Consider the following 72,089-nt stretch of genomic DNA (forward strand, 5'->3'; position numbering starts at 1 on the left):
TATATTTCCACATGGAGGTTCGTATAATATTGTGAAAATGATCATAATGCCCTTTTAGTGCAAGACAGTGGTCACCAACCTTTTCTGAGTCAAAATCACTTTGATTCAAAAAGCAAGCAAGCTCAGGTTTTTTATTTTTCATGACTTAAACATAAGCCTATGCAACATTAACATATGAAAAACAGTACTGTAGCAGTGGGGTTTGTTCAGTAGGGTATAGGCCCAATACATTATCACCGCCGGGGCGGCAGGTAGCTTAGTGGGTAAGAGCGTTGTGTCAGTAACCGAAAGGTCGCTGGTTCTAATCCCTGAGCCGACTAGGTGAAAAATCTGTCGATGTGCCCTTAAGCAAGGCACTTAACCCTAATTGCTCCTGTAAGTCGCTCTGGATAAGAGTGTCTGCTAAATGACTCAAATTAATAATATTGGCTTTGCTTAAATTGTCCTGCCGATGCATTGTTCTTCTTTGAGGTAGGCTACATGATCACACCAGTAATGGGTCAGTTGTTGTATTACTTGAGGCTCAGCTAAGTGCCCATACATTTAAATAATTTGCTATTTAGATTTTACTGGGCTGATGGGCCTGCATCTGATAGTCAGTCTCAGAGGAGGGAGAGCGCAGCAGACTGAGGGTCCGCCTCAACGTCCATCCGCTCTCCCTTTCCTCTGCTGACACTGACCAAAAATGGGACACCGTCTTAAAGCTGATGACGAAACTCGTGCCGTGCCGCATTGTTTCTTCCTCAAGCATAAATTCTAGTTTTTACTCCAATGACCAGAGAAAGTAAAATATTCCTCTATATTAAAAATACCTAAGCCTCTAATAACAATGCAAGCAAGCCCTATCGATACACTTTCCTACTCATTCATTGCAGCAGCAGTGCTGGTTGTAGTGTGTGTAAGTAGGGGGCATCCACATTTTATGACTTATAAAAGTGTTGACAGTGCTGAGTATAAACAAACTCAAACAAAAAACAGCAGCTCTGTGCTGTATTAGTTGCTGTGCGCTCGAGGAAGCTTTCTTTTACGGTAATCTGAGTCATCCGATTGGCCAGCGGTAGGCCTATAGGTGCACTTGATTTGCTCTCCGGGCCCACCGGGAACGCGGTTTGTACTTCAGACACATTAAATGGTTCAAAATGGGAACACTTTGCCTACCCTACACGCAGGGCAGCTGAATTGGGTGCACTTACCGCAAACAGCGCGAGACAAATACAAAAATATATTGTTGGGTTTTTACAGAAATGTTTGTTGATCGACTAGGAATGCCTTGGAGATTGGCCAGTCGACACTGTGTGCTAGCTAGCTTGAAAGTTAGCTAGCTAGCACACGGTGCGCTCCCGCCTGCTGTGTACCGGAGTCGTCCTCAGGACTAGCTGGCAAAGCTAGCACACCGTGACCTTCGCTCACACCTGCTGAACACCTGCCATCGTTAAAAGAACTGCGGGAAAACAGTGCCCGACAGGTGGGGGCAAAGGACACTACCGGTGTGTACTAGACAATTGTAGCTAGTACACACCGGTAGTGTCCTTTGCCCCCCCCCCCCGCCTCTTCTGTGCGGTTTAGCTTAAAAATTGACCAATATAAGTATAAAGAGGCAATGGGAATGCCCATATGCAGGAACGCCCCGAATTGCGGGCTGCAGTTGCACCCTTCTCAGACCTCTCCAACAGTCCTAGCAAAATTCTTGCTGGAGAAATTGCCCTTTGCTAAGAAGCAAGTTTTGTTTCTTTTTGAGCATTTTAATTGAAAACATATACAGTAAGTTACTTAATTGTTACCCAGAATGGATTTGATATTGAGATAAAAACGGCTGCATTGGACCTTTAACATGACATGGTTCCTACTATAATGTATTTGATTAGCTGATGGTTTTAAATGAATCACTATTGAAATGCATACTTACATGTTTGCCTGAAATTGGATGAAAGGAATGCTTTATCAGTAGACCTGCTAAAACACTGATGTTTGGCTATATGGCCAACCTGAAAGCTAATGGTAAGGAATGGAACAATGTAATGGAGTACTGCTCAACACATAGACTAGAGTGGCTTCAATCTCCCAAGCGTCAACAGTTTTTGACCTTTCATGTTTTCCCATAAGCCTTATTACAATGACTTCTATGTTCAGTCTTGCTCCGTAATTCAATAAAACCCATTTAGTAAACATGGCACCCTTGTCTGTGTGCAGAAGCTACTAGGCATGTGTGGTTGAAAAAATGTCTGCTTTGAACCTTTTCTGTTTAAATAGGCGTCAAAGTACCCCGTAACTTCCGGCTGCTGGAGGAGCTGGAAGAGGGCCAGAAGGGTGTTGGAGACGGGACGGTGAGCTGGGGACTGGAGGACGATGAGGACATAATGCTGACTCGCTGGACAGGCATGATCATAGGGCCTCCCAGGGTAAGAAAAAAAGCTAACGCACGCCAATGCCACACACACACAATAGGGCCTCCCAGAGTGGGAGGGATCAAACGCACACCAAACAACGGCACATAGAAATCCTTGCTTTCTCTGTCCTGGTTTCCTTAATTCCTCTCAAAGCGCATTGGAAGAGAGGATCTGTGTTTTTGCGCGAAGGCCGGTTTGGCTGCCAGAGCGGCACAAAGAGCGAAATCTATTTACTGAGGAAAAGCGAATGATGTGCATAACTTTATTGAGAGGATGTTTGGTAGAAATACTATGATGTCCCCCCCCAAAATAAACGTTTCATTTTGCTGTGGCGGCAATGATTTTAGCACCTCAGCTAAATGAATGCAGTGGAAACACTGATGCACACGACGCAGCAGGCCAGCTCGAAACCATGCACATGTAGCTTGTTAGCTGTGTGCGCTAGTAGCAGCCATCGTGCAGTGACGTCACCCGCCCTGAGATCTAAAGTAGTGTTGTCCTCACCCAACCAAAACCATGATTTTGCTCGGGTAATGGCTAGCTTATGAAGTACGAAGTGTTTTTGTTGACGTCGCTTGTGAGCATAAACATAGCATAAATCACCTTTCACCCAGTGGAGGCGACCCCCACACACCAGAAGTGGGACCGCATTGAAATGGAATAGATAACATTCTAATTCTATTGGGACAGCCACGGGTGTTTTGCAGACAAAGTTTGAAACATCCATGATGAGCCCCTGGTTTGCGAGCTCCTTTAATTAACCACGTAGTAGGCCAATACCAAACTGGTATGCAGCAGCCCAAACACAGGCCTACGACAAGCTTACTATCATAACTCACTGCTCATGATGATAGCCAAGAGTTACCCACGACCATGCAGTCTTTATCTTGAGCCGTAACCTATTTCAAGACTTAAATCTTGCCTTTTTTCTGATGTCTTTCTTCCAGACAATCTACGAGAACAGGATGTACAGTCTAAAGGTAGAATGTGGACCCAGATACCCAGAGTCTCCCCCTTTTGTCAGATTTGTGACCAAGATCAATCTGAATGGCGTACACAACTCAAACGGTGTGGTAAGTCCCAGGTCATACATTTCCTATTCGGGTTGGATCAATTGGATCAAAGAGACCTTTTGTATTTGAGTGTATAACCTGAAAGACTCTAGCCTACAGCTAGCAAAGCACATCTGATTCATTACCTACAGACGCAGGACTGGTTTTCCAGAACCAGATGAAGCCTAGTCCTGGACTAAAAAGCACTTAACTCCACTGAACATGTTTTTAGTCCAGGAATCGGGTTTGTTTGTTTGAGGGCTGAAGTCACCGTTGAGCCACATTTTAAAATGAGCGAAAGTTTGAAACCCAATTTTCTTCGACAGAGGCCATGTCCTTTCCAAGTGATGTCTGCATATAGCTGTGTGTTGGTTTTGTGAGTCTCTCACATGGCTGTAACCTCCCCTTCTCAGGTGGACACGCGGGCGGTGGCGGCACTGGCCAAGTGGCAGAACTCGTACAGCATCCGTGTGGTGCTGCAGGAGCTCCGGCGGCTCATGATGTGCAAAGAGAACATGAAGCTCCCCCAGCCGCCCGAAGGCCAGCTCTTCAGCAACTGAGCCCCCTGACCCTGACTAGCCCTGCTATCCCAACTCTCCTTCACTATCCCTCGATCCAACACATAAATAAATAAATATACACATTCAATACATACACACTGATTCAACAATTCCGCACACACACAGAAATCCGCACATACAGCGTACATGTACCACCTCCTTATTTTTCAGAGACGCTTGAAACCTCTGTTCTCACGTAAGCTCTCTTTTGCCAGGCCCCTCCCACCTTTTGTCCTAAGTCATGGCCACTTTGTCTCTCGAGACCTTCTCGTTGGACAGAGAGATGGTTGCACAGGTGGAGTCCACCCATCCCCTATCCCGACACCCAATGCTCACCACCGTGCAGGCCAGACATTATGATACAAATTACTTACTAATCTTTTTTTTATTTTATTTTTTATCTTTGTGTTCTACATCCAGATTGTAAAATAACATAAATGATCTTATTGAGTGTACCTATCTTATGTGTGTGCTGGGTTCTTCAACTAAGGGTGGTGGCATTTACTCTAGGTATAACAAGGGTGGAAATCAAGATGACTTGCTGCGCCGCAAAAGAAAAGTAGACCTGTGCCCCCACTGCAATGTGGTCGGGAAAGTTTTCACTGTTCGGCTCTTAATTTTGCTGCAATGATTCTGCTCACCCAGTTGGACTTGGCAGGTCAGGAGCAGTGGCTTGGGATCTACAGCATAGTCTTGCCAGTGTCTGTTTCAGAAAGCTAATAAAGAAACATTGTGTGTGCCCCCCCCCAAAAAAAAAGTGTATGTTTGATCCACCTTTGGCAAAAAAGGAACGTTTCTTGCTATTTTTCAGGCTAGCATTGGTCTCAAACTGAGTAACCAGCTTTTTGATCCCGATTATGTGAATTTATCGGTCTTGGCGCATGTACGGTACATGGGATGGGGGGGGAATAAAGGTTATCTTAATTTTGTCTTAAAGTACATGGGGTTTGAAATGCTAATCTTTTGTGCTTTGCACATTTTTTTCAGGTTCACCACATTATTGTGTGGAGAACGATGAGCTTTTGTTTCATCTTTAGGGCTGACCTATGTACTCCTAGAGGTCATCTCATACAGTGGGCTCACTGAATGCAACGTATGGCTTTAGTTGTTTATTTGATAACTGGTGTGAATCTCTGATCTGGGTGACGGTGACCTGTGCATGGTTTTATTTGAATTAAACCTCGTTACTTTTGCATGTGTTTGTCTTCTTCTGATTCTCAATCCATTTTGGTAAGGGCGGCATTCAGTCGAACCCGCACCGTGGAATGATAACATTCGGTCTACTCTATCAAACTGAATGTTTGAACTGAATTCAAAATAAGTGAATTTTTCTTTTGAGTATCTTGTGTTATCACATGCCTGAGAGTGCATTTTTTTAGTGCAGGAACAATCTTATGATGCCAAAGTGGTATCCATTCTGGTTTTAAAGGTGTAGTTAATTCAAATTATATTTACCTAATCCTATGGATACCTAAAAGGTCTTCTATGGAATTTGCATCAGCATATTCTAAACCGCTAACCAAGTTGTATAGAAATGTTACGCTAGAGAGAATGGAAGTGTATACTACCAAAGTATATGGGCTCCCTGCTCTTGAGGGTTCTGTTTTTTTCACTTCAAAACATCTATCAAATTAGATAACAGATGTTAACACTTTAGTGTAGTCACATAATAGGTTATTAGACCTTCATTGGGTATGAACCATTTACTGTACTTATTCCGTTTGTTTCCATGTCTTATATTATTCCCTAAATGAGACAACGTGTGCCTAATTTGATCCCTATAGTGTTACCAAAAAGATTGCAGACACCTTGCAAACAAATCTCAGAATGTACTACAAATTCCCCATCTTTTTCTGTGGCCAATGTCAAATGTGACACTTTGCTTTGACGGAAATAATTCTGTAGTGTCATGCAGATTTTCATGAAATTAGAAGAAAGATGGCCCTCCTGATCTGATTCCACTGGATTTTGTCATTTTTAAAGCCAGATAGTGTGAAGCGGCATTGAATCAGCCAGCAAAAGCCACCCACCCCGGATAGATAGGAAAACAAATGGGGGGGGGGGGACTCCTTTAAGAAGTAAGCTGTCGTCCGCTGAGCAGGGAACACGTCTGGGGATTGTTCTCATCCATCTTGATAGTGACTTGCAAGGTGCAGCAGCTCTATGGGATCACTGGTCCCCATTCAACAGCTGTTGCCTCTTCCCTGGTGGGGGCCGCTCCTCTCTTGCGAGGCTGGCGTGGAGACGGGACAAAGAGAGTCACGTGACCTGGGTGGTTTTGAGGGGATAGCAGCACAAATTCATCACAATGAGAGAGACAGCTGGGGGTGCCCCAGTCCTATAGGCTACGTCACACAATATGGAGCACTCTGTAAACTCGAAGGAGTGGTACACCTCGTTATTTCAGCGCCAGTATTCATGTGCCTCGATGTAGGCGTGCTGGTCTAGGATCAGGTCCCGCCTGTCCATGAAGTCTCATTCATTATGATATAATAGGCAAATCCGATCCTAAATCAGCGCTCCTGTCATGATTTATGAATACGTCCCCTGGAATTGTTAGGTATTCTATCAGGAAAAATGTGTTTTGTATTGTGGTTAGGCAATTATTTACATTCACAGGAAAGTCCTAGAATCACACAATTTAAGATCAGTTAGATTTATGTGAATTTCCATCAGAATGTCCAGTGGTAAAAATTCTAAGGAAAGAATACCTATATTTTTGATAAACCATTGGGCAACACTTTACTTAAAGCCTGTAGCTATAATGCATTGTAAGACTTATATGCATGTATGGCCCTTTATAATCTCTTACTATGATCTCATAATTATCTAGACAAAATTCCAGCCATGCAGTATTTTCTCCGTCCTCTCAATATCTGCCTCGCACCTTGCTTTCAATTGCATCCCGCAAATGGCAACCTCCAGGAAATGTCTAGTAAACTAAGCCCCCCACCCCAACAAAAATGATCTCCCTGCATTTGCTTCCATGACAAGACATTTTCTAATCACATAAGTATTGGCTTTGTATAGACAGCCATTTGTGTGGTAAGGGAAAGGAAAATAGACATCCCCATCCTTGCCTGTATCTACAGTGAATGTGAGTGCAAAAAAGTGCTCCATCACCATAATAGGATGGGGATTCTCAATCATTGAATGGGTCTAATTGGGAAGCAGGACATGGGTGTTTGTAGGATGCAGAGTCAAGGAAAAAATAGAACATGAATAAGAATATCAAATAGAATATGACTTGTTGACCAATATGACCAACTCCATAGACTTAAGAGACCACGTAGTGGTAGTAGTTTTAAACTTTTTGCTCATGCTGCCTGTAAAGTAAACAGACTAAACCAAAGCAACAGTAGAGGTTGAAAATGAGGATGGTAACCCTTGATGAAAATGAAAGTGCAGTTATTTGTGTATCGTAGAAAAACCTTCCAACCCCATTTTCTCCTATTTTGATATATACAGTGCATTCGGAAAGTATTCAGACCCCTTGACTTTTTCCACATTTTGTTACGTTACAGCCTTATTCTAAAATTGATTAAATACTTTCCCCCCCTCATCAGTCTACACACAATACCACATAATGACAAAGTGAAAACTGGTTTTTAGATAACTAAAACAGAAATACCTTATTTACATAAGTATTCAGACCCTTTGCTATGAGACTCGAAATTGAGCTCAGGTGCATCCTGTTTCCATTGATCATCCTTGAGATGTTTCTACAACTTGATTGGAGTCCAACTGTGGTAAATTCAACTGATTGGACATGATTTGGAAAGGCACACACCTGTCTACGGAAGGTCCCACAGTTGACAGTGCATGTCAGAGCAAAAACCAAGCCATGAGGTCGAAGGAATTGTCCGCAGAGCTCTGAGATAGGATTGTGTCGAGGCACAGATCTGGGGAAGGGTACCAAAACATTTCTGCAGCAATGAAGGTCCCCAGGAACACAGTGGCCTCCATCAATCTTAAATGGAAGAAGTTTGGAAGCACCAAGACTCTTCCTAGAGCTGGCCGCCCGGCCAACTGAGCAATCGGGGGAGAAGGGCCTTGGTCAGGGAGGTGACCAAAAACCTGATGGTCACTCTGACAGAACTCCAGAGTTCCTCTGTGGAGATGGGAGAACCTTCCAGAAGGACAACCATCTCTGCAGCACTCCACCAATCAGGCCTTTATGGTAGAGTGGCCAGACGGAGGCTCCTCAGTAAAAGGCACATGACAACCCACTTGGAGTTTGCCAAAAGGCACCTACAGACTCTCAGACCATGAGAAACGAGATTCTCTGGTCTGATGAAACCAAGATTGAACTCTTTGGCCTGAATGCCAAGCGTCACATCTGGAGGAAACCTGGCACCATCCCTACGGTGAAGCATGGTGGTGGCAACATCATGCTGTGGGGATGTTTTTCAGTGGCAGGGACTGGGAGACTAGTCAGGATTGAGGGAAAGATGAATGGAGCAAAATACAGAGAGATCCTTGATGAAAACCTGCTCCAGAGCGCTCAGGACCTCATACTGGGGCGAAGGTTCACCTTCCAACAGGACAACAACCCTAAGCACACAGCCAAGACAACGCATAAGTGGCTTCGGGACAAGTCTCTGAATGTCCTTGAGTGGCCCAGCCAGAGCCCAGACTTGAACCCAATCGAACATCTGTGGAGAGACCTGAAAATAGCTGTGCAGCGACACTCCCCATCCAACCTGACAGAGGGTCTGAATACTTATGTAAATGTGATATTATTATAATTATTTTTTAAATACATTAGCAAAAGTTTCTAAAGACCTGTTTTTGCTTTGTCATTATGGGGTATTGTGTATAGGTTGATGAGGGGGAAAAAACGATTTCATCCATTTTAGAATAAGGCTGTTAACGTAAAACAAAATGTGGAAAAAGTCAAGGAGTCTGAATACTTTCTGAATGCACTGTACATTCCAGTTTATTTGGTACACCACCCCGTTCACGAAAATTGATCACTCCTACAGACAGTTTACTTGAGTGGCCTGCGCAGTCCCCAGACCTCAACCCAATACAGCATCTTCGGCATGAGATGGAACGGACTGTTTTTATTCTTTTTTGTGATATCCAATTGGTAGTTACAGTCTTGTCCCATCGCTGCAACTCCCATATGGACTCGGGAGAGGCAAAGATCGAGAGCCATGCATCCTCCGAAACACGACCCCGCCAAGCCGCACTGCTCGCTTAACCCGGAAGCCAGCCGCACCAATGTGTCTGAGGAAACACTGTACAGCTGGCGACCATAGTCAGCGTGCATGTCCCCGGCCCGCCACAAGGAGTCGCGATGGGACAAGGAAATCCCGGGCAGCCAAACCCTCATGACGCTGGCACTGCCTCATGGGTCTCCCGGTCACGGCCGGCTGCGACACAGCCTGGGATCGAACCAGGGTCTGTAGTGACGCCTCTGGCACTGCGCCACTCGGGAGGCCGGAACGGACTGTTTGCAGCATGCATGTACCGCTGTCCAATCTGTAGCAACTGCATGATGCCATCGCGTAAGCATGGACCAACATCCCTGTGTAACTCTTCCGACACCTTGTAGAATGACCTGAAGAATTCAGGCTGTTCTGGAGTGAAGGGGGGTCTGACCCGGTACTAAATGGGTGTACCTAATAAACATAATGTGTTCATCAGACCAACTGCCTGATTATCATATGAAATATCTGTGTTCGCACACCATCTCAATAATTAACTCCCTGATTGCACTCCATTTGTTGCATTCACATGTAAAGCACAGACCACAGAGAGCAGACCCTTTGTGGGCGGTGTCAGATGGTCTACTGACACATACACACTCCCACACCATTCTCCAAAATGACCCGGTGTGCGGGCTGCTCCAAGCAGTTTCGAGAGGTCCATCTGCTCGTGGGGTCAATACCACTCACACACATTTATACACACACTCTCGCCCAAACAGAGAGAGAGACCCGTGACTAAAGTGCCACTTAGCGAAATGGGAAAGATTGTTTGCTTAGTGTTGCACATGCATGTATCATTTTGGGTCTGCTGCTTTGATATTTCTGTTGACTATATGCCGTGCCTTGCTTGGTGAAAGTCCTGTGTACCGTTAATTGAAACAGCTGCTGATTAAGTTGATCATCCTCTGTCATATGTCCCTATAGACCCTCTCATTATATAAACAAACTTCTTGATTTTGTTTGTATTTTTGGGCATTGGAGAAAAAACGTGAAGTGAGTTCTTCCTCCCCTGTTAACAATGACCAATAAACATGTGATCTATTGAGAAACTGAGGGCTAGTTCAGCTTATTTGGGGGCTGCAGAGGAGCTGTTGACTATGTTGCCAGTCTTCTCTCATCTATAGCATATCTAATTTATATTGAAGAAAATTCACCACAGGCACCCATTCTAAGAAAATAGAGTTCTCTATTATCAGAGATAACCTGAGTTCCAGTCAGTTTCGACTGGAGCCACACATGTCGGAACCCAGGCTAGTTATTTCCCATTTCCCCGTTCTAATCAACTACAGAAACTAAAATGGCTGATAAACCAATACAACTGATTAGGGAAATGGAGTCATTTATGCGAGGTCACTTGGGCACTGTAAATCTCCCTCTCCATGTCACAGCTCCAGGCTTCGGCTCCTATAGCCTGGGTTCAAGGGGAGCAGCTGAGGTGCTGGCTGTCGCATGGCTTTAAGGTGACGGAATGTAGCCCTCTACCATTCTCTGACCCCTCCACCCCCTCACACCGCCACATGCCCCATTACGAAACCCTGAGCAGATGGCCCAAGACAAAAAGTGTGAGAGATTCTTCCCCCCTACACACACACACACACCCTCCCCTCTAGCACACAGCTCAGCACTACAGCTGGCCCCTATCATACCCATTGTAACCTCTACTCGAACCCCCCCAACACACACACACACTTTCCTGCAGCATAAGTTAGCCACGTGCCCCTCAATTAGGCAGAATTGACTACGCTTTCTCCAAACGTTTCTTTTTCAGCATATGCAGATACAGCGATTATTCTACCGGTACTTCATTTTGTGAAAATGAGCTTTTTTAATGTGGATATTAGCCAAACGTCGTGTCCTCTGCAGGTAATTCTCCCTTTGACAGTGCAATTGAACCGCGAGCGCTGAAGGGCTATTTGGCAAAGAGCCATTTAGTGTAAGTGCTCTCAAGGCCACCGAATGACACTTGTAGAGACAATGACACCATCAGTTGATTGTATATTGAATAGGGACAATTGAAGTGATATATGCTCCTCAGGGCCAAAAATATGTAGTATTATTGACAAGCATGAAGTCCAAGGCAAGTGTCCTCCTAGAAAAGTTAATTCACTCTGCATGTGTCCCAAATGGCACCCTACTCCGTATGGGCTCTGGTCAAAAGTACTGCACTATAAGGAATAGTATGGCCTCCCAAGTGGCGCAGTGGTCTAAGGCACTGCATTGCAGTACTAGCTGTGCCACTAGAGATCCTGGTTCGAATCCAGGCTCTGCTGTAGCCGGCCGCAACCGGGAGACCAATGGGGCGGCGTGTAACATAATACGTTGCATCGACTCTGTGTGCAAAATTAGTGTTTAACATTATTTTTGAATTCTCATGTCTGTACCCCACACATACGATTATCTGTAAGGTCCGTCCGTCGAGCATTGAATTTCAAACACAGATTCAACCACAAAGACCAGAGAGGTTTTTCGAATGCCTCGTAAAGAATGCCACCTATTGGTAGATGGGTAAAAATAAAAAAAATGTGAAGTTATTAATTACACTTTGGATGGTGTATCAATACACCCAGTCACTACAAAGATACAGGCGTCCTTCCTAACTCAGTTGCCGGAAAGGAAGGAAACCGCCTAGGGATTGCACCATGAGGCCAATGGATGGATCAACAACATTGTAGTTATTTCACATTACTAACCTAAATGAAAGTGTGAAAAGAAGGAAGCCTGTACAGAATACAAATATTCCAAAACATGCATCCTGTTTGCACTAAAGTAAATCTGCTAAAAATGTGGCTAAGAAATTAACTCCATCTCCTGAATACAAAGCGTTACGTTTGGGGCAAATCCAACACAATACATCACTGAGTACCACTCTTTATATTTTCAAGCATGGTGGTGGCTGCATCATGTTATGGGTATGTTTGTCATCGGCAAGGACTAGGGAGTTTTTTTAGGATAAAATGAAACGGAATAGAGCTAAGCACAGGCAAAATCCTAGAGGAAAACCTGGTTCAGTCTGCTTCCCAACAGACAATGGGAGACAAATTCACATTTCAGCAGGACAATAACCTAAAACACAAGGCCAAATATACACTGGAGTTACTTACCAAGACCACATTGAATGTTCCTGAGTGGCCTAGTTAGAGTTTTGACTTAAATTGGCTTGAATATCTATGGCAAGACTTGAAAACGGCTGTCTAGCAACGATCAACAACCAACTTGACAGAGCTTGGAGAATTTTAAAAAGAATAATGTGCAAATATTGTAAATTCAGTTGTGCAAAGCTCTTAGAGACATACCTAGAAAGACTCACACCTGTAATCACTGCCAAAGGTGATTCTAACATGTATTGACTCAGGGGTGTGAATACTTATGTAAATTTGATATTTCTATATTTCATTTTCAATAAACTTGCAAAAATGTCTAAAAACATGTTTTCAGTTTAATAAATAAATAAATGTAATCAACTTTGAATTCAGGCTGTAACAAAATGTGGAATAAGTCAAGGGGTATGAATATTTTCTGAATATACGTATACCTTGTATTGTATACCTGTTTTGTATCATTATTGTTCAATAAGAGTACTATTGAAATGAATGTCTCAGGCAGCACAGTACTCCTGTGTTTCTCCTATTGTCTGTCTGTACTGCTCTACCATCCATCCAGATCTGGCATCATGTCACAGCTTTCTCTTATTGTCTGTCTGTACTGCTCTACCATCCATCCATATCTGGCATCATGTCACAGCTTTCTCCTATTGTCTGTCTGTACTGCTCTACCATCCATCCATATCTGGCATCATGTCACAGCTTTCTCCTATTGTCTGTCTGTACTGCTCTACCATCCATTCATATCTGGCATCATGTCACAGCTTTCTCCTATTGTCTGTCTGTACTGCTCTACCATCCATCCATATCTGGCATCATGTCACAGCTTTCTCCTATTGTCTGTCTGTACTGCTCTACCATCCATCCAGATCTGGCATCATGTCACAGCTTTCTCCTATTGTCTGTCTGTACTGCTCTACCATCCATCCAGATCTGGCATCATGTCACAGCTTTCTCCTATTGTCTGTCTGTACTGCTCTACCATCCATCCATATCTGGCATCATGTCACAGCTTTCTCCTTATATTGCACCTTATTCTCTCTTCTTCTGCCCTTTTCATTTTCGGCAGCATCTGTAGCACCTCCCAGTTCGTCGGAGACCCGGTCCTCCACACGCCACAACAACGGACGGATGCCACGGAGAGAGACCGGTGGGATGGAGGGAATGACAGGTTTGATTGATGACCCCCGAAATGGAGAGGAGAGAGATGGACAGAATCCTTTTATCAGGATTGAGGCCCGACTAGATTAAAATGTAGTTGTACAACCCCCCTTTGGGCCCAGACAGCCCCCAGTCCAACTCTATCTCCCCCCCCCCCCCTATCACAACACCTGATGGGTAGAAGTTTTTCTCATCTCCTTCCGTAACCTCTCATTAGACCTCCTTGCTTTAATGTCTTTGGGTGGGATGGGGGTGGTGAGGATAGAGTTGATTGTAAATGCCTTTTCAAGTCACTGTGTTTGTCCTATGCAGAATCCCTGTGGACATTGTAGTATTGTTTCTCCAAGCAGAAATTGAAGTCTGCTCCAAACTAAAGTGGAGGTTTTGTCATGTGTTTGTCCTGTACAGGATCCCCTAGGATTGTCTCCCCCAGCAGACATAGAGCTTAAGTCAACAAAATGTTTGTACTCGTTACGGTAAGTATATGACCAAACTAAAATTATTTTTTTGATTCTACATTTTCAAGTCAGTACATACTCAGAAAATAGTGAGTGAAGGAAACAAGTGTAGTGAAAGTGAAAACAAGTGAATTATTCTCTATTCTCCGATTCACTCACTGGTAACTGCTGATTAAATGGAAAATACAATCAGGCTCATTCATTGGCTTGCAGCTGTCTCATTGTCAGGTGGTGAAGAAAGCGACTTTAGCGAAGTGCTGAAAAGACGTTCTTAGTGAAAAGGACCTGGATTTGTTTTGCAGACGGCCCTCCACCAATGACCGGGTGCGATTAGCAGAAATTATCTCACTTATCGCTACTAAAACAGACCACAATAGCCACTCTCCCGTTACGCACTCTATGGCCCTATTTACTATGCAGTAAGCTAGTCAAATGGGGCACAGTCGCACACAAGATGAATCAATTATGTGTATAGAGGAAAGTCACACAAATGCGAAAAACAAAGATGTGCAATGTTGTATTTTGTGTGTATCTTCACCGATTCGCAGGGTTGTACATTTTCTACAATTAACTTGTGCCTTGTATGAAAAGAGTGTTGTTTTTCTCCAAATAGAAATTAAACAAAAAATAAAGGAAATAAGGCATATCGGCTACATATATTTCTTTTTGGTGGAGAGAGGGTTTCTCTTCTGTTTTCTAGAAAAAGAAATGTTGTTTTTTTAGGGGGTAGATCAGCTTTAATATTGCAGATAAATTGTAGTTTCCATCAATGTAATTGTCTGCATCACTTCCAAACCCCATATATTTTTTTGCAGATACACTGCCGATTTTGCAGGTTTTTCTACTTACAAAGCATGTAGAGGTCTGTAATTTTTATCATAGGTACACTTCAACTGTGAGAGACGGAATCTAAAACAAAAATCCAGAAAATCACATTGTATGATTTTTAAGTAATTCATTAGCATTTTATTGCATGACATAAGTATTTGATCACCTACCAACCAGTAAGAATTCCGGCTCTCACAGACCTGTTAGTTTTTCTTTAAGAAGCCCTCCTGTTCTCCACTCAGTACCTGTATTAACTGCACCTGTTTGAACTCGTTACCTGTATAAAATACACCTGTCCACACACTCAATCAAACAGACTCCAACCTCTCCACAATGGCCAAGACCAGAGAGCTGTGTAAGGACATCAGGGATAAAATTGTAGACCTGCACAAGGCTGGGATGGGCTACAGGACAATAGGCAAGCAGCTTGGTGAGAAGGCATCAACTGTTGGTGCAATTATTAGAAAATGGAAGAAGTTCAAGATGATGACGGTCAATCACCCTCGGTCTGGGGCTCCATGCAAGATCTCACCTCGTGGGGCATCAATGATCATGAGGAAGGTGAGGGATCAGCCCAGAACTACACGGCAGGACCTGGTCAATGACCTGAAGAGAGCTGGGACCACAGTCTCAAAGAAAACCATTAGTAACACACTACGCCGTCATGGATTAAAATCCTGCAGCGCACGCAAGGTCCCCCTGCTCAAGCCAGCGCATGTCCAGGCCCGTCTGAAGTTTGCCAATGACCATCTGGATGATCCAGAGGAGGAATGGGAGAAGGACATGTGGTCTGATGAGACAAAAATAGAGCTTTTTGGTCTAAACTCCACTCGCCGTGTTTGGAGGAAGAAGAAGGATGAGTACAACCCCAAGAACACCATCCCAACCGTGAAGCATGGAGTTGGAAACATCATTCTTTGGGGATGCTTTTCTGCAAAGGGGACAGGACGACTGCACCGTATTGAGGGGAGGATGGATGGGGCCATGTATCGCGAGATCTTGGCCAACAACCTCCTTCCCTCAGTAAGAGCATTGAAGATGGGTCATGGCTGGGTCTTCCAGCATGACAACGACCTGAAACACACAGCCAGGGTGTCAGGGCGTGTGTAGGTGTGGTGTAAGGAATCAAATGCAGGACGCAGACGGTAGGTTCCAAATGCTGTATTCTGGCCCAAACACAGGCAACAGGACAATTAAGCCCAACAGCTAAACTACGCACGAGGCGAAAAGGCAAATGCGCACAAACAGGTGCGACAAAACGAAGTGGTGCACGAAACAGGTGCAACTGAGCTCCAGCGCAGTGGAGAAAATATGCTCAACCGAGCAAACACAACACTGACGAAAAACAATCATACACAACCCATGACAAACACAACGAGAAACTTATAGGACACTAATTACGTAAAACAGAAACAGGTGTGACACAAACAGACAAAAGCAAACGAACATGAAACATCTATCGGTGGCAGCTAGAATTCCGGAGACGACGAGCGCCGAAGCCTGCCCGAACAAGGAGGAGAGGCAGCCTCGGCCGAAACCGTGACAGTACCCCCCTTGACGCGCGGCTCCAGACGCGCGCCGACTCCGGCCTCGGGGACGGCCAGGGGGACGCGGCGCAGGGCGCGTCGGATGCCTCCGATGGAACTCCGTCAGGAGCGACGGGTCCAACACGTCTCTCCTCGGCACCCAGCACCGCTCCTCCGGACCGTACCCCTCCCACTCCACTAGATACTGGAGACCCCCCATCCGACGTCTCGAATCCAAGATGGATCTCACGGAGTACGCCGGTGCCCCCTCGATGTCCAACGGGGCGGAGGAGTCTCCAAGATCTCATCTTCTTGGAGTGGGCCCGCTACCACCGGCCTGAGAAGGGACACATGGAACGAGGGGTTAATACACTTATACTCCACAGGTAGCTGTAATCTATAACAAACCTCGTTCAACCTCCTCAGGACTTTAAATGGCCCTACAAACCGCCGACCCAGTTTCCGACAGGGCAGGCAGAGGGGCAGGTTTCTGGTAGAGAGCCAGACTCGATCACCAGGTGCGTACACCGGTGCCTCACTGCGGTGGAGATCAGCGCTCGCCTTCTGACGTCGGAGGGCCCGCTGCAGGTGGACGTGTGCAGCGTTCCAAGTCTCCTCCGAGCGCCGCGCCCACTCATCCACCGCAGGAGCCTCGATCTGGCTCTGCTGCCAGGGTGCCAGAACCGGCTGGTAACCTAACACACATTGAAATGGGGTTAGGTTCGTGGAGGAATGGCGTAGGGAATTCTGGGCCATCTCGGCCCAGGGAACGTACCTAGACCACTCCTCCGGCCGGTCCTGGCAGTATGTTCTGAGAAACCTACCCACATCCTGGTTTACGCGTTCCACCTGCCCATTGCTCTCCGGGTGGTAGCCCGAGGTGAGGCTCACCGAGACCCCCAACCGCTCCATAAACGCTCTCCAGACCCTGGAGGTGAATTGGGGACCCCGATCAGCCACAATGTCCTCGGGCACCCCGTAGTGCCGGAACACATGGGTAAACAGTGCCTCGGCAGTTTGCAGGGCCGTAGGAAGACCCGGCATGGGGAGCAAACGACAGGCCTTAGAGAACCGGTCCACAACGACCAAGATGGTGGTATTCCCTTGGGAGAGGGGAAGGTCTGTTATAAAGTCCACTGATAGGTGGGACCATGGCCGTTGTGGAACGGGCAGGGGTAGCAACTTACCCCTAGGTAAATGTCTAGGCGCCTTACACTGGGCGCACACCGAGCAGGAGGAAACATAAACCCTCACATCCCTAGCCAACGTGGGCCACCAGTACTTGGCACTAAGACAGTGCACTGTCCGGCCGATACCCGGATGTCCAGAGGAGGGTGACGTGTGAGCCCAATAGATCAATCGATCCCGAACCTCGAGCGAACGTACTTCCGACCCTCCGGGCACTGTGATGGACTAGGGTCGGTGCGTAACGCCCGCTCGAGTTCAGCATCGACCTCCCACACTACCGGCGCCACCAGACACGACGCAGGCAGTATGGGAGTGGGCTCCACGGACCTCTCCTCCGCGTCATACCGCCGAGACAGCGCATCTGCCTTGCCATTCTGTGACCCAGGGATGTACGTGATCTTAAACGTAAACCTGGTCAAGAACATACTCCATCTTGCCTGGCGAGGGTTCAGCCTCCTCGCCGCCCGGATGTACTCCAGGTTACGGTGGTCCGTCAAAATGAGGAAAGGGTGTTGAGCCCCCTCAAGCCAGTGCCTCCACACCTTTAGAGCCTGTACCACGGCTAACAGCTCCCTGTCCCCTACGTCATAGTTCCGCTCCGCCCGGACTGAGCTTCTTAGAGTAAAAAGCACAGGGGCGGAGTTTAGGTGGCGCGCCAGATCGTTGTGAAAGCACGGCTCCTAAACCGGCCTCCGACGCGTCCACCTCTACTTGGAACGGCAAAGAGGGATCCGGGTGCGCCAGCACCGGGGCCGAGGTAAACAGGTCCTTCAGCCTCCCAAACGCCCTGTCCGCCTCGGCTGACCACTGCAGACGCACCGGACCCCCCTTCAACAGAGACGTGATGGGAGCTGCCACCTGTCCAAAACCCCGGATAAACCTCCTGTAGTAATTTGCAAACCCCAAAAACTGCTGCACCTCCTTCACAGTGGTTGGTGTTTGCCAATTACGCACGGCCGACACTCGGTCTACCTCCATCTTCACCCCTGACGCAGACAACTGATAACCCAAAAAGGAGACCGACTCCTGGAAAAACAGACACTTCTCTGCCTTCACATACAGGTCGTGCTCCACCAGCCTCCGCAACACCTTGCGCACCAGGGCTACATGCTCGACACGGGTAGGTGAGTACACGAGAATGTCATCAATGTACACCACCACCCCCTGCCCCTGCATGTCCCTGAAGATCTCATCCACAAATGATTGGAAAACTGATGGAGCGTTCATCAACCCGTATGGCATGACCAGATACTCGTAATGGCCCGAGGTGGTACTAAAGGCTGTTTTCCATTCATCGTTTCTCCTGATGCGCACCAAGTTGTACGCGCTCCTGAGATCTAGTTTCGTGAAGAAACGCGCCCCATGCAACGACTCAGTCATGGTCGCAATCAGCGGGAGTGGATAACTATACTTCACCGTAATCTGATTGAGACCACGGTAATCGATGCATGGGCGCAAACCACCATCCTTTTTCTTCACGAAAAGAAACTCGAGGACGCGGGGGAAGTGGACGGCCGTATGTATCCTTGTCTCAGTGATTCGTCTATGTAAATCTCCATAGCTTTCTTCTCCTCCTGAGACAGAGGATACACATGGCTCCGTGGGAGCGCAGCTCCTGCCTGGAGGTTTATCGCACAATCCCCCTGCCTATGGGGTGGCAACCGCGTCGCCCTCGCCTTACTAAACGCAATAGCCAAATCCCCATACTCAGGTGGAATGTGCAATGCGGGCACCTGGTTTGGACTCTCCACCGAGGTAGCCCCTACGGAAACGCCCAAACATCTACCCACACACTGGGCAGACCACTCCATCAGAGCCCTCTCCTGCCACGAAATCACTGGGTTATGGGTACTCAACCAGGGCATGCCCAGCACCACCGGATACGCAGGAGAGTCAATCAGGAACAGCTGAATCATCTCCTGATGATCCCCCTGCGCACACATCCTAAGTGGCGCCGTGACCTCCTGATCAAGCCCGTACCCAACGGACGACTATCTAGGCGTGAACGGGAAAAGGAACATCAACAGGAATGAGGGGAATCCCTAACGCTAAACAAAACTTTTTATCAATAAAATTCCCAGCTGCGCCTGAATCTACCAGCGCCTTATGCTGGGCATGAGGTGCTACCTGTGGAAAACGTACAGGCATACAAAAATGGGCAACAGAGAGCTCTGGGTGAGTGGGGCGCCTACTCACCTGGAGGGAATCCCCAGTGCGGGACCTGTCGTCATCTCCCCTAGGAGGCCATCCCCAGCACCTAGCCGCGGTGTGTCCTCCCCGACCACAGTTGGTGCAGTGGATGGACCCCCTAGCCTGCCGACTCCTCCTCTCTCTAGCGCCAGCGCCCCGAGCTCCATGGGACAAGGCTCGGAGGCGCTGGAGGGTGGAATGGACGGACCCTCCGCAAGACGTCCGCGGGTAGCCAGCAGGGTATCCAGCCTGATGGACATATCCACCAGCTGGTCGAAAGTGAGGCTGGTGTCCCTGCAAGCCAGCTCCCGACGGACGTCCTCACGTAGGCTGCATCGGTATAGATCGATGAGGGCCCGATCATTCCACCCTGCATCTGCCGCCAGAGTACGGAATTCGAGCGTGAATTCCTGGGCACTTCTCCTCCCCTGTCGGAGGAAGACCAGACGCTCCCCGCCGCTTTCCCCTCGGGGGATGGTCAAACACCGCCCTGAAGCGGCGGGAGAACTCGGTGTACGTAATAGTCGTGGCGTCGATCTTCCTCCACTCTGCGTTGGCCCACTCCAACGCTTTTCCGGCCAGGCAGGAGATCAGGGCGGACACGCTCTCGTGCCCTGACGGTGCCGGGTGCACGGTGGCCAGGTATAGCTCTATCTGGAGCAGGAATCCCTGACACCCAGCCGCTGTCCCGTCGTAAGCCCTCGGGAGAGATAGTCGGACTCCTCGAGGTTCTGGCGCTGGACTGGGCGGGCTGGCCGATGGTGCTGGCAGGGCGGGTGGTGGTGGAGGCGAACCCCAGCCTCGGAGTGTGGTAATCACCTCCTGCAGGGCGTTCCCCATCTGCAGGAGTTGCTCTTGCTGGTCCCGAACCTGGGCTTCCAGTCTTGTCTGGGCTGCTTCGGCTCCTGCTGATTCCATGACTGGTGTATGATTCTGTCAGGGCGTGTGTAGGTGTGGTGTAAGGAATCAAATGCAGGACGCAGACGGTAGGTTCCAAATGCTGTATTCTGGCCCAAACACAGGCAACAGGACAATTAAGCCCAACAGCTAAACTACGCACGAGGCGAAAAGGCAAATGCGCACAAACAGGTGCGACAAAACGAAGTGGTGCACGAAACAGGTGCAACTGAGCTCCAGCGCAGTGGAGAAAATATGCTCAACCGAGCAAACACAACACTGACGAAAAACAATCATACACAACCCATGACAAACACAACGAGAAACTTATAGGACACTAATTACGTAAAACAGAAACAGGTGTGACACAAACAGACAAAAGCAAACGAACATGAAACATCTATCGGTGGCAGCTAGAATTCCGGAGACGACGAGCGCCGAAGCCTGCCCGAACAAGGAGGAGAGGCAGCCTCGGCCGAAACCGTGACACAGGGCAACTAAGGAGTGGCTCCGTAAGAAGCATCTCAAGGTCCTGGAGTGGCCTAGCCAGTCTCCAGACCTGAACCCAATAGAACATCTTTGGAGGGAGCTGAAAGTCCGTATTGCCCAGCGACAGCCCCGAAACCTGAAGGATCTGGAGAAGGTCTGTATGGAGGAGTGGGCCAGAACAGGAGGGCTTCTTAAAGAAAAACTAACAGGTCTGTGAGAGCCGGAATTCTTACTGGTTGGTAGGTGATCAAATACTTATGTCATGCAATAAAATGCTAATGAATTACTTAAAAATCATACAATGTGATTTTCTGGATTTTTGTTTTAGATTCCGTCTTTCACAGTTGAAGTGTACCTATGATAAAAATGACAGACCTCTACATGCTTTGTAAGTAGGAAAACCTGCAAAATCGGCAGTGTATCAAATACTTGTTCTCCCCACTGTATGTATATATACATACACATACACACATACACACATATACAGTATCAGTCAAAAGTTTAGACACACCTACTCATTCAAGGGTTTTTCTTTATTTTTACTATTTTTTACATTGTAGAATAATAGTGAAGACATCAAAACTATGAAATAACACATATGGAATCATGTAGTAACCAACACAGTGTTAAACAAATATATTTTATATTTGAGATTCTTCAAATAGCCACCCTTTGCCTTGATGACAGCTTTGCACACTCTTGGCATTATCTCAACCAGCTTCACCTGGAATGTTTTTCCAACAGTCTTGAAGGAGTTCCCACATGTGGTGAGCAGTTGTTGGCTGCTTTTCCTTCACTCTGCGGTCCGACTCATCTCAATTGGGTTGAGGTCGGGGGATTGTGGAGGCCAGGTCATCTGATGCAGCAATCCATCACTCCATTGGTAAAATAGCCCTTACACACCCTGGAGGTCATTGTCCTGTTGAAAAACAAATGATAGTCCCCCTAAACCCAAACCAGATGGGATGGCGTATCGCTGTAGAATGCTGTGGTAGCCATGCTGGTTAAGTGTGCCTTGAATTCTAAATAAATCACAGACAGTGTCACCAGCAAAGCACCCCCACACCATAACACCTCCTCCTCCATCCTTTACGGTGGGAAATAAACATGAGGAGATCATCCGTTCACCCACACCGCGTCTCACAAAGACACGTCGGTTGGAACCAAAAGTCTCCAAACCAAAGGACAAATTTCCACCGATCTAATGTCCATTGCTGGTGTTTCTTGGCCCAAGCAAGTCTCTTCTTCTTATTGGTGTCCTTTAGTAGTGGTGTCTTTGTAGCAATTCGACCATGAAGGCCTGAGTCACACAGTCTCCTCTGAACAGTTGATGTTGAGATGTGTCTGTTACTTGAACTCTGTGAAGCATTTATTTGGGCTGCAATTTCTGAGGCTGGTAACTCTAATGAACTTAACTTAACTCTGGGTCTTCCATTTCTGTGGCGGTCCTCATGAGAGCCAGTTTCATCATAGCGCTTGATGGTTTTTGCGACTGCACTTGAAGAAACTTTCAAAGTTCTTGAAATGTTCCGTATTGACTGGCCTTCATGTCTGAAAGTAATGATGGACTATCTTCTGTATACCCCCCCACCTTGTCACAACACAACTGATTGGCTCAAACGCTTTAAGAAGGAAAGAAATTCCACAAATTAACTTCTAAGAAGGCACACCTGTTCATTGAAATGCATTCCAGGTGACTACCTCATGAAGCTTGAGAGAATGCCAAGAGTGTGCAAAGCTGTCATCAAGGCAAAGGGTGGCTGTTTGAAAAATCTCAATCAATATTATTCTACAATGTCAAAAACTGTAAAAAATAAAGAAAAACCCTTGAATGAGTAGGTGTGTCCAAACTTTTGACTGGTACTCTACAGTCGTGGTCAAAAGTTTAGAGAATGAAACAAGTATTGGTCTTCACAAAGTTCGCTGCTTCAGTGTTATGATATATTTTTGTCAGATGTTACTATGGTATACTGAAGTATAATTACAAGCATTCCATAAGTGTCAAAGGCTTTTATTGACAATTACATTAAGTTTATGCAAAGAGTCAATATTTGCAGTGTTTACCCTTTTTTTCAAGACCTCTGCAATCCGCCCTGGCATGCTGTCAATTAACTTCTGGGCCACATCCTGACTGATGGCAGCCCATTCTTGCATAATCAATGCTTGGAGTTTGTCAGAATTTGTGGGTTTTTGTTTGTCCACCCGCCTCTTGAGGATCAACCACAAGTTCTCAATGGGATTAAGGTCTGGGGAGTTTCCTGGCCATGGACCCAACATTTCGATGTTTTGTTCCCCGAGCCACTTAGTTATCACTTTTGCCTTATGGCAAGGTGCTCCATCATGCTGGAATAGGCATTGCTCGTCACCAAACTGTTCTTGGATGGTTGGGAGAAGTTGTACTCGGAGGATGTGTTGGTACCATTCTTTATTCATGGCTGTGTTCTTAGGCAAAATTGTTTATGAACCCACTCCCTTGGCTGAGAAGCAACCCCACACATGAATGGTCTCAGGATGCTTTACTGTTGGCATGACACAGCACTGATGGTAGCGCTCACCTTGTCTTCTCCGGACAAGGTGTTTTCCGGATGCCCCAAACAATCGGAAAAGGGATTCATCAGAGAAAATGACTTTACCCCAGTCCTCAGCAGTCCAATCCCTGTACCTTTTGCAGAATATCAGTCTGTTCCTGATGTTTTTCCTGGAGAGAAGTGACTTCTTTGCTGCCCTTCTTGACACCAGGCCATCCTCCAAAAGTCTTCGCCTCACTGTGCGTGCAGATGCACTCACACCTGCCTGCTGCAATTCCTGAGCAAGCTCTGCACTGGTGGTGCCCCGATCCCGCAGCTGAATCAACTTTAGGAGATGGTCCTGGCGCTTGCTGGACTTTCTTGGGCGCCCTGACGCCTTCTTCACAACAATTGAACCTCTCTTCTTGAAGTTCTAAATGGTTGATTTAGGTGCAATCTTACTAGCAGCAATATCCTTGCCTGTGAAGCCCTTTTTGTGCAAAGCAATGATGACGGCACGTGTTTCCTTGCAGGTAACCATTGTTAACAGAGGAAGAACAATGATTTCAAGCACCACCCTCCTTTTAAAGCTTCCAGTATTTTATTCTAACTTAATCAGCATGACAGAATCTCCAGCCTTGTCCTCGTCAACACTCTCACCTGTGTTAACGAGAGAATCACTGACATGATGGCAGCTGGTCCTTTTGTGGCAGGGCTAAAATGCAGTGGAAAAGTTTTTTTGGGGGATTAAGTTCAATTTCATGTCAAAGAGGGACTGTAAATCGCTCTGGATAAGAGCGTCTGCTAAATGACTAAAATTTAAAAATGTAAAATCTGATCACTCTTCATGACATTCTGGAGTATATGTAAATTGCCATCATCAAAACTGAGGCAGCAGACTTTGTTAAAATTAGTATTTGTGTCATTCTCAAAACTTTTGACCACGACTGTATATATACAAATCCTTTAAAAATATATATTTTATTTTATTACTTTCTAACCCTACCACCCCTCCCCTAATTGGAGTAAACTTTCTCTTCTGTTTGTGTATTAGCAGAAATCCATCCAAATACTTTTCAAGCCACATATCCACGATTCAGTCCAACTGTACCTTTGAAATCAATAAACCCATCTGTGTGTGAGTGTGTCCTCACAGTCCAGACCTTGGTTAAGCCGAGTCCCCCCTGCTGCCCCTACGGAGAGTGACACCGTCGCCCCGCCGTTCACACAGGAGTCAACCGGTCACAGCCGCCAGGCCGGAAGTCACCACGGGGACCATTGAGGAGGTTGACGTGGGGGATAAGAGATTCTTATATGGACATAAAAATTTGAAAAATAGCAGCTGTTATGGCGGCACTGATGGCAGTATCTCGGAAATGTCAAGTATGTGAATGTAAAATGTATGTAAACAATATATCAAATTCAGAAGTAGTTTATGCTCGAAGGATACATATCACAATATGACACACTCCGTTCTTTACATCTAATTCAATCTGTATGGGCGATAGCTACAATCACATTTTAAAGCATCTGCCTTCAGAAAGTATTCATACCCCTTGACTTATTCCACATTTTGTTGTGTTACAGCCTGAATTCAAAATAGACTGAACCAGGTTTTCCTCTAGGATTTTGCCTGTGCTTAGCTCCATTCTGTTTCTTTTTAACGATTACAAGCATACCGATAACATGATTCTGCCACCACTATGCTTGAAAATATGGAAAGTGGTACTCAGTAATGAGTTGTATTGGATTTGCCTCAAACATAACACTTTGTATTCAGGACAAAAAGGTCATTGCTTTACCACATTTTTTTTGCAGTTTTACTTTAGTGTCCTGTTGCAAACAGGATGCATGTTTTGGAATATTTTTATTCTGTACAGGCTTCCTTCTTTTCACTCTGGCAATTAAGTTAGTATTGTGGAGAAACTACAATGTTGTTGATCCATCCTCAGTTTTCTCCTGTAACTGTTTGAAAGTCACCATTGGCCTCATGGTGAAATCCCTGAGCGGTTTCCTTTCTCTCCGGCAACTAAGTTAGGAAGGACACCTGTAGTGACTGGCTGTATTGATACACCATCCAAAGTGTAATTAATAACTTCTTCATGTTCAAAGGGATATTCAATGTCTGCTTTTTTTTACCCATCTACCAATAGGTGCCCTTCTTTGTGGTTGAATCTGTGTTTGAAATTCACTGCTCGACTGAGGGACCTTACAGATAATTGTATGTGTGGGGTACAGAGATGAGGTAGTCATTCATAAATCATGTTAAACACTATTATTGCACACAGAGTGAGTCCATGCAACTTATTATGTGACTTGTTAAGCAAAGGTTTACTCCTGAACTTATTTAGGCTTGCCATAACCAAAAGATTGAATACTTATTGACTCAAGACATTTCAGCTTTTCATTTTTAATTAATTTGTAAAAATGTCAAAAAACATAATTCCACTTTGACATTATGCGGTATTGTGTGTAGGCCAGTGGCAAAAAATCTCTATTTAATCCATTTTAAATTCAAGCTGTAACACAACAAAATGTGGAAAAAGTCAAGGGGTGTGAATACTTTCCGAAGCCACTGTATAGTGCCATTTGTTAAAATTAATATCCCCACTTATATAATCATATAAATACATTATAAAAGAAGATTATAATTATGAAATCAAATTATTTTAATCAGCATTTAGCCTTCGAAGATTAAAATATCAGAAGGTGGGGAGGAAGAGGCACATAACAGTTTTTTCGGGGGCAGTCAGCAATAAACTGTGTTTGCTACTTCATTGGAAGACAATAGGGGACAAGATGTTGTGTGTAGTGTCACCTACATGCTTCAGCGGTGCTATTGTCTGCTCTCTCTCTGTGTGAGTGGAGCGATGAAGGGGTGAAAGAGATGGGGTGAGAGGAGGGGGAGTTGACTGGGGTTGGCTGCAGTGTGTGTGTGCGGGGATGCACAGACGGCTCGTGGTAATTTGATGTGTGTCCCCGGGGATGTTTGATGGATTAATGCTAAGTAGGCTCCCTTTTCCAAAGGCACCACCTGATCTTTGGGGGTTCGTGCCCCATATAAAAGCCTGCGCTAGTGCTGAGCTCAGCTAGTCTAGCCATCTCCTCTCCTCTCTCTTACACTGTCTTTATCTCTCTGTCTCCACTTTCTTTCTTCCTCTGTCTTTTCTTTCTCCTTTGGCTTTCACTTTTCCCTAGCACTTTCTCTTCCGCTCTTTCTCTTCTGTTCTTTCTGTTTCCGTTCTTTCTGGCATTCAGACTATTCAGGCCTGGGAGTTTTAGTAGTGAGGGAAATCTCAGAGCATCATTTGGCGTCATTCACCTCCATTTTGTCTTTCTTTGACTTGGGGCCTTTTCTAAAGGGCTGTCCTAAAGTAGCGTGCAGGTCTTTGGCTTTTTCCTGTGTTGTTTTTTTCTTCATATGTGGTATTAGGACCAGCCCGTCAAGAAAATGCCACGTTCCTTTTTGGTGAAGCAACTGAAGGTCCACGATTTCTCCTCCTCTTCCAATCATCAGCATTACTCAGACGGATCGTACACGCTCACACGTGCCATCACCGAGTCCGCCACCAACTTGGCGGTCCGTTTGAGCGAAAATGGTGAGTCAAGATTCCTTAACATTTCTGTCTACACATTGCAAACATGTAGTAAAAAAAGCAAATTTTCATTGTTATTGTGCTTATTGTATAAAGATTAGAGTTGTAGGTTTTAGATTTTTTTCAATAGTGTATTTGTTCAGGAATTGAATGAAAAACATACTTTTATAAAGAATCTAAATAAACGGACCAACCCCTTGATCCATGTTTTTCCTTCTGCCATGAAGCCTGTGATGTTGTGTTTGCTATTTAATCCCCCCACCCCCTTTCCCCCCACCCCTCCCCAGTCCACCCCATGCCTCCAGTGATGCTAAATAGTATTCAGGTCACTCTGGACCAATCAGTTTAATACCGAGCAGATCACACAACAGGCTTTGGCTTTAATACTATTGTGTACATGTACATGGATGCGTGCATTAGTTTAAAATCCCATCCAAGCCTTTGTGAGGTCTAAAACCTCTACACCAACACCACCAGAAAGCAGATATCCACATGTAACTGGTTTGTCCTTAGCTGGTGCTGTTGCCCTTGAGTTGTTCCCTGTTATCTACCCCCCCCACACACCATCTCTCCATCCCTCTATCTCCACATCCCTTCATCCCATCTGATCTTACAGGATGCTAGATACCCACAGGGGGTCGAATTGTAGCAATTCAATCCCTCTCTTTCTCTCTCTAAAATCCATTGACAAAAGACACTGAGTTGTATCAGTTTATCAGAAAAAAACAATGTAAAATGGTAAAGAAATTGCATTCATTAGAAAATATAACCTTAAATGGAAAAGGGCAACATACTTTATGTAACATCATTCATTTATCATGTCACAGAATTGATACAAAAAATGAGAGGAGAGTACAATCAACTTTAGATGTACATGAGGTTTTGTCAATTGATGCTGTGATTTCAGGGAAAAACACTTCCATAGAAATGTGTGGTGTGTTGTTAGTGGAATGTCCATCATAACTACAGAGCTTTGGCTCGCCGGATCATTTGTCCCCAGAATTAGGATGCCAGCTGTCTGGTTCCCTTTGTGTTGCAAGGGGGAGCACAATATATTGTGCACTGCTGTCAAGATCAGCCTATAACCCCCCTTCGCCTCCCCCTCTCCATTCCCATCCCCAAATCACACTGCACCTGTCATTCAATCTAGCCATTACCATACTCACAGGCACTTTCAACACACCACAGATGGAGAATGATCTGATTAAAATGATTTAGCGCTTTGGGGGATTTCTCTACTGAGACATTGTTTTGTTTTGGCCCCCACTACGATAACAGATTTAGATATGGTGGCATGGGATGGGATGGCGACAGGTGGATCAGTTGTGGAGAACTAACAAGTGTGTTTCATTTTATGACTGTTGTGTCCATGTCAGTGCATAGAACTTGCGTTTCGTCTGTGATGGTCTTTTTGATATAGCTAAACAATGATAGTCCTCGTATGTGTCCCAAATGGCACCCTGTTACCTACATAGGGCACTAGTTTTGAACAGAGCCCTATGGGGGACCCTATGGGCCCTGGTCGAAAGTAGTGCACTATATAGGGAATAGGGTGCCATTTGGGATGCAAGCCTTGTTTTGAGCCGGATGAGTATTGATCGGTGCAAAACGGTGCACTGAAGAGTCATTCATATTTAATTTCAAAGCTTGCTGAACCAAGCATTTGCAAATGGTTTCCTGTAACAGTTTCATATTGATCCGCAATGCATGGAAGACTCGGATCAGCTGTCTTTCACTCAATGGCTCAACAATAAAAATATATATACTTTCAACTGGAATCAGAAAGAGTCTGGAATCATAAAACCATAGAATCTTCGACCCAAAAAACATATCTTGTGAAATGCATTTAGTAAAAATCAGTATAAAGGCTATACATTTAAAATGCCACAATTGTTGCCAAAAATGCCTTTATTTATTCCAAATCTTTCTCTTCCAAACATGCTACAGGCTACATCCAGGATTACGTCATCCCCTCAATATGCCAGAGCACAAAGGGGTCGAGGAGGCAGACCGGGCTCTCCGCGGGGCCCCTGTACTCCCCAGGGAGCACCGGGGGCAGCGGGGGGGAGGACTACTCCGACCATGACATGGAGCAGCCCGACAGCCCCTGCTCAGGCATGACCACCGAGTCGGACAGCAGCAGCTACACGGCGGACGCCTTCCTCATCTCTGACGGCCGCTCTCGGAGAAGGGCCAACCACAGGCAAACAAAAAAGGAAGGTGAGGAGAGAAACAGCATTGCAGAAGTGGTCTCCACAGGGGCCAAGCCTGCCAAAGGGAAGTCTGGAAAGTCTAAGGGACCAGGGCGCCACACGTGCAGCGAATGCAGCAAGACCTACGCCACCTCGTCCAACCTGAGCCGCCACAAGCAGACACATCGCAGCCTGGAAGGCCAGCAGGCCAGGAAGTGCCCCACTTGCCACAAGGCCTACGTGTCCATGCCAGCGCTGGCCATGCACATGCTCACCCACGACCTGCGGCATGAGTGTGGAGTGTGCGGCAAGGCATTTAGCCGACCGTGGCTGCTGCAGGGTCACATGCGCTCGCACACGGGCGAGAAGCCGTTCGCCTGCGCCCACTGCGGCAAAGCGTTTGCGGACCGCTCCAACCTGCGTGCCCACATGCAGACGCACTCGGCCTTCAAGCATTATGATTGCAAGCGCTGCGGCAAGAGCTTTGCACTCAAGTCCTACCTGATCAAGCATTACGAGTCGGCCTGCTTCAAGGGCTCCGGAGACGAAGGGGACTGCTGTCCTGAGGACTGATCAGGGATCAGCTTATTTACACGATATCAGCTTCTTTACCCAGGTCTGTTTCACTGAGATAACATCTCCTTTACAAGAGAGACCAATGTTGTGTTCATTCGGGCAGTGTTTCCCAACTCCAGTCCTTGAGTTCCCCCAACAGTACACATATTTGTTGTAGTCCCAGACAAATACACATCATTCAACTCATCAAGGGCTTGATGATTAGTTGACAAGTTGAATCTGTTGGGGGTACTCGAGGACTGGAGTTGGGAAACATTAGGGCATGTAACAGAAATGTTTTAAAACACTTCACAACTGAAAACGAAAATGAGGGTTAAACTTTTTTTTAATTATTGGACTTATCCAGATAGTCTCTCACCTTGTTTCAGTCTGTTTTCTTCCATTTGGTGCCTAATGAACACAATCCTGGTCAAAGACTGCACTCCTCACCACTCGTCTTCCTCTTCCTGCCTTTTGATAGAGAGCAATAATAATGGCAATGATGGTTGTAAAGAACATAGAAGATAACCGACGATGAGGACTGAATAACATTAAAATGTTCATATTTTTTATTCTATAATTATTTATGGATTCGTATTCATTTACATTCCAGTATTATTTAATATGCCAATTAGCTCTTAATTCCCCTCAAACATTGCTTTCACGATAAACATATTTGTGTATTTATTAATTTAATGTATTTATGTATTTATTTATCAAATTATAAATGTATTGGTTAGCTAGGTTGTTAATTCATTTTAAATGTATTTATTTATTTGATTTATGAATTGAACATCTTATAAAATGCTGTAATATATTTCTGAGACAAAGTAGCCCTATATCTGGTCTCATTCACAACAATTGTTGATATATCCGTGTTCTACATAGGAAATGCTCAATATGCCATTTTGTTTTTGAATCTATGCACAGGCTATAAGTGTAAGCTACATTGTGATACTTAGACATGAGAAGCCAGAGTTAAATTGTTACACCATTATTATGAAGGATTGGTACCATTAATTATTTGCCCTATGTAAGGCCGTTGAATTTGAATTGTACTCAACTTTGTATGTAATCAGGAAAAGCTATGAACTTTTCAATTACCAAGTCATATCAATAATTAAAAGATGATATTTTCACTAAGTTGCTCTCTGTGCCCTGTGCCATTTTCAAGGTGTCAACCATCATCAACTCAACACACATGTTCACTCGAGCAGTGGGCTCGGTGCCGTTTAAGATGAGGGAGGATGATAATTTATTTTATGAGCATGGCCTTATTTCTATTACAGCATATTGGATGACTGTCATTCATATTCCATTCACTCAGCTCAATGTATCATCGATAGGTTTGAGCTACTACATGATACTCAAATTTTCCCTATACCCATTGTGACGTCACGAGAGGCTACACAGCTTTCAGCGGGATTGCTCAAGTAGTGCAAGGAGACAAGGTTCAAACAAAACAAGGATTTTATTATAGGTCTTGGGAAATTAACGAAAATATAACAAAATTCTGTTCTCTTGTGGCTCTTTAAGGGTTAACAGTTCAGGGATGTCTCTTCCACATCCAAAATCATAATTCTCACTCGCTCAGATAACTTTTCCCCAGCCTTACTGTAGTCCACGTTGCAGCTAGTGGCCAACCCAGCAAAAAAGTCCTTCCAAATGTCTCTCACGTATTTCCACAGGTGCATATATCCAAAGGTGAGTATTTCCCAAAGGTAAGTATCTCCAAATCCTTATATTCCTCATGGAAGTGGACGTGCAGCACTCTTGTTCTCCAGAGAGCCCAGGTTGGAGACCGTGTCTCTTCCCTTCAACAAACCTTCAGCTCATCAGCTCCTGATTGGTTTCAGCTGCGTGGGAAGATTGGCCATAGAGGGTTGGAGTTCCCGACCATACCAGCAGATGGAGCCATAGCTGTCTGGGTTTGCAGCCATCTCAGGGGGATGTAACGTCCCTCCAGGACACAGCCTCTCGTGACATCACACATCCCCCTCCTCGGGACCGACGTCCTCGTCGGGTAAAGGCAGCGAAGAAGGCATCACGCCGGGAGAGGGCGTCCGCATTGCCGTGGTGCTTGCCAGACTGCTCTCTCTTCAACTCCTCCAACTCTAGGACCAGGGACTCAGCCTCCTGTTGTCTCTCCTTGAGTTTCTTACTGAACGCATCAGCCTTGGTCTTAGCAGAGTTTAGCTTCTGTTGAGCAGCTTTCAGTTCCTTCTCTCTCTCTGCCTCCGCATTCTTCATCTTGTTCTCCAACACCTTGTACTTCTCCTCTGCCTTCTTCTGGACCTCCTTACTACTGCGCAGGGTCTCCTCACACTCCTCGATTGTCCTGCGCAGCCTCTCCAGCTCCTCCTGTTGCTTAGGGAAGGAGCTCTGTTGGAGTTTAGCCTGGAGGATATCTAACTCTTCTGTCTTCATGTCTAACTGTTGCTTTAACAAACGATACCTCTCAGCGGTCCCCTTCAGACCAGACAGTTCTTTGTCCAGATTCTGTAGCTCCGTCTCTGTGTCGGTCTGGGCACCTGCCATCCCTATCAGAGCCCGGGCGGGAGTGAGTAACTCGGAGGATTGCACCGGAGCCTTCCCAGGATGAGTCTTGCCTCTCCGTTTCCGAGGTACTCGGGTTATCCTCTCCTGAGACTCTCTCCAGAGTGGGTAAAAGGCTGGGCAGTCTCGTCCAATTAGGACAGGGACGGGGAGGGAATCAACCACCCCGCCGTCGTGTGTATGGTTCCCCGTGTGCTGGTCATTGTAAGTTCAGTAATGGGGTATTCTCTGGTGTCCCCATGGACACAGGAAACTGGGAGGACTTTCCCCGGGGTCAGACACGTTGGGCCCACCAAATCCTTACGCACCAGGGTGGCCCGGCTACCAGAATCCAGTAAGGCCTCCACATCATGGTGATTCACAGTTACCGGGCAGGTGGGGGTCGATCTGGGCCGCCATCTAAGACTCCCAAGAGCGAGGCAAAACGGTGTGTGGGTGCTGAGCTGGAGGACTCCGCAGTGGGCATAGGTTCATCGGCTGGTTTCCCACACTGCCAGGAGATATGTCCCATCTCCCCACACCGGTAACACTGTCGAGTTTCCCCCTCCTGGTGTACTCTTCTTGGACCCGCCTGGTTTCTGGCTCCCCCTGGAGCCGGGATAAGTCCTGACGTGGCTGGGTTCGAGACCTTGGGGTCCTTTGGACGGGTTCTTCCCATTTGTGGTGGGGCCGCCCTCCTGGGGTCTTTTCGGGAAGCATTCAGCATCTCCGCTGTGGCCTGGTACTTTTCCACAGCTTCCACGGTCAGATCAGCCGTGGTCAAGGCCTGTTGACTGATGAACCGTTTTGCCTCATAAGGCAGGGCGCGTAGGTAACGATCCACCACAACGGCCTCCACCACCGCCGCTGCTGTATTCCTCTGCGGATCCAGCCATTTCCTTGCGATTCGGACAAGTTCATGCATCTGCGCCCGAGGAGGTTGGTCTGGTTGGAAGGTCCAGCTGTGAAAGCGCTGGGCCATACCAAACTTTGTGAGTCCATATCTGCTGAGGATCTCAGACTTCAGGGCATCATAGTCAGTAACCTGGTCAGGGCCCAGGTCCCGGACAGCATTCAGCGATTCCCCGGTTAGAAAGGGGGCTAACAGACCAACCCACTGTTGCTTGGGCCAGGCTTCCCTAGTGGCCGTGGCCTCAAATGCATGCAGGTATGCCTCAATGTCATCGGTAGCTCCCATCTTAGATATAAAGTCACTTGCCTTTATTGGGCGGGTATTTTGGACAACCCTCTGTCTCTGCAACTGCAATTCCTCTGCCTTCAGAAGGTTGGCTTTCTTTTGCTCCTCCAAGAGAGCCACGTTTGCTTGCATCTGGGCTTGCTGGCCAGCAACAAGGGCTTTCAATATGTCCTCCATTTCAGTCGGCGGGGAGCCTACGGCCAACTTGGAAAACTGGGTGATCAAACCTTCGGTATCCTCCTCTGACATGCACTATTAACGCTTGAGCGTGCCTGTATTCTCCACCATCTGTGACGTCACGAGAGGCTACACAGCTTTCAGCGGGATTGCTCAAGTAGTGCAAGGAGACAAGGTTCAAACAAAACAAGGATTTTATTATAGGTCTTGGGAAATTAACGAAAATATAACAAAATTCTGTTCTCTTGTGGCTCTTTAAGGGTTAACAGTTCAGGGATGTCTCTTCCACATCCAAAATCATAATTCTCACTCGCTCAGATAACTTTTCCCCAGCCTTACTGTAGTCCACGTTGCAGCTAGTGGCCAACCCAGCAAAAAGTCCTTCCAAATGTCTCTCACGTATTTCCACAGGTGCATATATCCAAAGGTGAGTATTTCCCAAAGGTAAGTATCTCCAAATCCTTATATTCCTCATGGAAGTGGACGTGCAGCACTCTTGTTCTCCAGAGAGCCCAGGTTGGAGACCGTGTCTCTTCCCTTCAACAAACCTTCAGCTCATCAGCTCCTGATTGGTTTCAGCTGCGTGGGAAGATTGGCCATAGAGGGTTGGAGTTCCCGACCATACCAGCAGATGGAGCCATAGCTGTCTGGGTTTGCAGCCATCTCAGGGGGATGTAACGTCCCTCCAGGACACAGCCTCTCGTGACATCACACCATCATGAGGTTGCTACAACCTAGCCTAAGTTTACAACGAGACATTTGAGTAATCAAAGTGACAGACAGTGACATATTCAATAACACCTTGCACACTCTTGCCTGCATCTAGCTGATCTAGGGTGTAATCATTAGTCCAACAGTTGCAAACAAAAGTTTCTATTGGACAAATTCAGGTATGTTTATTCCCATTTCGTTCAGTTTGCTTCCGTTTAAGATACGTTTTTCAACAGAATTGGCGGAATGAATACACCCCTGATCACACGCAAGCACAGTTTCACTTTCATAGCAGCCACATACAAACAGTATGATAATTTGTTCATTGTACTATTCCTTCACGCATCTACATGCTCTCTTCATCTCAACTTTTCCCTTCATTTGTGGACTTCAGTGCACAACACATCAGCTGTCTGTGATCAGAAGAAAAAACCTTTCCAAGCCAAATCTTCATATCATAAGCGCTAACCGCTACACACAGCCTACATCGTTGTCACCATATTAGCTAATGTCATAGTCAACATAGCTACTAGAACTAACGCATTAGTAAACCTGCTTCAATCATGCAGTACAGTGTACAGTCAGCAATCAATTTAGCAGTTACACCGGCGGGCCACCCGTGGCAATAAATTAGTTTACCTTGTCTTGAAAGAGTTCCAGTGTTGCATAGCCAGCTAGCTAACATAACATCCCTCTCTGTTTGAGCCGGGTGTTTCAGTAGGCTAAACTAGCTAGCTGCATTCGCTAGCTAAGTGAAAGTGGAAAAAAAATACAATGAAATATAGGTAACTCTCTCGCCTTCTCTCTTGCTTCTCCATTTTTAAAGGAATTGATTTGTTCAAAACTGTTAAACTATTATCTTTCTCTTTGAGTCAACTACTCATCACATTTTGTGCACTGCAGTGCTAGCTAGCTGTAGTTTATGATTTCAGTACTAGATTCATTCTCTGATCCTTTTATTGGGTAGACAACATGTCAGTTCATAATGCAAGAGCTCTGATAGGTTGGAGGACATCCTCCAGAAGTTGTCATCATTACTGTGTAAGTCTATGGAAGGGGGTGAGAACCATGAGCCTCCCATGTTTTGTATTGAAGTCAATGTATCCAGAGGAGGACGGAAACTAGCTGTCCTCCGTGCTAGCCTTCAGAGTGCTGTTGATGCTACTGTAGACCTTCATTGCAAAACAGTGTGTTTTAATCCATTATTTGGTGATGTGAATATATTTAGTATAGTTTTATCTAAAAAGGATAACTTTTGTAATGTTTCATTATTTTTATTTTTATGAAATTCACTGAGGAGGATGGTCCTCCCCTTCCTCCTCTGAAGAGCCTCCACTGCACTCAAGGTAACATTATTCGACACATATACCATCAAGAAAACAAAAGTATGAATTCATTCAGAATATATCAATTAGTAACAACAATTCAAGCTCAAAGGGGACAGGAGATATGCTTGTTCAAAGTTTGGAATTTCAGTTGATTACTATAGGGCCCCCCTTGGGCCAATCAGTGTAATTTTATAAATGTGTATCTCTATGGCAAGATGCATAATTCACCCAAGTTTTCAAAATCGGGCCATTGGTGTCTTCGATATACGTACGAACAGACAGAGACAGATCCATATTTCCGATTTCATCCTGGGGGGACAATAATAGCAGACAACCATCAAAATGATTTACTCTAACTGTACTCTTCTCCTGACCAGTAGAGGGGGCTACCACTTTTATGAAACAGGATCCATCAAACAAACACAATGTTTGTACAACCATTCAGTACTTAGTATAATACAAAAGTATACAGTACATTATAAGGAGCAGTGCTCGAAGTGGCTGTGTCCATCCTGAGAAACCAGGACACAAACATGAAAGGGAAACCCTCCAATGCTTCTCTTGAGTAGGGTGTGAGATCAATGTGTTTCCCCCTCTGTGCTTGTGCCTGCTGTCTTTAGGTCCAGCCAGAGAGCCACCCAGATCTTCTTTGGGTCAGAGGCTCTCCACTGGCCCGGCTCAGCCCCCTGACCACACCACGCTGTGGGGCTGGAGACAGGATGTGGACTGGGTCAGGTGTCATGAGAACCAGGCCCCTTTCCCCCACTCTGGCCCAGACGGGGCCCAGAGACCTCCCTTCCTGGCCCCCAGCCACTGGCCTACCCATGGGAAATCCAGCTATCTGTTTCAGACTCTCAGTGCACTCCAGATGACTATTTTGAGACACAATGCGGTCCATACACACACACAAACACATGCACACACACTTGTCTGAACCACAGTCCATGAAAAGGATGTAGCCATTAAAAACAGCCTAACCCCATACACAGTGAACAAAAAAGTCAATCCGTGGCATCCCCACTCCAGGTCTTTCCTCAGCCAATCACGACTGAGGATACAACCGCCCACCAATCAAGAGCACGTAGGGGAAGGGCCTTTATCAAATCTTATCAAATCATAGGATCATAAAAGAGGAGTAGGTTCTTGTAGATTCTCTGGCCTGATAACCTCGCCGACCCGTGAACACCTTAGAGTTGAGACAAGGGCCCCGAGGTCCCAAGCGACCCAAGAGGAAGTTGTATATTGCTGGTCAGAGGAACCGCAGGCCTGGCCGGGCGACCATTAAGGCCTGTTAGAGGGCTTCTCCAAATAATCGTTGCGTGTGAGATGACTTCCTGTTGTGATCAAGGGGTTGACATACGAGTCGGCCTCTCTGGACGTTCTGCTTACTCCGGACTAGGCCCTTGTCCCTGGGACTCGAAAGAGGAAGCAGTGACGAAAGAGAGACAGGCGAGCCGGCATCATGATGAGACTTCGTCGGCAAGCAAATAGACCGCCAATGCCCTCTGTTCTATTGGCGAACATGCAATCACTTGAGAACAAACTGGATGAGCTCCGTTCGGAGACTATCCTATCAACGGGACCTGATATCCTACGTTTCTCAGAGTCGTGGCTGAACGAGGACCTGGATATATCTCGCTGGATTTTCTATGCATTGTCAAGACCGGACGGCAGACTCGGGTAAGATGAAGGGAGGAGGGTTGTGTCTCTTTGTTAACAAAAGCTGGTGCACAATCTCTAATGTTAAGGAAGTCTCTAGTTTTTGCTCGCCTGAGTTAGAATACCTCATGATAAGCTGCAAACCATACAATCTACCAAGAGAGTTTTCATCTATATTTGTCATAGCTGTCTATTTACCATCTCAAACTCATGCTGGCACTAAGACCGTATTCAACGAGCTGTATAGGGCCATAAGCAAACATGAAAATGCACATTCAGAGGCGCCGTTTCTCATGGCCGGTGATTTTAATGCAGGGAAACTGAAATCCGCTTGACCAAATATTTACCAGCATGTCACATGTGCAACTAGAGGTGACAAAACTCTAGATCACCTTCATTCCACACACAGAAACACATACAAAGCCCTCCCTCGCCCTGCCTTTGGCAAATCAGACCATTACCCTATCCTCCTGCTTCCTGCACTATGCATTATGTGGGTTGAATGCTGTAACAACACAGAATAAAACAATTAATAAAGTCCCATGATGGTAGTGACTGCCCATTACTGCTTATCACTTATTAACCATCATTTATTCACATTATTTTACTTTAATAAAATATTTCAGTTGTTGTGTAAATTACATTTGTTTTATTTGATTACTTTATTATTTAATTCCAAGTCATCATCTCATCTCTATAGAGCTGCTGCCTATGCTGTCTGACAAAATCACTATTTTGTAGTTCTTCAAAGTAAACAAGGCATACTTTTATGACTGCTGAATACCAACTATCAATCACTTATATAATGTATTTTCAGGTAGAGATACCTTGCGAAGCTGCTCTCTACAGTATATCACCTCACGGTTGCGTATTCTTCCATCTCTTCTGTAGCAGGTGTAAAAGAAACACAGACCGGACAAGTAGATGTACAATGGATTATGGTTATTGTAGTTAATTCCCACATTTTATGCGCTAAACTATGTAGACTATTGGCCTGTTGGAAACTACAACTCCCTACTACATTGTACAGTTCAGGCTGGATCTGATTTATCTGTAGTGAAACTGTGCAATGTGCGCATTGAGCTCACAGAAAAAAACAGAATGAAATGGAATTCAAATAATTGAACCGACATTGGTCAGTTGATCAGTTGTCAGTTGTTTAAAAAACAAAAAATCTAAGAAATTTCGGTTAATCACTCATCACTAGCTTACAAGCAAAAACTCAAATAGGAAGTACCAGTGACGCCGCTCAATACGGAATAAGTCAGTTGAAGCGGATGCTAAGCTACAGGACTGTTTCGCTAGCACAGATTGGAATATGTTCCGGGATTCATCCGATAACATTGAAGAGTTTACCACATCAGTCACCGGCTTCATTAATAAGTGCATCGACGACGTCGTCTCCATAGTGACCATTCACCAACCATGATTCGAGGCAAGCAATACTGAGCCATGCATGAGAGCACCAGCTGATCTCAGTCTCCATAGCCAATGTGAGTAAGACCTTTAAACAGGTTAACATTCGCAAGGCCGTGGGGCCAGATGGAATACCAGGATGTGTATTCAGAGCATGCACTGACTAGCTGGCAAGTGTCTTCACTGACATTTTAAACCTATCCCTTATCCGGTCAGTAATACCAACTTGTTTCAAGCAGACAACCATAGTCCCCGTGCCCAAGAACGCCAAGGTACAGTAACCTACCTAAATGACTATCGCACCGTAGTACTGACATCTATAGCCATGAAATGCTTTTAAAGGCTGGTCATGGCTCACATCAACACCCTCATCCCAGACACCCTGGACCCACTCCAATTCGCATACCGCCCCAACAGATCCACAGATGACGCAATCTCGATTGCACTCAACACTGCCCTCACACACTTGGACAAAAGGAATACCTATGTAAGAATGCTGTTCATTGACTACAGCTCAGCATTCAACACCATAGTCCCCTCCAAGCTCATCACCAAGCTCAGGACCCTGGGACTGAACATCTCCCTCTGCAACTGGATCCTGGACTTCCTGACGGGCCGCCCCCAGGTGGTGAGGGTAGGCAACAACACATCCACCACGCTGACCATCAACACGGGGGCCCCTCAGGGGTGTGTGCTTAGTCCCCTCCTGTACTCTCTGTTCATCAATGACTACGTGGCCGCACATGACTCCAACACCATTACGGTGGTAGGACTGATCACAGACGATGATGGGAGCCTATAGGGAGGAGGTCAGAGACCTGGTAGTGTGGTGCCAGGACAACAACCTCTCCTTCGACATCAGCAAGACAAAGGAGCTGATCGTGGACTACAGGAAACGGAGGTCCGAGCACACCCCCATCCACATTGATGGGGCTGCAGTGGAGTGGGTCGAGAGCTTCAAGTTCCTCGGTGCCACATCACTAAGGAATTAACATGGTCCACACACACCCACAGTTGTGAAGAGGGCACGACAGCGCCTCTTCCCCCTCAGGAGGCTGAAAATATTTGGCATGGGCCCTCACATCCTCAAAAAGTTATACAGCTGCACCATTGAGAGCATCTTGACTGGGTGCATCACCGCTTGGTACGGCAACTGCAAAGCACCTGACCACAATACGGTGCAGTCGTCCTGTCCCCTTTGCAGAAAAGCATCCCCAAAGAATGATGTTTCCAACTCCATGCTTCACGGTTGGGATGGTGTTCTTGGGGTTGTACTCATCCTTCTTCTTCCTCCAAACACGGCGAGTGGAGTTTAGACCAAAAAGCTCTATTTTTGTCTCATCAGACCACATGACCTTCTCCCATTCCTCCTCTGGATCATCCAGATGGTCATTGGCAAACTTCAGACGGGCCTGGACATGCGCTGGCTTGAGCAGGGGGACCTTGCGTGCGCTGCAGGATTTTAATCCATGACGGCCTAGTGTGTTACTAATGGTTTTCTTTGAGACTGTGGTCCCAGCTCTCTTCAGGTCATTGACCAGGTCCTGCCATGTAGTTCTGGGCTGATCCCTCACCTTCCTCATGATCATTGATGCCCCACGAGGTGAGATCTTGCATGGAGCCCCAGACCGAGGGTGATTGACCGTCATTTTGAACTTCTTCCATTTTCTAATAATTGCGCCAACAGTTGTTGCCTTCTCACCAAGCTGCTTGCCTATTGTCCTGTAGCCCATCCCAGCCTTGTGCAGGTCTACAATTGTATCCCTGATGTCCTTACACAGCTCTCTGGTCTTGGCCATTGTGGAGAGGTTGGAGTCTGTTTGATTGATTGTGTGGACAGTTGTCTTTTATACAGGTAACGAGTTCAAACAGGTGCAGTTAATACAGATAATGAGTGGATAACAGGAGGGCTTCTTCAAGAACAACTAACAGGTCTGTGAGAGCCGGAATTCTTACTGGTTGGTAGGTGATCAAATACTTATGTCATGCAATAAAATGCAAATTAATTACTTAAAAATCATACAATGTGATTTTCTGGATTTTTGTTTTAGATTCCGTCTCTCACAGTTGAAGTGTACCTATGATAAAAATTACAGACCTCTACATGCTTTGTAAGTAGGAAAACCTGCAAAATCGGCAGTGTATCAAATACTTGTTCTCCCCACTGTATGTACATAGCTATCTCAATTACCTAGTACCCATGCACATCGACTCGGTATTGGTACTCCCTGTATATAGCCATGTTATTTTTACTCATCATTGTTATTCGTTATTCATTGTGTATTTATTCCTCGTGTCACTATTTCTATTTTTTAAATTTGTTTATTATTTTTTTACTCTGCATTGTTGAAAAAGGACCCGTAAGTAAGCATTTCACTGTTAGTCTACACCTGTTGTTTACGAAGCATTTTAAACATTTATTTGTATTTTATATAAAAGAACAATGTAACACAATACAGTACATTGTTATTATTTTATAGGATGTGTACAAAACATTAGGAACACCTGCTCTTTCCATGACATAGACTGACCAGATGACTCGAGGTGATTGATGTCACCTGTTAAATCCACTTCAATCAGTGTAGATGATGGGGAGGAGACAGGTTAAAGAAGGATTTTTAAGTCTTGAAATAATTGAGACATGGATTGTGTATGTGTGCCATTCAGAGGGTGAATGGACAAGACAAAATATTTAAGTGCCTTTGGTGTATGGTAGTAGGTGCCAGGCGCACCGGTTTGAGAGTGAAAAACTGCAACGCTGCTGGGTTTTTCACGCTCAACAGTTTCCCGTGTGTATCAAGAATGGTGCACCACCCAAAGGACATCCAACTGTGGGAAGCATTGGAGTCAACATGGGCCAGCATCCATGTGAAACGCTGTAGTTCATGCCCCGACGAATTGAGGCTGTTCTGAGGGCAAATGCGGGTGCAACTCAACATTAGGAAGGTGTTCCTAATGTTTTGTACAGTCAGTTTAAGTCTTATCACAAACCAGACCAGATTCCATTAGAAATATGTCATTTATGCTGACATATGGGTTACTTGTGGCTCTACAGACTCAACAAATAAAGTGAAAATAAAGTGAAAATACATTGGGGTGTAGTCAGGCTACTGAAGTATAGTATTTGATGCTGAATTTAAGTGAAAGTCCCACCTGTCCTGATAACTCAACATGTAGAAAGCTGTGTAAGCCGATCAGTAAATCAGCAATACAGTCACCTGAAATGTTATTCCGACCTCTCATATCCTAACATATGCATACATTTTTCTACACAAAAACGCCATGTTGAATATATTGTCAATATTAAAATCTATTTTATGCCCCAATATTCCAGGAGATCTGCAGCTGGCTGGGTGCTCAGCGGAGTAGCTACTCTAGCCTAGTTCCAGAACGGTGTGTGCTGTCTTGACAACTCCTATGGCTTCATGACCATAGGAGTTGACAAGATAGCACAAACAGATCTGGGACCAGGCTAAAGCTGCCATGAGTCTGAGTCACTCCCCTGTGCAGCTGTTTTCTCCGCGGCGTCCATGAGTCAACATGTCTGGCCACAGAGAGTATCTAACCCAGTGGGCCGTCATGGCCGCGCTCTGCTGGCGTTAACACAATATTGGGGCTGACTCGCAATGTGGTCACCGTGTCATCACTCAAAACAGTGCAAGTGTTGTCCAAGAGAGAAAATGGACTGGAGGTGTGGGGGAGGCGATGGTGAATTGTCCTAAAAGGGAAGTTTATCAGGCCTGTTGTGATACATTGTTCAGCTGCCTGCCTAATCAATTCAAATCAAATTTTATTGGTCACATGCGCCGAATACAACAGGTGCAGACATTACAGTGAAATGCTTACTTACAGCCCTTAACCAACAGTGCATTTATTTTAAACAAAAAAAGTAAGAATAAAACAACAACAAAAAAAAGTGTTGAGAAAAAAAAGAGCAGAAGTAAAATAAAGTGACAGTAGGGAGGCTATATATACAGGGGGGTACCGTTGCAGAGTCAATGTGCGGGGGCACCGGCTAGTTGAGGTAGTTGAGGTAATATGTACATGTGGGTAGAGTTAAAGTGACTATGCATAAATACTTAACAGAGTAGCAGCAGCGTAAAAAGGATGGGGTGGGGGGGCAGTGCAAATAGTCCGGGTAGCCATGATCAGCTGTTCAGGAGTCTTATGGCTTGGGGGTAGAAGCTGTTGAGAAGTCTTTTGGACCTAGACTTGGCACTCCGGTACCGCTTGCCGTGCGGTAGCAGAGAGAACAGTCTATGACTAGGGTGGCTGGAGTCTTTGACAATTTTGAGGGCCTTCCTCTGACACCGCCTGGTATAGAGGTCCTGGATGGCAGGAAGCTTTGCCCCAGTGATGTACTGGGCCGTACGCACTACCCTCTGTAGTGCCTTGCGGTCGGAGGCCAAGCAGTTGCCATACCAGGCGGTGATGCAACCAGTCAGGATGCTCTCGATGGTGCAGCTGTAGAATTTTTTGAGGATCTGAGGACCCATGCCAAATCTTTTTAGTCTCCTGAGGGGGAATAGGCTTTGTCGTGCCCTCTTCACGACTGTCTTGGTGTGTTTGGACCATGATAGTTTGTTGGTGATGTGGACACAAAGGAACTTGAAGCTCTCAACCTGTTCCACTACAGCCCCGTCGATGAGAATGCAGACATTACTTAAAACATGACTCTCATTTTTCATTGTCCCCCACAATGAAATCGGAGAAGGGACTGTGGATCTGTCTCCGTCCGTTAGTATGTTCGTTCGTCACACGTGATATCTCAGATGATATCTCAGACAGCACTGGGACGATTTTGATGAAACTTGGGTGAATGATGCGACGTGCCATTAAGATCCAGCATTTATAACATTACACTGATTGGCCAGATAGTGGCGCTATAACAAGCGATTGAAAATGTAAACTTTGAAAGGTCACGCCCCTAACCCCGTTTGATCTAAAGTCATGAAATTCGGTACATCGGTCCCTCTCATCACAAGGAACACATTTGCCTTAGGACACATAAGGTCCAACATGATGGACTTTCCACCATTTAGAATGTTGTGAAAAACACTTAAAATGATACTCCTCTGGCACCGAATGACCGATATGCACGAAACTTGATATGTGGCATCTATGGACCAAGGTTTTGTAATGCAATATTTTCCAGACTAGGACCTAAAACAACATGGCCACTATTGACCAATAAATAGTCACGTGGGCATGGTCCGGCACATAAATGCATATAAATCAGTCAAGGATATTCGTATTGTAACAAAATTTGATACACATGTTGCAAACACTGAAGACTCAACATATGCAAGAACATTCATATCGACCACATGGCGCTATAACAGGCACATGTTTATATCGCTTGATCTGTGACTCAGAGTGATGAAATTTGGCACACATGCTCAGGGACATGAGTCTAGCTAACCCACACAATATCTCAGACCCCACTGGCCTGTTTTTTATTAAACTTGAGTGATTGATGCGTCTTGTCATAGAGTGATCCGGCATTTACAAAATTACACTGATTGGTCCAAGGGGGGCGCTATAGTCATCAACTGTACGTACGTTAGTCACGCGAGATGTCTCAGAACCATTGGCCTGATTTTGACGAAACTCGGGTGAATTAGGCGTTTTGCCATAGAGTGCTACACACTGTGACAATATCCCTTAGTTAATCACCTCAACAGGTTTTTAAAGGCATTCCTTGGTGCGGGGGGCCAAAGTATTTACGGTTCCAAACTGTGAGTTTGGGGAAAGTGAGCAAAGGGTTGTGTTGGTCGCGGCTGAGGAGCAGTAAAAATTATCTTGCAGTGTCACGGTTTACAAGTGGGGACCAGGTCTTCTGCAGGTCGCCATTGTTGGTGCAGCTGAGCTAGGGCCAGAACCAGCAGGGCCTGCTGGTGGCTTGATGTGTCAGAGGTTGTGTTTTGTAAAAACAGGCCAAACAGGCCCTTTGATGTCACACACCAGCAAATCTGGAAGCCATTTGCTTTTCCACAGTCAGTGACTGCATCCCAAATGGCACCCTTTTCACTTTATAGTGCACTACTTTTGACCAAGGCCCATCACAAGTAGTGCACTATATAGGGAATAGGGTGCCATTTGGGACGTATTTAGAGAAAGTGGAGGGCTTGATCACCTCCAGCATCTGCTGCCTGTTTATTTACCCAGCTCACTTAACCCATTAGACAAACTAACTAGGGCTCACCGTTGCACCACTGTTAGATTGGCCTCTGAGGACAGGATCTGTCACAGGGGCTTTAGTCTGTAACAGTTGAAAATGTTAAACATAGAACCACATACCATATCATAAGATGCTTTAAGTAAAGTGTTATTATCTCTATGAGGAGCATAGACAACACTTATAAAATGTTTCTCTGTAGGTGTACTTTAATTGGATTACATGATAAAGAACTATAATAGGCCATCAGAGCTGTGGTTTTAGTTGTTTTGCATTTCAGCAGTTGTTCATGTGCTGCACAAACAACAGAACATCACTATGTTTTTAATCTCACTTTATATGTGGTGAGAGTTTCACGCTTCACATTCCTATGCATAATCCCACTAATGACATAATTTGAATATGCAAAAATGGCACTAGGCCTATTTAAATAAGTACAATGTTGGTAAATATATATATATATATATATATACACAATAGCTATTTTTGTAATTGTGGTACATAATAAATTGGCAATAGCAGCCTCCAGTGTCAAAGACTGTTTAATGGAAGCCTCTCCTTTAACAATTAACAAAGAGCTGCAGTTAGTTTCAGAATGGGTGGCAAGGAATAAGTAAGTCCTAAATATTTATAAAACTAAAAGCATTGTATTTGGGACAAATCATTCACTAAACCCTAAACCTCAACTAAATCTTGTAATGAATAATGTGGAAATTGAGCAAGTTAAGGTGAATAAACTGCTTGGAGTTTCCCTGGATTTTAAACTGTCATGGTCAAAACATATTGATACAACACTAGCTATGATGGGGAGAAGTCTGTCCATAGTAAAGCTTTACTCTGCCTTCTTAACAACACTATCAACAAGGCAGGTCCTACAGGCCCTAGTTTGGTCGCACCTGGACTACTGTTCAGTCGTTTGGTCAGGTGCCACAAAAAGGGACTTAGGGAAATTACAATTGGCTCAGAACAGGGCAGCACGGCTGGCCCTTAAATGTGGAGAAGAGATTGACTTCATCACTACTTGTTTTTGTAAGAAGTGTTGACAAGCTGAATGCACCGAGCTGTCTGTTTAAACTACTAGCACACAGCTCAGACACTCATGCATACCCCTCAACACATGCCACCAGAGGTCTCTTCACAATTCCCAAATCAAGAACAGACTATGGGGGGTGCACAGTACTACATAGAGCCATGACTACATGGAACTCTATTCCACATCAGGTAACTGATGCAAGCAGTATAATCTGATTTAAAAAACAGATCAAAATACACCTTATGGAACAGCGGGGACTGTGAAGAGGCACACACACAGGTACAGACACACACATACGGGCGCTAGCACACACACTACACACACGTACATTGTAATATTGTTGTATGGTGGTATCATACATTTTGTGTTGTAGATATGTAGTGGTGTAATAATGTTATATGATGTACTGTTTTATCTCTTGTTTTATGTGTAATGTAAGTGCCTTAATGTGTTTGGACTCCAGGAAGAGCAGCTGCAGCAGCTAATGGGGATCCCTAATAAATACAAATGGGAATTAAATAAATAATTGAAGCTCCACCATATCTAGCCAAGTACTTCAACTCCTCCACAGAGTTGAGCACAGACTATAGTTTTTTTAATGAACCTACGACTCCTTCGAGTCACTATGCGTCAATACTTCAAATATGTTCATTCTTATACCTTTTTAATAAAACATTAACCAAATACAACGACCGACTGTTTCCTCATTGCTGTTGAACTAAGATGGCAACTCAGCAAGAAGGTGCATGTGCCATTTGAATCTCAACAAGGAAACAGTCGGTGGTTGTTTTTTGATTAACGTTTTATTAAAAAGGTTTAAGAATGAACAGGTTTTGGATTTCAGCAAACAAAGACAGGCACGCAACAATAGAGGACAAACTGTACACTGTAAGGGTTTAACAATTTGAAGTATCAAAGCATATCGACTCGAAGGAGTCTGAGGTTCATTTAAAAAACTGTAGTCTGCGCTCAACTCCATGGAGGAGTTTAGGTACATGGCTACACCATATCATGCAAATAATACTTCAATTTATTAAAAAGATACTGACCTATTAAAATAATAAAAGTTGTTTATAGTTTATAATATAATTTTGGAGGGCAATGGTTCCTTTTGGACAGTAGCCTAATTGGTCCTTTTGGTAGAGCATGGCGCTTGCAACGCCAGGGTTGTGGGTTCAATTCCCAGGGGGGGCCAGTATGAAAATAAAAATGTATGCACTCACTAACTGTAAGTCGCTCTGGATAAGAGCGTCTGCTAAATGACTAAAATGTAAATGTAGTGTCCCAAACAACCCCTCCCCTTCTGCAGAGCTACAGTGGGCTGGCTATAAGAGCTCACTCAAGCACTCACTGTTGACCATACGGCAACACCATCCTATGGGGATATGTCAAAACAATTTTTTCCTATTCGAGGGGGAATTCCTATGCAAGTTCTGACCTCAACGGCTGTCCATGAGCACAAATTAAACTGTAGGCTTCTTCTCTAAGGAATACTTTATTCATTGTAATTGGGTTATACTTTAGTTTATAATGGCTTTTACGATGTTTCGGCCGGTGGCAACTCACCCCTTCTCCTCCTACCCTCCTGACCTCAACATGATCTCGGACGACGAGGAGAACCGCAGCGAGAGCGACGGCAGCTCTGACCAGAGCTATGGATGCTGTGCCTCTTCAGATAAGACTTGTCGGCAGCTTTCCCGCATGGTGGGAGTCGGTGGGGTTGTTGTGGTCAAACAGCGCAACACAGCCAACGCCAGGGAGCGAGACCGGACCCAGAGCGTCAACACGGCCTTCACCGCGCTCCGGACACTCATACCCACGGAGCCGGTGGACAGAAAGCTCTCCAAAATTGAAACGCTCCGGTTGGCGTCCAGCTACATCTCGCACTTGGCCAACGTTCTGGTGCTTGGGGACGGGCGTGAGGATGGGCAGCCGTGCCTGAGTGCAGTGTACCGCGCGCAAGGACATGGCGAGAGGAAGCAACCCAGAACTATCTGCACCTTTTGCTTGAGCAACCAGCGAAAATTGGTAAACGTGCATGACAATGCTATGTCAAGTATGAATTCCAAGTATATTTATATTATTTTACATAGTAGACTAGACAGGCAGCATGGCACCCTTGACAGCCTAGTAGTGTACAGTGCCTTTAGAAAGTATTCATACCCCTTAACTTATTCCACATTTTGTTGTATTACAGCCTGAATTCAAAATGGATTACATCAAAAACAATCCTCACCCATCTACATACAATAACCCTTAATGACAAAGTGAAAACATGTTTTTAGAAATTTTTGCAAACTTATTGAAAATGAAATACAGAAATATCTTATTTATATAAGTATTCACACCCCTGAGTCAATACATGTTAGAATCACCTTTGGCAGCGATTACAACTATATTTATGGGTAAATCTCAAAGAGCTTTGCACACCTGGATTGTACAATATTTGCACATTATTCTTTTAAAAATTCTTCTTGCTCTGTCAAGTTGGTTGTTGATCATTGCTAGACAGCCATTTTCAAGTCTTGCCATAGATTTTTCAACCTGATTTAAGTAAAAATGGTAACTAGGCCACTCAGGAACATTCAATGTTGTCTTGGTAAGCAACTCCAGTGAAAATTTGGCCTTGTATTTTAGGTTATTGTCCTGCTGAAAGGTGAATTTGTCTCACAGTGTCTGTTGGAAAGCAGACTGAACCAGGTTTTCCTCTAGGATTTTGCCTGTGCTTAGCTCTATTCTGTTTCTTTTTATTTAAAAAAAACTCCCTAGTCCTTGCTGATGACAAGCATACCCATAACATGATACAGCCACCACCATGCTTGAAAATATGAAGAGTGGTACTCAGTGATGTGTTGTGTTGGATTTGCCCCAAACATTGTAACTGTTTTGAAGTCACCATTGGCCTCATGGTAAAATCCCTGAGGGGTTTCCTTCCTCACTGGCAACTGAGTTAGGAAGGACAGCTGTATCTTTGTAGTGACTGGGTGTAATGATACACCATCGAAAGTGTAATTAATAACTTCAACATGCTCCAAGGGATCTTCTTTTTTAATTTTTATCTACCAGTAGGTGCCCTTCTTTGCGAGGCATTGGAAAACCTCCCTGGTCTTTGTGGTTGAATCTGTGTTTGAAATTCACTGCTCGACTGAGGGACCTTACAGATAATTGTGTGTGGGGTACAGAGATGAGGTAGTTATTAAAAAATAATGTTAAACACTATTACAGCACACAGAGTGAGTCCATGAAACTTATTATGTAACTTGTTAAGCACATTTTTACTCCTGAACTTATTAGGTTTGCCATAACAAAGGGGTTGAATACTTATTGACTCAAGTCATTTCAGCTTTTTAAAAACATTTATTTTATTAATTTGCAAACATTTCTAAAAACATAATTCTACTTTGACATTATGGGGTATTGTGTGTAGTCCAGTGACACAAAATCTAAATTTAATCCATTTTAAATTCAGGCTGTAACACAACAAAATGTGGAAAAAGTCAAAGGGTGTGAATACTTTCTGAAGGCACTGTATATATGTTATTATAGTCTACTTTTGTTGCATTCAATATCCTCTACAAAGGTAGTAGCATGTTTAATTAACCCTAGACTTGTTTTGATTGGCCACTTAAAATTAGTTTGGGTTTGTAGTCTAGTTATTGCAGTATATCCAAACAATAAATGTCAAACATAGTTAATGTCACAATGATAATATGGCATAAAAATAATACTAGGACGATAACAAAATACTTTCTTGCCATGTCACATGAAGATTCATCATAATAGGTATCCATCAGTTCAGCTTCAATCTGTCAAACATCTTCTTGAGAGAGAACACCCAAATGGCAAATGTTTGGGACGTCATGTATTTATTAATATCATTTTCAGTCTGCTAAGATATTCTTTAAAGGAAAAACTGAGGGGCCGAGGGGTTGTTGATATCAATTACATTATTAATTATAATAATAATAATATAATTAGCTATTGGTATTATCCTCAAGGGAGAGGTAGCTTGGATTAATAATAATGCCCCTAAAGTCGATGTCCGTGACCCCGCTGAAATCTAATTAGTATAATAAAAAAATCCCCATAAGAATCTGTCTGTTTAAGCATGGGCTGTGTCTCAATCCGCCGATGTCGGCCTTCCACATCTGCGGTGAAAGGTGGCAAAGCTACAGCGGTGTTTGTCAGACCATGAGACATCCGAAAAATCGGTCTTCTCAAGAAAACGTCTGTAGCGTCCGAACGGTTTGGCCTACAAACTATTACGACCCTTTATAGAAAACCCTGCGTTTTGCTCTACGACCCCCACAAGTTCCACGGGACTTGTCTGAAGTCGGTACTAATCTGCCAACTTCTGTATGTAGCTTCCGAACAGTTTGGGCTACACACTAATATGACTCCTCTATGGAAAGGTGAGACTCTCACAAACACGTTGGTTGTTATGCTAACAAGCCTCACAAGACTCGTCTGAAGGTAGCCCTGTACTAATAATATAAGTATACACTGAGTGTACAAAACACCTTCCTAATATTGAGTTGCATCCCCTTTTGCCCTCAGAACAGGCTCAATTCGTCAGGGCATGGACTCTACAAGTTGTCAAAAGTGTTGCAGTTCTTGACACACTCAAACCGGTGCGCCTGGCACCTACTACCATACCCTGTTCAAAGGCACTTAAATATTTTGTCTTGCCAATTCACCCTCTGAATGGCACACATACACAATCCATGTCTCAATTGTCTCAATGCTTAAAAATCCTCCTTTAACCTGTCTCCTCCCCTTCATCTACACTGATTGAAGTGGATTTAACAAGTGACGTCAATAAGGGATCATAGCTTTCACCTGGATTCACCTGGTCAGTCTATGTCATGGAAAGAGCAGGTGTTCCTAATGTTTTGTACAATCATTGTATTTGGGAGTAATTTAGTGCCTAAAAAAAGGGGTTTAATATGTCTTGTTTCCTGATCATCCTTATACTGTATCTCTCAGATATAGGCCAGACACTTCAAAACAAACTTCCTTTAGAATAGTTTTTTGACAATCTGTTTTTCCATGTATGAATCTGTTATTCAATGCGTTTCTATGGGCTAATAGCAGTAAGGCCAAATTCAGTGTTTCATAAAATACTTTTTTATAGGCGTAGACTCTAGGGTTAAGCCAATGACAAACATGCATGTAGTATTCATGTTTTGGTCGCAGATGTTTCCAACAGCAGAATTTTCAGGACAGAAATCAATTCTGATGTTATTGCAACATTTTGGCCTAACATGACATTTGTTTTTGCAGGGGAAAGATGGACGGGGTTGTCTGAAAATGCATGGAGCCAGTGCAATACGGATGAGCCAAAAATAGACGGCTCTCAGACTTCAAGGATTGTTGAATTCAAGTCAGCACCTCAGGGAAAAAACTCCAGCTAACACACCTACTGTACATATACCGACACATAGGTCAGAATGCCCTCGAACTTTGGGAAAAGATTGTCAAAAAGACGAGTTTAAGGAATTTGTTTGTGTGAGAAAAGGCTGCTCCTCTCTGCCGTAATGCTGATAATGGAAAATGTGATTTTGTATTTACATTTTCATAAATGAGACTTTATTTGGTTGCCTTTTCAACACCATTTTGAATTTTGCTTTAAAAAAATATATTTTTTTACATAGTTGTAGTTGTCCCTAGTCTTTATTTCAGCCACTCAATCCCAAAAATGTTGTGGTGTTATTTTGATATAACTTACAAAATGTCTACCAACAAGGTGATGTAACAGATTTTTTAAAGATAAAGTATGTCTGGGAATTTCCGATATGGTTGACCTTATCCTTGAGCAATACTAAGGAATCTCTGCTAAGGAAGTGCGAGATAGGGACTTTCCAAAATATCTGAGATTGGCCAATTTTAAAAATAAGGATAGGACATGTCAGTGTGTGGGGAATACATGAATCGCTCTGAATCATCATTCTCTGAATTTGCTGTACAAAGTTAAAGGGGAAACAGGAAAGGCAACATGAGTAGTGTTGGTAGATCTATTGTCAAGACTAATGATTACTCATGGAAACCATCAAAACGTGTGGCACATTGCTGGACCGATGCCTAATATCAGGAAAAGATGGTAAAAGACAAAGGTAGTGAGTTGAACAATTGGTAACAGTTTAGTTAAAGCCTGCAGGTAATAATGCTTTATAGCCTGTTTATGTAAACACATATATGAGACTCTATTAATGTCTTATAACAAGGCTTAAAAATGTAATGTCTCTATCTAGTAGTGCTTTTTGAGGTTGGTTCGGTTTCGGTTCGATGATAAAAAAAAGAATCACGGTTTTCGATTTCGGTCAATGGATGGTAGTGACTGCAGTCAATGGATGGTAATGACTGCCCATTACTGCTTATCACTTATTAACGATCATTTATTCACATTAATTTAATAAAATATTTGTTTTATTTGATTACTTTATTATTTCATTGCAAGTCATCATCTTATCTCTATAGAGCTGCTGCCTATGCTGTCTGACAAAATCACTATTTTAGTAGTTCTTCGAAGTAAATAAGGCATACTTTTATGACTGCTGAATACCAACTATTAATCACTTAGATCATTAATTTTCAGGCTCACGAAGCAACCGCTTTACATCCCTCTCGATCGCGCGTTCTGTCTTCTGTCTCCGTGTCTGCGCCGCACAAGTTTAAACGGGCGCGCAATGGATTATGGTCATTGTAGTTAATTACCACTCTTTTTGCGGTAAACTATATAGAATATTGGCCTGTTGGAAACTACAACTCTCTACTACATCGCACAGTTCAGGCTTGATCTGATGTATCTCTACAGAAACTGCACATCGAGCTCACAGAAAAAAAACAGAACAAAATTAATTTCAAATAATTGAACTAAGGTCGGTCAATTAGTTGTTTAAAAACCGAAAAATATCCAACATTTCGGTTAATCGCTCAGCAATACTATATATTTATCAAAATTTCAACTGACTCAAACTGGCTGGTATTTAGTCTGGATCATTATGAGATAATTATAAGACATTATAAAGGGGTCAGTCATACATGCTCAAGACAAGTCTTACAATGCATTATCACTTAATCATTGGCTTAAAGTAAAGTGTTACCAATTGAACAAATTCAATGTTAGAGTTTCAGATCCCGATCCAAGTCTATCAATACTCGGGTCTGCAGTACAGTGCACTTAGAGTAGAAACCGTTCAATGGTTTTGGCTTATTGAAGCGGTATTTCAAGAGCTGCAGAGGATCCCAGTAAGCAGTAAGCTGCAGGGCTTTAACACTGGTGTGTTTGAGTAAATCTCGTGGGTTTTAATGCACATGTGCTATTGATTAGTCACACCTAATATCACCCTAGCAGCCTGTGTTGAGCAAAACACAGCTGCTGATATGTTCATAGCGTAAATCACAACTCTCCAGAGCTGGAGAGGTATGGAGGGGTCAGAGAGCTGTGGGTGTATGTGTGTGTGTGTGTGTGTGTGTGTGTGCGTGTGTGCATGCCTTAGTTTGTCTGAGTGTGTGAGTGAGTGAGTGAGAGAGAGAGAGTTTATAAGAGGGGAGTTATTGTTTTGTAAAGCACCTCTAAACCTGTGTAAGTTGTGATTTAGTAATTTCTTTAAATCCTCTGTTATAAAGCCAACATGTAATTTCATATGGACTTATATGATGTATTTTCCTCATAACACACATGCTGTGACATTGTTTGAGTGGTTGGTTACCTCAACTCTTATAATATAAGGCTAATAAAATAATATCAGTAGCCTGGTTGTCTGTCTGTTAAGCTAACATTCCACTCCTTGTACTCCATGTTATGTGCCATGGAGTGGAATGTTAGCTAAACAGACTGGCAATCAGGCTACAATATCACAGCTCCCATTACCAGATTTGGAATGTTGTCATGTCACCACAATTACAACATTACTTTAAATGGCAAGTGTTACAAAGTGGCATTGTTGTAGTTACAGCCATAACCCCTCAAGAATGTACAAATAATTGTGCACTTGCATTAAAACACTCCCAGTCCCACTCCACCTGCTGTCCATCATGTATTGGGCGGCAGGTAGCTTAGTGGTTAAGAGCGTTGTGCCAGTAACCGAAAGGTCTCTGGTTCTAATCCCCGAGCCGACTAGGTGAAAAATCTGTCGATGTACCCTTGAGCAAGGCACTTAACCCTAATTGCTCCTGTAAGTCGCTCTGGATAAGAGCGTCTGCTAAATGACCAATTTATTTATTCTGTCAAACAGACCTGGGTTCAAAAACTATTCAAAATAATTTCAAATACGTTAACTGGGCTTGATTGAGTTTGCCTGGCGTAATTGAACCTATACATTTGTTTGAAAGGTGCAAACCTCATCCACCTGGCACTCCAGGCAAACTAAATCAAATGCTCAAATAATATTAAACATTTCAAATAGTATTTGAACCCAGGTCTGCTGTCAAAACGGACTAATTAGAAACTGCTGTTGCCTGAGCTTATTCCGTAACTCTGGGTCTTGGGGCCCCTTCAAATGGCTCCCAGAGGCCCCCGAGGCAGGAAGATGTCACGGAGGAACAGGAAGGAAAAGCAGGAACAGCCGACCCAGCAAAGGCCCTCCCTGTGGGGCCAGCAGGTCCTGGGTCAGTGCCAGTCCTGACATCAGCCTGCAGAGCTGGGGTCCAGATGTCCAGCTTCTAATTTTAATTAATGGGTGGGAAAGCCTGGCATTCCATCATGTATTATAGTCCAGAGGAATGTACTGTTACACGAAGTCCCTAACAGCTGGTAAGTTTATGGGAGAAAATGTGTTACACTGTAACAGTACAACAACCTGTAGGCTACTGTAACACTGCCTGGTCTGGAGGATACTGTTGTTATTGTTACTTACCTTTATTAAGCATTTACAGCAACAACCTGTATGTTGTTGAGAACAGAACTCTTTACTGCCATGGAGTTGAGATGGAATAAAAGGAAGATATACACTTTGAAGTAAATTGTCTTGTCAAAGGAGTCCCCATGCATCACTTACTCAATTCCCACCCAGCCATCTGCTAGACATTTGCCGAGGGAACCATAGGACATAACTGTAAGTCGCTCTGGATAAGAGCGTCTGCTAAATGACTAAAATGTAAATGTAATACAGTTCCCTCCACCATGCTTCGACCAAAACAAACCCTTGTGGTGCCTTATCTCACACAATCAACAAGGGACGTTGGCCCCCCGTTCAACCTAAAGCTTCCTGTCCAACCTGCATGTCAGAAGAGCTAATCGCATTGAGACACGCACTGTGGCCCTTTCATGAGACAGGGCCTTGGATACACTGCTTCTGATTTTTTATGAGCATTTTTCCATGGATGGGAGGGATGGGGAGCAACCGAATCCAGCCAAGCAGGCCTAACCAGAGCCAGACAGAGGGAGGGGAACAGTGTGTGTGTGTGTACCTGCGTGGGTGTGCGTGTACTGTAGGAGCGATAATGTTGACACACTCTCCGCCCAGCGGACACACTGGGGGCTATTGTTTCCCTACAGTGCGCAAAGGGAGGAAGTGAAGGAATGCCCTGAGACATTAGCCTAGAGACAATGTCAGTCTGCTGGGGCCGGGCCCTGATTGCTGCATTTCTCTGGCTCCCGCTCCTGCCGCTGGGCCTCAGACGCAGGGCGGGGTCCTTAATGCTGAGGTGAAAAAGTGGCTAATTTCGAGCCCGATTTCTCCCCTAGCAAAATTTTTAAACAATATGAGTGCGCAAGCAGCCCTTCAGGAGGAAAGAGGCTTCCATCCTTAGTAACCATCCATCAGGGCGTAATAGTTCATTATTGTTTTGAGCAGGAGCATGGGGTCACTGGGGGTCAAGTGGAGATGTCCATCCATCAGGCCTGCTTGTATAATATCAGAAACTGTACGCACAAAACCTCTCAGAGTACACTGCAGATCTAGGATCAGGTCCCCTCTGTCCATGTCATCTTATTCATTATAAAAAATAATATATATATATATATATATCCTAGATCAGCACTCTTAAGCGATTTATGGATACAGCCTTGACGTCCATCTACCATGAACACAATCCTATGAGTCCTCTGTATGTTAAATTAATAACTCAGCGCATGGAATGCTTGTCTTGTTTAGCATTCTCTCTCTCTCTCTCTCTCTCTCTCGTAAACATTACTTGTATCTATCTAATGGTTTCATCACCACAAATTTGTAACTCTGTGCTTGTTGAGGCAAAAGCTTACAGTATGTAAATCCTCACCCACTCTAGAAATGTATTAAACTACTTGCCATACCCTCAATGACCAACTACTTTCTGTATATCCTAACCTCGATATGAGATGATGTAAATTACTTAAAGGAATGAGTTCTCAATATGTAAATTGCGGTCTAAGTCTATTTTTGTTGTCACTCAAGACGGTTGACACTTTCACACCATTTCCAATGTTTGTGAGAGTGTGTGTGTTTTATTTGTGTTTTTACAGTAGCTTGGAAACTCTTCTGGCTAACTGAGGGTAGACGACTAGACGTCTGAAACTTGAAATGTGGCCCACATTTCATTTCAACACCAGGAGCAATTGTTAGGATATCCTCAATCAAGGACCCACAGAGCGCAATGAATAGCCTCACTAACAGAAGCCATAACCTCTGGGACCTACATGTAAACGTTAAGCTACCTACATTGGAAAGAGAGGAGCTCCTTCCTAAAAAAAACACCATAATAATTGCTCAGGGTGTTTATTGTTTTACAATGTCCAGTCAAACGCCTAGATGCATATCTAAAACATCTGCAAGGCCTGGGTGACATTTCATATGGATCCAATCTAGCCTAACCATTTTGAAGTGGGAAGTGGCAAGCAAGATCGAAAGTGGACAGCAACACGCATTTACAACTAACTGTGCGTGCGAACAAAGGTTCAGTAGGCAGGCGTACTATAGCCTACCTGTAACTCACTGTCAGAACTTTGACAGATGAAAGTTACATATCGCCCCCTTGTGGCGATATTTTAAAATCAGGAGTGGGTTGTATTATTTTTTGTGCACATTTGTTTTATGCTTTTATTAATTTCTCCTTAAATTAATTAACATTTGACTCTTGTTGTTAGATGTCCAGCTGCCTCTTAAAAATATACATTTTAAAAGGACTGAAATCTCAGCTCTCTTAAAAGGTGCTTCCTGATCGTATAGGCTGACGTTAAGACGTAAACTGTTCGGATAGACACGGTTATGGACAGTGAGGAAGAACGAGAAGAGCCGAGTGCAGAGGGAAGACGTGTGTTGAGGAAGAATGGCGCCAAGTACAAACTTTACTCTGCTGTCTCGGAAATTTTACCTGACAAGAGTGAGGATGAATTACCTGCGGTGGCAGGTGTGGTGAAAATGTAAATGTAAATGTGAAGACCTCGGAGTCCGAGCTTAGCCCCGACGGTCATGCAAAGGATGATTCTGGCCCAGTGGGAATGACAGTTTTGGAGAAAGTGGATCCCTGCCTTTTGGCTGACCAATATGTATTATCAGGCTGGGTAGAACATAATTTGGTTACTGTTAAATCGGTGAAGTAGACTTGTAATTATATTTTTGTGTTTCTTCTGCCCTGAGGGAGCAGGCGCTCTGCGTCACGCGCCTTGGGACAAGACCTGTGACTTGCTTTGCTCTCCAACGTATGCATCAAATTGTATGTGTAGATTATTGTTGCACTGTATCTATGCACACTCACAGGGCCCTACGCACATTGACACTCCAACACACACACAAACACTCACTTCATCATTTGCTCACACACACATAACATGCACATACATTTATACTGACTCTACACACGCACACCCACTCATATACGGTACAATCATCATATAGACTGCTGCTACTCTGTTTATCATACAGTGCCTTGCAAAAGTATTCATCCCCCTTGGCGTTTTTCCTATTTTGTTGCATTACAACCTGTCATTTAAATGGATTTTTATTTGGATTTCATGTCATGGACATACACAAAATAGTCCAAATTGGTGAAGTGAAATGAAAAAATAAATAACTTGTTTCAGAAAATTCAAAAAAATAAAAAATAAGAAAAGTGGTGCGTGCATATGAATTCACCCCCTTTGCTATGAATCCCCTAAATAAGATCTGGTGCAACCAATTACCTTCAGAAGTCACATAATTAGTTAAATAAAGTCCACCTGTGTGCAATCTAAGTGTCACATGATCTGTCACATGATCTCAGTATATAAAACACCTGTTCTGAAAGGCCCCAGAGTCTGCAACACCACTAAGCAAGGGGCACCACCAAGCAAGCGGCACCATGAAGACCAAGGAGCTCTCCAAACAGGTCAGGGACAAAGTTGTGGAGAAGTACAGATCAGGGTTGGGTTATAAAAAAATATCCAAAACTTTGAACATCCCACGGAGCACCATTAATTCCATTATTAAAAAATTGAAAGAATATGGCACCACAACAAACCTGCCAAGAGGGGGTCGCCCACAAAAACTCACAGACCAGGCAAGGAGGGCATTAATCAGAGAGGCAACAAAGAGACCAAAGATAACCCTGAAGGAGCTGCAAAGCTCCACAGCGGAGATTGGAGTATCTGTCCATAGGACCACATTAAGCCGTACACTCCACAGAGCTGGGCTTTACGGAAGAGTGGCCAGAAAAAAGCCATTGCTTAAAGAAAAAAATAAGCAAACACGTTTGGTGTTCACCAAAAGGCATGTGGGAGACTCCCCAAACATATGGAAGAGTGTACTCTGGTCAGATGAGACTAAAATTTAGCTTTCTGGCCATCAAGGAAAACGCTATGTCTGGCGCAAACCCAACACCTCTCATCACCCCGAGAACACCATCCCCACAGTGAAGCATGGTGGTGGCAGCATCATGCTGTGGGGATGTTTTTCATCAGCAGGGACTGGGAAACTGGTCAGAATTGAAGGAATGATGGATGGCGCTAAATACAGGGAAGTTCTTGAGGGAAACCTGTTTCAGTCTTCCAGAGATTTGAGACTGGGATGGAGGTTCACCTTCCAGCAGGACAGTGACCCTAAGCATACTGCTAAAGCAACACTCGAGTGGTTTAAGGGGAAACATTTAAATGTCTTGGAATGGCCTAGTCAAAGCCCAGACCTCAATCCAATTGAGAATCTGTGGTATGACTTAAAGATTGCTGTACACCAGCGGAACTCATCCAACTTGAAGGAGCTGGAGCAGTTTTGCCTTGAAGAATGGGCAAAAATCCCAGTGGCTAGATGTGCCAAGCTTATAGAGACATACCCCAAGAGACTTGACGCTGTAATTGCTGCAAAAGGTGGCTCTACAAAGTATTGAATACACAGCGGTGCGAATCACCTCAAGATAAAAACATAATATTAAATATCAGTAAGTTAGACTAAATATTAGCACTTCATATATTCGCGGGTAATAACATTCAATCTGGATAATAACACAAAACAAATCATAAGGATAGAGAAATGTATTGACAAATATTACAACAACAAGCAACACTCAAACATGACGGAGGGTAAACAAGGAGAATCAATCTCCAAGAGAAAACGCGACTCCTCGACTGATACAGATGATTTATGCTTTTCACCACTGGGACTGGTAAGTGTGGAAAGTGATCTGTTGAAGTCGATAAATGACAAACTAGGCATACTAGAGTTGGTCAGTAATGATGTAAAAGAGTTGAAGGCGAGTCTTGAAATGAGTGACGAAAAAGCTGCGATAATGGAGAACGATACAAAAAAACTAAATGGACAGTCACTAAGATAGAAATGGATGTTAAGGAACTTAAAAAGGAGAACAACTTTCTGAGAGAAGCCTTACTAGACATACAAACTAGATCGATGAGAGAAAATCTAGTACTTACGGGTATCCAAGAAAAAGAAGGAGAGGTTACCGAAAAAATTGTGAAGGACTTCTTTCTTACAGCGCTTCAAATCCCACTCGAGGCTGTCGATAAAATCCAACTCGAATGTGTACACCGTTTTGGACAAAGAGGACAGAGATATGAGCGTCCAATCGTTGCCAAATTTGCTTTCTTTAAGGATAAAGTAATGGTTAAAAGCCTAGGTAAAAGACTTGCTGGCACGAAAATAGGCATGAATGATCAGTTTCCGAGGGAGATTGCAGAATAGCACAAAGTTCTGTACCCAATCTTCAAGGAAAATAGATTAAAAGGGAAGCGTGTTGCTCTCATTGTCCATAAACTGTATATAGACAACCAAATATTCCGTGACACAAAGACTACTCCATGGCTATTCTGAAAGTTCTAATAGAGGAGTCGAATAATGTAACACCCAATACTAGCCATGGTAGGGATTGTAATAATAAAGCACATTTATAGTATTTACAGTATTTTATAAAGTGAAAAGATGGTATTACAAGAAAAGATAACAAGCAAAATAATACATCTTCCAATACAACTAATTAGTACTCAATCAACATAGTGGAGATAAAAACATAGCAAACAGAAGACATAGAAGGCACAGTATGTGGGTATCTGTGGATGTATTGTGATGGAAGGTGTGGTGTGCGTTTTTGTGTTTGGAAAAATGTGGCGTTAAGTGAGTGAGAAAGGAAATGGTTGCATATCCCAGAACCAACGTGTGTCTGTGAGCAGGGGTTGTGAGAGAGAGCTTTCAAATGTGTGCAGATGAGGGATATACATTTTAAAATAAAGTATACATCTAATCTAGGGTTGCACGATATTGGAAATAACTGACATTGCGATATTTTGTTTTTCTGCGATATATATTGCGATATGAAAAAATACAGGATGTATGTATGATCCTCTGGGAAAAATGCAGTTTGCAAACAGCGACTTTTCAGGTGGAAGTCCTCATTAATAAAGTGTATGGTCAGACTTATGTAGGGCTCCATTGTCCGGCTGGACCACATGTCCGTTGTTGCTGTATAATATTCCACTTGTGACAGCTCTGGTTCAACTTGTGCCTTGCATTTCTCGTACAAATCTGGGATGGCAACTTGAGAAAAATAGTTGCATGATGAGTACCGCTTGTCAAGCGACCGGATCATGTTTTTAAAACCCTCTTTGGTAACCGTGTTAATTGGTACCATGTCTTTGGCGACGTGAAATGTTATTGAATCTGTGATTTCTCTCTGCCGTTTGGAACCTTTCTCGTATGGTGTAATACTGGCAAAGGCATCCGAAATAGATTTTTGCTTTGGAGGGCATTGAGATGCTTTGCACTCGTCATTCGAAGATTTGTGGTGCCGCCTTAAATGATCGAACAAATTGGTCGTGCTGCCTCGTGTCGTGGCAACAATTGCAAGTCACTCTCGACAAAGTACCTGTTTTTGGTCAACATCATCCTGTCTGTAGCCAAAATATTTCCATATAATTGACGATGCATTTATTTTTGCAACCAAATTCTCAATTTCTGTCTTTTTTGCCTGTTCCTCGCTCATCATTTCGTCACGGCAAGCAGAGCCTGCATGGCAACCACGTGCAGCAACCAACCCTTGTATTTAAAATATTACGAATAATAATAAACTGTGTATCCAATAACCCATAAATCTGAGTAAATTACGTTACAGTGGGGAAAAAAAGTATTTAGTCAGCCACCAATTGTGCAAGTTCTCCCACTTAAAAAGATGAGAGAGGCCTGTAATTTTCATCATAGGTACACGTCAACTATGACAGACAAATTGAGAGAAAAAAAATCACATTGTAGGATTTTTAATGAATTTATTTGCAAATTATGGTGGAAAATAAGTATTTGGTCACCTACAAACAAGCAAGATTTCTGGCTCTCACAGACCTGTAACTTCTTCCTTAAGAGGCTCCTCTGTCCTCCACTCGTTACCTGTATTAATGGCACCTGATTGAACTTGTTATCCGTATAAAAGACACCTGTCCACAACCTCAAACAGTCACACTCCAAACTCCACTATGGCCAAGACCAAAGAGCTGTCAAAGGACACCAGAAACAAAATTGTAGACCTGCACCAGGCTGGGAAGACTGAATCTGCAATAGGTAAGCAGCTTGGTTTGAAGAAATCAACTGTGGGAGAAATTATTAGGAAATGGAAGACATACAAGACCACTGATAATCTCCCTCGATCTGGGGCTCCACGCAAGATCTCACCCCGTGGGGTCAAAATGATCACAAGAACGGTGAGCAAAAATCCCAGAACCACACGGGGGGGGACCTAGTGAATGACCTGCAGAGAGCTGGGACCAAAGTAACAAAGCCTACCATCAGTAACACACTACGCCGCCAGGGACTCAAATCCTGCAGTGCCAGACGTGTCCCCCTGCTTAAGCCAGTACATGTCCAGGCCCGTCTGAAGTTTGCTAGAGTGCATTTGGATGATCCAGAAGAGGATTGGGAGAATGTCATATGGTCAGATGAAACCAAAATATAACTTTTTGGTAAAAACTCAACTCATCGTGTTTGGAGGACAAAGAATGCTGAGTTGCATCCAAAGAACACCATACCTACTGTGAAGCATGGGGGTGGAAACATCATGCTTTGGGGCTGTTTTTCTGCAAAGGGACCAGGACGACTGATCCGTGTAAAGGAAAGAATGAATGGGGCCATGTATCGTGAGATTTTGAGTGAAAACCTCCTTCCATCAGCAAGGGCATTGAAGATGAAACGTGGCTGGGTCTTTCAGCATGGCAATGATCCCAAACACACCGCCGGGAACGAAGGAGTGGCTTCGTAAGAAGCATTTCAAGGTCCTGGAGTGGCCTAGCCAGTCTCCAGATCTCAACCCCATAGAAAATCTTTGGAGGGAGTTGAAAGTCCGTGTTGCCCAGCAACAGCCCCAAAACATCACTGCTCTAGAGGAGATCTGCATGGAGGAATGGGCCAAAATACCAGCAACAGTGTGTGAAAACCTTGTGAAGACTTACAGAAAACGTTTGACCTGTGTCATTGCCAACAAAGGGTATATAACAAAGTATTGAGAAACTTTTGTTATTGACCAAATACTTATTTTCCAATTTATTTGCAAATAAATTCATTAAAAATCCTACAATGTGATTTTCTGGAATTTTTTTGTCTCATTTTGTCTGTCATAGTTGACGTGTACCTATGATGAAAATTACAGGCCTCTCTCATCTTTTTAAGTGGGAGAACTTGCACAATTGGTGGCTGACTAAATACTTTTTTCCCCCACTGTTCATTACTCTTACTGAATTTCCACATGGGCGAGGATATTGGAAATGTAATCAAAGCCTATTGGATGATAACTTGATTTTAACTAGGACAGAGGAATTTATAACTGTTTTTTTCCGACATAACATAGGTACATCAAATCCCCTTATTGTATGGGACACTTGTAAATGTGCCTCTAGAGGCCATGCAATTCAGTACTCATCTCGAAAAAAAAAGCAATTTAGGTCAAAAGAGTCCATACTAACAAAGGAAATAGAAGGTCTAACAGAACAGATAGATAGCAATAAAAACTGTAACACAGAGGCTCAGAATAAATTAGAGGAAAAACAGAAAGAAATTGAGAAACTTATTCAATAAAGATCAAGTGTAATATTTTATAAAAAATAAAGCAAACTGGATGGAATATGGGGAAAAATGCACCAAATTCTTTTTTAATCTTCAACATAGAAACACTACCAAAAATAATTTACTGAAACTGGTTACAAATGACGGAGTCACCCATGATTCACCAAATTATATTTTGAAGGAGGAAGCAAAGTACTTTAAGCATATGTTTTCGTTTCAGTCGCCTCCATCTCCTCTAACTGAAGCTAATTGTAGATTTTTTTTCTATTGATAATGTAAAATTAACAGCCATACAGAAAGACTCATGTGAAGGTGAAATTACAGAGGAGGAACTTCTGGATGCAATTAAAGACTTTAAGTCCGGGAAAACTCCAGGGTTGGATGGCATACCAGTCGAGGTATACCAAACCTTTTTTGATATACTCAGAGGACCGTTATTAGCATGTTTTAACCACTCCTATGTAAATGGTAGTCCGGGAAAACTCCAGGGTTGGATGGCATACCAGTCGAGGTATACCAAACCTTTTTTGATATACTCAGAGGACCGTTATTAGCATGTTTTAACCACTCCTATGTAAATGGTAGATTATCAGACACTCAAGAAGAAGGTCTGATTTCATTATTACTGAAACAGGATACAAGTGGAAAATATACAGGATACCAGTATGAAAAATGTATGCACTCACTAACTGTAAGTCACTCTGGATAAGAGCGTCTGCTAAATGACTAAAATGTAAAATGTAAATATAAAGATCCAGTCCATTTAAAAAACTGGAGGCCCCTTACACTTCAGTGTTGTGATGCAAAAATTCTAACAAAATGTATAGCGCATAGAATTAAAAAGGTATTGTCGGACATGATTAATTCTAATCAGACAGGTTTTTTTCATGGACAATACATTGGAGATAATATAAGGCAAGTACTGGAAACAATAGAACACTATGGAAAATCTGTGAAACCAGGCCTGCTATTCATAGCAGACTTTGAAAAGGCATTTGATAAAGTATGACTGGGGTTTATATATAAATGCCTGGAGCATTTCAATTTTGGAGAATCTCTTATTAAATGGGTTAAAATCATGTATAGTAACCCTAGGTGTAAAATAGTAAATAATGGCAATTTCTCCGAAAGTTTTAAACTGTCAAGAGGAGTGAAACAAGGTTGTCCCTTATCGGCATATCTATTTATTATGGCCATCGAAATGTTAGCTATTAAATCAGATCCAACAATAATATCAAGGGATTAGAAATCCAGGGTTTAAAAACAAAGGTGTCATTGTACGCTGATGATTCATGTTTTCTTTTAAATCCACAACTTGAAATCCTCCACAGCCTCATTGAGGATCTAGATACATTTTCTAACCTCTCTGGATTACAACCAAATTATGATAAATGTACTATATTACGTATTGGATCACTAAAAAATAAAAATTTTACATTACCATGTAGTTTACCAATAAAATGGTCTGATGGTGATGTGGATATACTCGGAATACATATCCCAAATGAAATAAATGATCTCACTCCAATACATTTTAATAGAAAGTTAGCAAAAATAGATAAGATCTAGGAAAGGTAAATACCTGTCTATTTGTGGAAAAATCACCCTGATAAACTCTTTAGTATTATCCCAGTTTACCTATTTGCTTATGGTCTTGCCTACGCCTAGCGAACAGTTTTTAAAATTCTATGAGAAAAAAATATTCAATTTTATTTGGAACGGCAAGCCAGACAAAATTAAACGGGCCTATTTATATAATTAATATTAATTTGGAGGACAGAAATTATTAAATATTAAAGCATTAGACCTATCCCTAAAAGCTTCAGTCATACAAAAGTTACATTTAAATCCGAACTGGTTCACTAGCAAATTAGTAAGATAGTCTCACCCAAAGTTCAAGAATGGCCTTTTTCCAATTATTCAGATTACAACCTCTCACTTTCAGTTATTTGAAAAGGAAATCATCTCCCAAATATCACTATTTCTAAAACAAGCCATAGAAAGTTGGTTGCAATTTCAATTTAATCCTCCAGAAACTCCAGAACAAATAATGCAACAAATAGTGGTTAAACTCAAATATAATAATTGATAAAAAAAAATATATTTTTTGAAATAATAAAGTATACCAGTTTCATTTAAGGACCAAAGGATTGACAGCCGTCCCATATAGATTATAAAATAGTTGGGAAGAGATTTTTGACGTACCGATTCCATGGCATAGTGTTTATGAACTGATACGCAAAACAACGGCAGATTCAAAACTTAGAATTTTTCAATTAAAATTATCATACAAAATTCTTGCTACCAATAGAATGTTATTTATATGGGGGATACAATCTTCCCAGCTCTGCAGATTTAGCTGTGAAGAGACAGAATCATTAGATCATTTGTTTTGGTACTGTCCATTTGTAGCTTGTTTTTGGACACAGGTCCAGGAATGGCTAAAGGATTGCAATATTTACCTGGAGCTACTGGGTGATCTGAAAAGTCATAGTCAATCGATCAATAATATAATAATACTTTTAGCAAAAATGTTTATTTTCAATTTACAATCTGTAGAAACAATGAGAATAGAAGGGTTCAGAACTTTTGTAAAACATCACAGTACAGTTGAAAGATGTATGGCAAATAGAAATCCAATATGGATGGTGTTAAGAGATAGATGGGTGGTGTTGAATGGAGTTGAAGGATGGGACTAATAACAACTAACAACAACTAATAACAACAAGATAACTAATGTAAAGCATACTGTGTCCATAATAAGTATATAGGTTATAGGTTGAGAGCTTTTGTGAAAGAGCACAGTTAGAAAGATATGGCATATAGAAGCAAACCGGATGGACATCATAAAAATGATCGGAGAGGTTGAGGGAAGAGGAAGTTCAGGAGTAAAAACAAACAAAATATAATTATTTAAAATTGACTGTGTCCATAAAATGTATATAGTATGTATAAGCTGGAAGTAGAGGCCTAAGCATTGTTGTTCACTAGTTTACTCCAATTAGGGAAGGGGTGGTGGGGTTGGAAAGTAATAAAGGGAAATATATATTTTTAAAGGATATATATATATATGTACAGTGAGGGAAAGAATTGTTGATCCCCTGCTGATTTTGTACGTTTGCCCACTGACGTTTCCCTCATAAAAATGCAAATCAATTTATAACATTTTTGACATGTGTTTTTCTGGATTTTTTTGTTGTTATTCTGTCTCTCACTGTTCAAATAAACCTACCATTAAAATTATAGACTGATCATTTCTTTGTCAGTGGGCAAACGTACAAAATCAGCAGGGGATCAAATACTTTTTTCCCTCACTGTATGTATATGTACGTATGTGCATGTATGTATATATATATTTGCAAGAAAAAAAAAACGTATGGGGGATTGGAAGTGATGCAGACAATTACATTGATGGAAGTTACAAACTATCTGCAATATTAAAGCTGATCTACCCCCTAAAAAAAAATTGGGGGGGGGTGAATAGTTATGCACGCTCGAGTTTTCTGTTTTTTTGTCTTATTTCTTGTTTGTTTCACCCCAAAAAATATTTTGCATCTTCAAAGTGGTAGGCATGTTGTGTAAATCAAATGAAACAAACCCCCCAAAAATCCATTTTAATTCCAGGTTGTAAGGCAACAAAATAGGAATAATGCCAAATGGGGTGAATACTTTCGCAAGCCACTGTAATTGGCTACAGTTTGAACCGGCTTAAAAGTTCTACCATACATCAGCTGACTGACTGGAGCTGGCTAGCAACTACTACAGCCTCGTGACATTTGTTATGCTAGCTTGAAAGCTTGCGACTTGTACTCTTCGGCAGCGTTAATTACAATATCAATTAGCTAGCCATCTTCTAACATAAAACCTTCCCAGTTATCTGTAGCTATCCAATTCTTCTTCTTTGGTGGGGTTTATCGGCGGTTGGCATCCAACGTTATGGTGCATTACTGCCACTGGAGTGTGGGCAGAGACAGAGAGAAACTAAATCCTACCTGCCAGCCCCATTGCTCTTAAAAAATATTATAAAATATTTGAGACTATATCTAATGACGTTCTACTCAATATACTCTTTAAACTAATTTCCTGCATCCCCTTCTCCCTCATACTAGATCTCAGCCTCTCTCTTTCCTTCTGATACTGCCCACACTGTAGCAATACATGCTCCACAGTCTCTAGTTTCCTGGCAATAATCACACTTTCCTGTTGGATGCTTTCCTATCACATTTAATGTCTTATTCAACCGGCTGTGTCCCATCCTTAATCTTGTAAAAATAGCCTCCTCCCTTCTGTCCCTTCCTGCCGTCCTTCCCGATTTTCCTCTGTACTTGAAATAAATGCCTTCCCTTATTATCTCTATTCCACTGCTCCTGCCATCTCTGCACCATCACTGTCCATATCAGGCTTTTTGCCTCTGCCTTGCTCATTGAAACTACAACATCCCCACTCCTAAGTGCTTGTTTAGCCAGTTCATCTACTACCTCGTTCCCCTCCACCCCTGCATGGGCTGGGACCCAAGTAAATCTTATCTGTATACCCATCTGTTTAATCCTGCCATGGGTTTGTAGCACCTCATAAAGCAGGTCTTGTCTGCTACGTGAGCTAAAGGACTGGAGACTGATCAACACATGAATCAGAGCAAATAACTACTCTGTCTGGCTTGACTTCCTCCACCCACTGCAAGGCCAACAGTGTGGCCATCAGCTCCACTGTATATACAGCAAGATTTCCTGACTGCCATCCCACATTCCTGCACTACAAAGGCTGACCCAGTATGTCCTGTCCTTGGATCTTTTGAACCATCTGTGTAAATGGCCACAAAATCCTGATACACAGTATCCAGACGTCTCTTAAACAAATCATATGGATCAACACCCTCCCTATCTTTCTGTAGTCGCTCCAACACTTCTAGATCAACTACTGGAGGCGGGAGTAGCCATGGTGGATTTACAGGAATAGCTAACGTTGGACTAAACTCTCTTCCATACAGTCCCATCTCCTTCGCCTGGGTATTACACACCCACCCAAAGCTCGTGTTCTGTTTTCGCTCATGTTCCCAGAATGCCTTTAAAATCCCTTTCGCAGGATGAGACACCCCATGTCCCTGTAGGTTGACCCATTAATTAATTACCAGCTGCTGTCTCCTAATCTGCAATGGCATATCCCCCATCTCCACCTGTAATGCAGCCACTGGGGACGTCCAAAACGCCCCACTACATATTCTGAGTCCTTGCCCCTGTATGACATCTAGCCTTTCCAATGAGGTCCGGGCTGCCGAACCATATGCTATACTGCCATAGTCTATTACAGATCGGATCAATGCAATATACATGGTCCTCAATGAGGAACGCCCAGCCCCCCACTCCTTCCCCGTCAGACAGTGCATCACATTTAGCACCTTCTTACACTTTCCCACCACTCTCTCAATGTGTTCTGCCCAGGTCAGTCTAGTGTCAAAGTATACCCCAAGGAACCTGAAGGCCCCCACCCTCTCCAAGTTTCTCCCATATAACCTCAAGCATACCTCATCTCCCACCTTCCCCCTGGTAAAGAACACTGTCTGAGTTTTCTTTACAGAAAACCTGAATCCCCACATTAATGCCCACCGCTCTACCTCATCAATTACTTCCTGTACCTTCCTGACTATGTATGGCACATTTCTTCCCCTCTTCCATAAGGCCCCATCATCTGCAAATAACCACCTCCCAATATCCTGCCGTACCTGAGAGTAAACATCATTGATCATGATTGAGAACAACAGAGGACTAATCACGCTCCCCTGCAGTGTACCGTTATCCACCAGGTAGCTGCCTGATAGAGACTTCCCCACCCTCACCTGGATAGACCTTCCAAACAGGAAATCCTTTATCCAGTTGCATGTTCTTCCTCCTACCCCCATAATATCAAGCTTGATTAACAACCCCTCCTTCCACATCATATCATACGCCTTCTCCACATAAAAAAAGACAGCTACAACAGTCTCCTTGCTCACCTGAGCCTTCCTGACCTCTGCTTCTAAGCAGAGCACTGGGTTCATAGTTCCCCTAACCTTCCTGAACCCACTCTGATGTGGCGATACTAGCCCCCTGCTCTCCAGAAAGTAAGTTAGCCTCTCCGTAATCATAAATTCCATAATCATACATACATGTGATGTTAAAGCTATTGGCCGAAAGCTTGCTGGGCTCGTTGGGTCCTTCTCTGGCTTCCGGATTGGAGTTTCCCCTCCTCCCACACTCTGTTGTACAACACCAATACCTTATCCAGTGCATCATCACTAAGATGGGCCAACATAACATAGCACACCTCATCTTTCCCAGGTGAAGTTAACCCAGCCTTACCTATTGCCCTTTTCTCCTCTGCCATGGTATATGGTGCATTTAACGCATCATTTACATCCTCCCTCCTATCCAGCACTCCAGGATGCTCCTCTCTCGTGCTCTCTCTCCCCCTCTGCCCCTCCTCTGACAAATTTGCGGAGCTATGCACTTGGACAAATGCTTTGGCCATCATCTCTGCCTTCTCATCTGTTACTGCCACATCCTCCCCACTCCTCAACACTGGATAATCCCACTCTCTTCCTCTTAATCATCCCCCACACTTCTCCCACAGGTGTCGCCCTTCCAATGGTGTCACAGAACCGATGCCAACATTACCTCTTTGCCTGACGGATAGTTTTCCTCACCAGGGCCTGGGCCTGCTTATAATGAATCAGATGTTGGAAGTTATGCGTCCTTTTCAGTATTCTAAATGCTCTGTTCATACTCCTCACCATTGCCCCACATTCCTCCGTCCACCATGGGACTGCTTTCCTCCTCCTCCTCCTCCTCCTCCTCCTCCTCCTCCCTGAACTCTTAGGTATAGCCTCAGTAGCTGCCCCCACTAACGCTGTTCTCACCCAGTCATTCATACTATCCACATCCCCTCTCATATCCACCCGAGCCATCACCTGCTCACTCAGCTTCTGAAACTGATCCCACATTGCCCTTCCAAACACCCACCTGCCTACTCCATCAATTGACACCTCCTCCTCCCTCCGGCCTACTGTGCATACTATGAGGTAATGATCACTCCCTACTGTCGACTCCTCCCACTCACAGATTCCTGCCATCGCACTAGATACTAGAGTGAGGTCCAAGGCAGACTCTTTCCCTGTGGCTACATCAATCCTGGTCCCTCTGCCATCATTCAGGCACACCAGATCTTTCATTTCTATCAGATTTTCCATCACTTGGCCATTTCCATCCATCCGTCCCGTCCCATTAGCCAACAGGCTTCGAGCATTCCATTGTAGTACTACCACCATAACTAAGATCCAGTAATACATGACTCCACCCTCGGCTGATTGAGGTCATCTCAAACCCTTCTCTCTACTCTCACTTGTTGCGCCTCCACTGCCTGCTTCATAGCCTCACACCCACTATATGCCACACTATGAGCACCCCCACAGTTGCAGCACTTTGGTTGTACACCATCCCCACACTTCCCATACTCATGCTCCCCTCCACACCTGGCACACCTCTTTTTCTCTTTACAGACTGTTGCCACATGCCCAAACCTCTGGCATTTATAACATCTTAAAGGCATCGGTACATAAGCCCTCACATAATAACTCATATATCCTATTGTTACTTTATTTGGTAATACCCGGTCCTTGAAATGTAACAGAATAGACGGGCTATCTACCTTAACTCCACCCCTTGTTGCTTGCAATCTTTTAACATTCACTAGAACGCCTCGTCTCAAGTTGTCGCTTACCCCTTTAGTGCTAACGCTCACAGGCACTCCTGTTATCACCCCTTTAATCCACTGCTTCCCTGCTTGATCAGTCCAGCTGCTCGACTCCACCTTACACTTCCCTATTTGCTTCACTCTGAGAGCTTTTTCCGTCTGCGCCATGTCCTTACAGAAGACGAACAAGCTCCCATCTCTTAACACTTTAGCATTGACAACTTCCCCCAATCAACTATTTTATCACAGCCGTGAACCTTATCGGACTCATCGCCCCAACTCCCCCTTCCTCCCTAAACTTCAGAATCACTTTATGCTCCTTTATGCCTCACCTCCATGTACCCCTCGCGTCTTATCTTGTTTTCCTCGGCACTCTCTACCTCCGAACTGCCGCTAGCGTTGGAAACTATTATGCTCTCCTCAAACTTCCTTTTCTGCCTCCATAGACCTCTCTCTCCCATTCAAACCTCTACTCCCTTTCACTCCCGCTTTCTTTTTCTCTTTCTTACTCTCCCCTTTTTTGTACCACTATGCTCCATACTTGCTTCACTATCTTTTCCATCACTATCTACTACCATCTCTGACCCAGTCACAGCACAGCCGTGCTGAACCGCCGCCACACCGAGTAAAATTGGATTGTTTGTTTATCAACGATTGATAACGGAGCTCCGATCAGTATCTAGCTATCCAATTACGTCGCATTCAAATAAATAATGAATTGTGTCTAATTCAACACGTTGAGAAGTAACAAAGACATAGAAGTTGCTTATGTGGAAGAACTT

At 43.9% G+C, this 72,089-nt stretch overlaps 3 protein-coding genes across 3 annotated transcripts in view; all 3 read left to right on the top strand.

The window, feature by feature from the left end:
* ube2v1 (ubiquitin-conjugating enzyme E2 variant 1) overlaps nucleotides 1-5,192 on the top strand; it is a 6,237-nt gene extending 1,045 nt beyond the window's left edge. The window contains exons 2-4 of the mRNA XM_041888730.2: nucleotides 2,251-2,399; nucleotides 3,335-3,460; nucleotides 3,853-5,192. Of these exons, the coding sequence (XP_041744664.1) occupies nucleotides 2,251-2,399; nucleotides 3,335-3,460; nucleotides 3,853-3,999 (422 nt within the window). The 3' untranslated portion in view covers nucleotides 4,000-5,192. The remainder of the gene's footprint in view (nucleotides 1-2,250; nucleotides 2,400-3,334; nucleotides 3,461-3,852) is intronic.
* Nucleotides 5,193-26,505: 21,313 nt separating this feature from the next.
* LOC121575558 (transcriptional repressor scratch 1-like) lies at nucleotides 26,506-31,046 on the top strand. The gene is made up of 2 exons (XM_041888731.2): nucleotides 26,506-27,159; nucleotides 29,104-31,046. The coding sequence occupies exons 1-2, from the start codon at nucleotides 27,012-27,014 to the stop codon at nucleotides 29,919-29,921; spliced, it is 966 nt and encodes a 321-aa protein (XP_041744665.1). The 5' UTR covers nucleotides 26,506-27,011; the 3' UTR covers nucleotides 29,922-31,046.
* A 16,453-nt stretch (nucleotides 31,047-47,499) lies between these two features.
* LOC121576019 (transcription factor 15) lies at nucleotides 47,500-51,929 on the top strand. The gene is made up of 2 exons (XM_041889316.1): nucleotides 47,500-48,166; nucleotides 51,422-51,929. The coding sequence occupies exons 1-2, from the start codon at nucleotides 47,669-47,671 to the stop codon at nucleotides 51,485-51,487; spliced, it is 564 nt and encodes a 187-aa protein (XP_041745250.1). The 5' UTR covers nucleotides 47,500-47,668; the 3' UTR covers nucleotides 51,488-51,929.
* The last annotated feature ends 20,160 nt before the right edge of the window (nucleotides 51,930-72,089 follow it).

Source organism: Coregonus clupeaformis, chromosome 10 (assembly GCF_020615455.1).
Source record: "Coregonus clupeaformis isolate EN_2021a chromosome 10, ASM2061545v1, whole genome shotgun sequence".
In the NCBI taxonomy this organism is placed as follows: Eukaryota; Metazoa; Chordata; class Actinopteri; order Salmoniformes; family Salmonidae; genus Coregonus; species Coregonus clupeaformis.

What these genes read in the sequence shown, in the direction of transcription:
- LOC121575558 (XM_041888731.2), top strand. Translation starts at nt 27,012, where the DNA reads ATGCCACGTTCCTTTTTGGTGAAGCAACTGAAGGTCCACGATTTCTCC. An exon ending in GGTCCGTTTGAGCGAAAATG is followed by an intron (nt 27,160 to 29,103) that starts GTGAGTCAAGAT and finishes AACATGCTACAG; the next exon opens with GCTACATCCAGGATTACGTC.
- LOC121576019 (XM_041889316.1), top strand. Translation starts at nt 47,669, where the DNA reads ATGGCTTTTACGATGTTTCGGCCGGTGGCAACTCACCCCTTCTCCTCC. An exon ending in TGAGCAACCAGCGAAAATTG is followed by an intron (nt 48,167 to 51,421) that starts GTAAACGTGCAT and finishes TTGTTTTTGCAG; the next exon opens with GGGAAAGATGGACGGGGTTG.